This window comes from Equus przewalskii, chromosome 8 (genome assembly GCF_037783145.1).
Source record: "Equus przewalskii isolate Varuska chromosome 8, EquPr2, whole genome shotgun sequence".
In the NCBI taxonomy this organism is placed as follows: domain Eukaryota; kingdom Metazoa; phylum Chordata; class Mammalia; order Perissodactyla; family Equidae; genus Equus; species Equus przewalskii.
In genome coordinates this window covers 34,231,647-34,303,735 of record NC_091838.1, presented here as the reverse complement: position 1 = coordinate 34,303,735, position 72,089 = coordinate 34,231,647, and the positions used below count along the sequence as shown (strand labels likewise).

General features: G+C 35.6%; 1 protein-coding gene across 1 annotated transcript; it reads left to right on the top strand.

The window, feature by feature from the left end:
• The first annotated feature begins 16,719 nt into the window (after window positions 1-16,719).
• PPDPFL (pancreatic progenitor cell differentiation and proliferation factor like) lies at window positions 16,720-40,040 on the top strand. Its single transcript, XM_008542910.2, has 3 exons — window positions 16,720-16,810; window positions 16,913-17,012; window positions 39,911-40,040. The coding sequence occupies exons 1-3, from the start codon at window positions 16,720-16,722 to the stop codon at window positions 40,038-40,040; spliced, it is 321 nt and encodes a 106-aa protein (XP_008541132.2).
• The last annotated feature ends 32,049 nt before the right edge of the window (window positions 40,041-72,089 follow it).

The following is a 72,089-nucleotide window of genomic DNA, read 5'->3' as shown; positions in this document are numbered from 1 at the left end:
ATAGACTTCCAAACATTTCCCTGGTTGAGAATAAATCTGGAGAAAATCAGGTGCAAGCTTCCAGGTGTCCCTTGCCAGTAGTGTCACTTGGAATACATTAAATTACCCCAGTAAAGATGTTACAACATGAGTGAGGTGTTACCAATCAGGGAAGTGCACCTCAGCCTTGATGTCCAGGGATTTACTGAAGGCCAGTCACTCAGGCATATGGCTCCTGCATGATTTAACTCAGTTACTGAAGCTTAGGACCACCATAAATCATATTATTTGTATAAACCATCTAGACAACTGGTACAGCACAAATGAAGACTTCTGGAATGCAAAAACACTCTGTTGATACAGGAAATTTCAGGAGCTCAGTTCCCAGGAGCCAGCCAAGGGCAAGTCATAAAAATAGACCTTTCTGAGAAGATGCCTTTCCCATACAAACACCCTCAAGCTTAAGAAGGATTTAATGACCAGTGGCTCAGAAATCTTAGAGGTGAAGATTTGGATCCATCTTCCAGGTAAAGCATTTGGACCAGCAGAGGTGTTAGCAAGGAGTCAGGGAAATACAGGATCTCAGTAAAGGATGGAAGGATGGGTATCTGATGGGACACAAGTCCAGCTGCAGTGGCAGGAATTATACTTCATCCTACTGTCCTTTCTCTTGTAAGTTTCCAAGGAAAAAACCTACCTAAATCCCCAAAGAAGTGTTCCCACAGGATGAATTTACTATTCACAACATTTGATTGGAGCAATGCAAGGAGTGGACTGTGGAACCTGGCTGAGCTGCCCCATTCCTTCCCCTCAGGTCAAATGTGCTCGTCCCTCAGGTGCCACAGCTGCTCACTTGTTGGCAGGTTGTAGCTGATCTCTCTCTAAGAATTTCCATCAGCTGAATGTAATGTGTGCCCCTAGAGGCAGCCCACATTCAATGACTAGTTCATTTAAGGGTACAAAGACCTGACCTCTTGCCTCAGTTTGGACAACTCAGCAGGGCCATCCTATTTTCGGAGATCTACGTGAAATTGACTGAGACAAGTTCATTGCAGTTCAGGTCCACTCACTGCACAATTGTTTCCCTTGTTCCGTTTCCTTTCCTTTTTTTTTTTTTTTTAAGATAGAGGTTTCCAGTTAAACTTTATGCAAATTCATCTGTTTTCCAGAGAACAGAACCTGAGACACCTATAGTCAGATAATCAGATATACTATGTCTTTCAGATTAGGATCTTGAGGCATATAAAAGGAGCAGCCTTTTCATACTTAGATTAGGGTTTTGTAGGGAAATGGAAGTGATTAGATTAGGGGAAAGACAAATGATTCTTAGGAGTTTGATCTGATATTTAAAAGCAACCTGAAATTAAAAATAAAGAATTCCATGAATTTTTCTTTGCTCTTACAGATACCGTGGAAGATCTGAAAGACAAAGCGTGTTCATGTCCCCAAAATGTTTCACAGGTCTCCACATGGTTGTTATATAGATTATTACCAAGAGTAATTATCTAACTCAGCAGGCATAGGATTCACAAGCCAGAAACACTGACTTGGATAATTATAAATATTTATCTATGCTTCAAATCATAAAACCAATAGAAAATTGAAGTGAAATCCTTTTGGCTGTACTATATTTATTACTTTCAGTGTATTTGCTTACCTAAATATCTCAGCATTTAGGAAGAAAAATATATTTGATGGAATAATTGTCATGAGCCCCCTCACAAACTCTCTAGACTCTGCCCTGCCAGTCCTAAAGAATGTAGAGTGCTGGAGCCAGGGGAAATTTAGCCAGTTATTACACTAATTTAGATGCTTAACCACAGGAAGGGAAAAATTGACAGTCATTTAAAAAACGGCGACTTAGAGAATCCTGAAGGGAGAACATAGTGAGAAATGATCTTCGCACCAAGGAGGGAAAACAACTTCTCCTCAGTCCGAGGAACAGGAAGGATCTGGTTATTGCTTTTAAAAATTTGGCTACCACAGATGTTACTCACCTGCCCTATGGCTTTTTAAATAGTGTGAGGGGATCTGTGGAGGAAACCTCTAGAAGCAACATAAGTGCTTGTTAATGTGATGAAATAGTGTTTTTATATTGTGATTATTGTTTAGAGGCTGGCCACGGAAAATGTGGGCCAGAGGAGAGATGATGAAACCTGGGACTGGTTCTTTTTAGTGTTTGACTATTTGCACAATGGGAAACTGACTCATTATTCCACCCAATAGAATACAGACAGGAGGAAGTAATTGAACTTAATTCTCCTTTACTTCAAGGCCATCAGGAAAGAGAGCAGAAGAGAAAGGATTGTAAGTCAGGTAAACAATGTAAGTAAAGTCTCATGGTAGGAATGAGAATGCCACAAGTGGAAGAAAGTGGCTAAATACCCAATTAAGCAAAAAGTGCATGTTAGGGCTGAGACAATGGAACATGCTGGTGACATTGACCTTTGTTCCTGGCAGTCCAGCTTCTGGGGATGCTAATGGGGATCTATTTGGGGGATGCAGTACTCAGTACCTCTCACTGTGGAAGTCAGAGTGATTTTAATGGTCAGAGTGCAGGCAAAAATGCATACAAACAACAATGTCTAAAACAGGATAGTGTCTAAAAGAAAATTTTATTTCATTCTTATTTAAGAATAGCTGTGCCACTCTATGAACTGTGACCACTTACCTCCACATGGGAAGTCCAAGTGGCTTGGTCTTTAAGGAGATGACTTTGAGGATGAACCACTCACTTTTCCAAAAATTCAACTGGCTCACATGATTTCCTAGCTACAAAGGAGGCTCACAAAGCTGTCTCTAGTTGGGTGGACTATGGCAAATGAACATTAAAAAGAAAAGGAGAAGATAGATCCTGAAGGACAGTCAGCAATTTTTGCTACAGGATACGTATGTTCTCTCTCTATCTCTATGCATCTAGATGTAAACACATGACCTAGGCTTGGCTCATTAGATCATTTCCACTGGGTGCTTTGCATTGGAGAGTCTGCCACAACTGACAGCAGAGGCTTTGTCATATTCTGCCTGGGTGTGACCTGGGCGGTACTTGCTTGCTTAAGTGTGTTTGGTTCCTGCCATGTTCTGAGCCTATTTCTTTCTGGGTGGCTCCCCAGAAGTTCAATAGCTCTCAGAACAGTGGGTACAATATTGCATAGTATAGGTTGAAAAAGAATTTATTGAGAAAGCTTATGAGCCAGGGGTTAGTAAGAAAAGACACCCTAAACACCAGACTCCCATTATCTTCCTAAGGGGCACACAGGACAAGGATTTTCTGGTGAACTTGCAGTGGTACTTCATTCTTGTGGTTCTCCTTTCCTATAAGGTAAGAAAACCTTCTCAATGGAGAATTAGACTGCTTGTTGGGAGGCAGACTGGGTTTGGGGTGCCAATTTTTAGAGGAGTTGTCTAAGAAAGCTGGCAGCCCAGGTCTTGGGATATGTGACTGTGGAAGTTTTAGCTGCTTGTGCCATGGGAAGCTTACTTTGGGTGCACCTCCTCCTACCCCCTCAGTGATTCAGTAACCAATCAACTCCATGTAAGCTCCCAGAATCAGACCACAGCTCTTGCTCTCTGTATCCTATTGATTTTATGAACTTACCACAATTCTCTTAATAAATTGTTTCTCGGCTTCTAGATGTAATTGGTTTCTGTTGTGTACAACCATGATAATTGACTCATAGACTACCCGTAATTCAGAGAAATATAAAATTTAAACAAACAATTGAAGTATATATTTTGGGACTGAACTATAGCCCCATTTTACATATCAGGTGCAGAGACTGAGAGATATTCCATGAAAAATTATTGCTAATTGTCCCCACAACAATTATGAAGTGAAACTGTTTTAATGCAGATTGCCATGCCTTTTTAAAGCACCTGATACATATGTTCATTTGCAGCGTTAGTTATTAGAAGTGACTATGTTTAATATGGCACATTTATTGGTCTGGATATTACTACATATCAAACTCCCCAAAACCTTGTATTTACACTCAAATATTTTATTACTTCAGATTGGAGTTAGATGTAGACAGTTTATGCCTTCCAGGACAGTTAGATACTGATCCTCTTATATGACACACTTAGCTAACTGTCTAAAACAGCGCGGGATCATGATAAATTATCTACATGCTCACTCATTTTTCTTGCCATGAATTTTCGTGCCCTACAAAACAACAATCTGATATCTATTTATTACTTCATCCAATGTCAATAAAATTACAAAGAGTAATAGTATCTTACATGTGATTAATAGATCACCTTTCAGAAAGGTTGCAACTGACTTTAATTAATACTTACACTTTCTTGAACCTATCTTTCTCTTCCACTTATGAGATATCAATGGAAAACATCTTGCAAATTTTCTGGACAGAAACATGGATGCATCTCCATGCATGCTGGTTTGAAGTATGTCATCAGAGTTGGGTAGTCACTCACTTCTTGTTATCATCAAACAGAAATGTTAGTTGGTGTCAAGATGGTGGCATAGGCAGGCTCTGACCTCACCTCTTCCCATGAACACAACCAAGCTATAACTATTTTTGGAACAGTTATCACTGAGAGAGAAATAAAAACTGGATAAAAAGAACTCATGCAACAAGGGATGGCCGTGACTGAGGCAGAAATTCCTTCTGGAGAGAAAAGACCCAACTTCTCAAGCCACAGTGCTCTATAGCTGGCCAGGAGTAACCCTAAGATACACACCCTTCCCTGGAAGAGTGGGGTAGCTGAACAGGGGAGCTTTACCACTATAAGCATCCTTCAGACTCAGCACAACTAAATTTCATAATATCTGTTTTTGCTGGCTATTAACTACAACACAGAATACCCCTAGAAAAACTATTGAACATAAGCCAAGGGAGCTAGCTTTTAAAGGGCCCACACACAAATTCACTGGTTTCTGAAAGCAACCTAAAATCACAGACCTTTGGTGAAAAGATACTCACTTGACAGGCTCTGGGTGCATCTCATTGAGAGGTGAGATCTCTCCAGGGACTGAAACATTGACAGCAGCCATTACTGTGACCTAGTACAGGCATGCTGACACAGACACTGGCAGACACCATTGGACATCTTCCCCTGGCCTGCTAGCCCAGGGGTCTGCTTGACTCGATAGAGTGCTGATTTAATTCAGCTTAGCCAGGGCAGGCAGCCCGCCCTGGGAAGTGTCCCCACCCAACAGCAAGCCCTCAGGCAACTGTTCCCTCTGCATAGATTGGGTGCCTGGATCCCCTGTAGGCAGGCAAGTGGCTCTACCTCTGCAAGGCAGGGTATGTGTGAGGAGCAGTGGAGTGGGTGAGAAGTGGTGGAGTGGGTGGGATATTGGTGCAGTGTGTGGGGTGCTCTACAGTGAGGCAACTGGGTATGCTCCATGGGGCCATGGAATGCATGGGCCAGGACTGTGGTGATGGTGTGTGTGGACCTGTGGGCCATGAAGGGCATCAGTGACAGAAGATCTGTGCTTCACAAATACCCACATAGGGGATTGGCCCCACCTTCCAATGTTTCCCCACTCAGCTGCAATCCTGAAAGAGCTGACAAGAGTCTTGTAGGACACAGGCCTAAAGCAATTCTAAGCCCCTGAACCTAGCAACCAGCCACACTGGGGGCCTATTCACTTAACAGAAAAACTGCAACAGGAATATGTTATTAGACCTTGCAACCAACTGTGCAGGGGCCACCCAAATCTGGTAAGGTGACTGAAGATTCCATAGCAACCACATGCAGCTGAGAATTACAAACAGCCAGACAAGGGGACAGCCTAAACTACCTGGGCACCTGCAGCAAGAGCAACATTGCCACAACAGAGGGACACATGTAGCCCACACAGGGGTCACTCCTGGAATGTTTGGAATTGGTGATGAGAGGGAAGCACACTGCTGGACCTCAAAAGCTATCTCTTACATAAGGCCACTTCTCCAAGATCAGGAGACAAAGGTGACCCACTTAACACATAGATATAAGCATGGGGAAAGAGGTAAAATAAGGAGGTAAAGGAATATGTCCCAACCAAGGGAACAGGACAAAAACCCAGAAAAAGAACTAAATGAAACAGAAAAAACAATCTACCTGACAAAGAGTTCAAACAAAAAGTCAGAAGGATGATCACTAATCTTGGGAGAGGATTGGATAAATGTAGTTAGAACATCAACAACCAATGAGAAATGAAGAATACAATACTAGAAATGAAAAATTTACTAGAGGAACTCAATAGCAGAGGTGATTATACAGAAGAATGGATAACCAAGCTGGACAAAAGACTAGAGGAAATCACCCAAGCTGAGCACATAAAAGAAAAAAAGAATTTAAAAAAGGAGAACTGTCTAAGGGAACTCTAATACAACATCAAGCACACTAACATCCATATTATATGTGTTCCAGAAGGAGAAGAGAAAGACAAAGGGACAGAGAATCTATTTAAAGAAATAATAGTTGAAAACTTTCTTAGCCTAAGGAGGCAAACAGACATCCAAGTACAGGAAGCACAGAGACCACCAAACAAGATGAACCCAGAGAGGCCCACACCAAGACACATTGTAATTAAAATGTCCAAAAATTAAAGAGAGAATCCTAAAAGCCACAAGAGAAAAGCAACAAGTGACATGCAAATGAAACTCCATAAGGCTACCAGCTGACTTCTCAGCAAAAACTTTACAGGCTAGAAGGGAGTGGTATGATATATTTAACGTGCTGAAAGGAGAAACCTACAGGTAAGATTACTCTACCCAGCAAGGTTATCATTCAGAATGGAAGGAGAGATAAAGAGTTTCCCACATGAGCAAAAACTAAAGGAGTTTAGTGCCAGGAAACCAGTTTTACAAGAAAGGTTAAAGTGACTTATTTAAATGGGAAAGAGAAGACCACAAATAGGAACAAGAAAATTATTAACAGCAAAGCAATCAAATCACGGATAAAGGTAAAAATAAAGGTAGAAGCTCAACCACCTATGAAGATAATATGGAGGTCAAAAGACAAAAGTACTAAAATTACCTATTTCCATGATAAGAAGGTAACAGACACACACACAAAATAAGAGGTTAGATATGATATCAAAATCATAAAATGTGGGAGGAGAGGAAAAGCATAGAGCTTTTAAAAAGAGGCCAAACTAAAGAGACCATCAACTCAATATAGGTTGCTATATATGTAGATTATTATGTCTGTACCTCATCGTAATCACAAACCAGAAACCTATATTAAATACACAAACAAATAAGAGAAAAGAACCTAAACATAATACTAAAGAAAACCATCAAACCACAAAGGAAGAGAGCAAGAAAAGAAGGAAGGAGTAGAGAAGAACTACTAAAACACCCAGAAAAAATAACAAAATGGCAATAAGTACATATTTATCAATAGCTAATTCAAATGTCAATGGACTCAATGCTCCAATCAAAAGGCATAGGGTGGCTGATTGGATGGAAAAACAAGAGCCATATATATGCTGCATACAAGAGACACACTTCAGACCTAAAGACACTCACAAACTGAAACTAAAGGGATGGAAAAAGATACTCCATGCAAATAGCAATGAAAATAAATCTGGGGTAACAATACTTACATTAGACAAAATAGATTTTAAAACAAAAACTGTAACAAGAGACAAAGAAGGGCACTACATTATGATAAAGGGAACAATCCAACAAGATGATACAACATTTGTAAATATTTATGCACCCAAGGAATGGGCACCTAAATAGATGAAGCAATTATTAACAGACATAAAAGGAGAAATAGACACTAGGACAACAATAGGGAACTTTAACACTCCACTAACATCAATGGATAGATCATCCAAAAAGATCAATGAGGCAACATTGGCCTTAAATGACACATTAGATCAAATGGGCTTAGTAGATGTATATAGAACATTCCATACAAAAACCGCAGAAGGGGCCAGCATGGTGGTGCAGCACTTAAGTTCACATGTTCTGCTTCGGCAGCCCAGGGTTTGCCAGCTTGGATACTGGGTGTGGACATGGCACTGCTTGGCAAGCCATGATGTGGCAGGCATCCCACATATAAAGTAGAGGAAGATGGGCACAGATATTAGCTCAGGGCCAGTCTTCCTCAGCAAAAAGAGGAGGATTGGTGGCAGATGTTAGCTCAGAGCTAACCTTTCTCAAAAAAAGAAAAAACTGACAAAAACCACAGAATATATATTATTTTCAAATACACATGGAACATTCTCCAGGATTGATCACATATTAGGCTACAAAACAATCTCAACAAATTTAAGAAGATTGAAATAATACCAAGCATCTTTTCTGAACAGAATGGTATGAAACTAGAAATCAACTACAGGAAGAAAATCAAAAAAGTCACAAATATGTGGAGATTAACTAAAATGTTACTGAAGAACGATTGGGTTAATGAAGAAATCAAAGGATAAATTAAAAAAAACATGGAGACAAATGAAAATGAAAATGAAAATATGACACACTAAATTCTTTGGGATACAGCAAAAGTAGTTCTAAGAGGGAAATTTATAGTAATTCAGGCCTCCTCAACAAACAAGAAAAGTCCCAAATAAACAATCCTACAGTGCACCTAAAGGAACCTGAAAAAGAAGACATAAAAGCCAAAATCAGCAAAGGTAGGAAATAATAAAAATCGGAGCAGAAATAAATGAAATAGAGACTAAAAAAAAAAAAAAATAGAAAAAACTAAATGAAGCCAAGAGCTTGTTCTTGGAAAACATAAACAAAACTTTAGCCAGACTCACCAAAAAAAAAAAAAAAAAGAGAGAGAGAGAGAGAAGGCTCAAATAAAATCAGAAGTGAAAGAGGAAAACTTACAATGGACACCTCAGAAAGACAAAAAATTATAAAAGACTACTATGAAAAGCTATATGCCAATAAAATGGATAATCTAGAAGAAATGGATTAATTCTTAGAAACACACAAAATTCCAAAACTAAGTCAAGAAGAAATAGAGAAGTTGAATAGACCAATCACCAGTAAGAACATTGAAACAATAATCAAAAACCTCCCCAAAATAAAAGTCCAGGGTCAGACGGCTTCCGCCATCTGACTGATGAAGTGAACCAAAGAAGACTTGATACCTATCCTTCTCAAATTCTTCCAGAAAATTGAAGAGGAGAGGAAGCTTCCTAACTCATTCTACAATGCCAATATTACTCTGATGCCAGAACCAGGCAAGGACATCACGTAAAAGGAAAATTACAAGCCAATATCAATGATGAACATCGATGCAAAAATCCTTAACAAAATACTGGCAAATTGAATACAATAATACATTAAAAAGATCATATACCATGATTAAGTGGGATTCATCCCAGGGATGCAGGGATGGTTCAACATCTGCAAATCAATCAACGTCATACACTACATTAACAAAATGAAGAAGAAAATCACGTGATCATCTCAATAGATGCAGAGAAAGCATTTGACAAGACACAACATCCATTTATGATAAAAATTCTGAATAAAATGTATATAGAAGGAAACTACCTCAACATAATAAAGGCCAACCCACATATATGACAAACCCACAGCTAATACCATTTCCAATGGAGAAAAATCTGAAAGCTATCCCTCCAAGAACAGGAACCAGACAAGGATACCCACTTTTGCCATTCTTATTTCACATAGTGTTGGAAGTCTTAGCCAGAGCAATCAAGAAAGAAAAAGGAATAAAAGGGATCCAAATTGGAAAGGAAGAAGTGAAACTGTCACTCTTTGTAGATGACATGATCTTATATATAGAAAACCCTAAAGAATCCACCAAAAAACTTTTAAAAATAATAAATTAATATGGTAAAGTTGCAGGATACAAAATCAACATACAAAAATCAGTTGTGTTTTTATACACTAACAACAAAGCAGCTGAAAGAGAAATTAAGAATACAATTCCATTTACAACTGCAACTAAAAGAATAAAATATCTAGGAATGAACTTAACCAAAGAGGTGAAAGATCTGTACAATGAAGACTATAGAATACTGTTGAAAGAAATTGAAGACACAAAGAAATGGAAAGATATCCGGTGCTCTTAGATGGGAATAATTACACAGTTAAAATGTCCATACTCCCTAAGGCAATCTACAGATTCAAAGCGATTCCTATCAAGTTCCAAAAATATTTTTCGCAGAAATAGAACAAACAATCCTAAAATCTGTATGGAACAAGAAAAGACCCCAAATAGCTTAAGGAATCCTAAGGAAAAAGAACAAAGCTGGAGGTCTCACACTCCCTGATTTCAAAATATACTGCAAAACTATAGTAAACAAAATGGCATGGTATTGGCACAAAAACAGACACACAGATCAATGGAACAGAATTGAGAGCCCAGAAATAAACCCATACATGAATGGATGGCTAATTTTCAACAAGGGCACCAAAAACATACAAGGGAGAAAGGAGAGGCTCTTCAATAAATGGTGCTGGGAGATCTGGACAGCCACATGAAAAACAATGAAAGTAGACCATTTTCTTACACCACACAGAAAAATTAACTCAAAATGGAGTAAAGCCTGGAATTTAAGACCTGAAACCATTGAACTTCTAGAAGAAAATATAGGCAGTACTCTCTTCGACATTGGTTTTAGTAACATATTTTCAAGTACCATGTCTTGAGTAAGTGAAACAATAGAAAAAGTAAACAAGCGGGACTAAATCAAACTAAAAAGCTTCTGCACAACAAAGGAAACCATTAACAATATGAAAAGACAACCTAACAATTGGGAGAAGATATTTGCAAACCATATTTGTGATAAGAGGTTAATATCCAAAGTATACAAAGGAGTCATACATCTCAATAAAAACAAAACTAACAACCCAATTAAAAAATGGGCCAAGATCTAAACAGATATTTCTCCAAAGAAGATATACAGATGGCCAGCAGGTACATGAAAAGATGTTCCACATCATTCACTATCAGGGAAATGCAAATCAAAACTACAGAAAAGATGTTCCACATCATTCACTATCAGGGAAATGCAAATCAAAACTACAGTGAGATATCATTTCACTCCCATCAGAATGGCTATAATTAACAAGACAAGAAACAACAAGTGTTAGAGAGGATGTGGAGAGAAGGGAATTCTCATCCACTGCTGATGGGAGTACAAGATTGTGCAGCCACTATGGAAAACAGTATGGAGATTTCTCAAAAAATTAAGAATACATCTACCATATGATACAGCTATCCAACTGCTAGGTATTTATCCAAAGAACATGAAAACACAAATGCATAAAGATACATGTACCTCTATGTCCATCACAGCGTTATGCACAATAGCTAAGACTTGGAAGCAACCTAGGTGCCCATGAAGGGATGAATGGATAAAGATGATGTTGCATATAGACATGATAGACTACTACTCAGCCATAAGAAATGATGAAATCCAGCCATTTGTGACAACATGGATGGATCTTGAGGGTATTATTCTAAGCAAAATAAGTCACAGGGAGAAAGTCAAATACCATATGATCTCACTCATAGGTAGAAGATAAAAAACAATGCCAAACTAACACATAGCAATAGAAATTGGATTGGTGGTTCCCAGGGGGAATAGGAGGGGGGAAAGGGGTGATTAGGCACATTCGTGTGGTGAGGGATTGTAGTTAGTCTTTGGGTGGTGAACATGATGTAATCTATACAGAAATCGAAATATATAATGATGCACACCTGAAATTTATATCATGGTATTAACCAATCTTACTGCAATAAAAAAACCAGACAGACAAACAAACCCAAAAGAGAAATGTTAGCATAAAAATTCTAGGACAAAAGACTCAAAGAAAATGTGGTTGTAACTAATATTGAAATATTGAAAAAAAAGCATAAATCAGAAAACAGGTAAAAATTAGTCTTATTTCATAGTGATAGCATGGAAATCTGAACTCTGATATGACATTTTAATTATTAGTCAAAGATGTTATCCTCATTACCATTAATGGTCAGAAAGACAACCAACAGATCAACAATTGTGACAGAAAGTATATGAGATAGTTAAGTTTATAGAGAAGTCTAATCAACATTTCATGATAACCATATTAAGGATTATCAGAGCAACAAATGAAGGAATTATGGAGAAAAAAATCATAAAACACACAATAAGAAGTAGATTAATTAGAAGAAGTGAACAACTACTTAGAAATATTATTTTAAATAGTCAATAAATTTTTAAAAATCTCACCAGGAAGGATAAACTTTATATTGGACATGGTTAAGAGGAAAAGTAGTAAGTTGAAAGAAATGCTATGAAATTCATTCAGAATGCAGTATGGATACATCATAAAATTAGGAACATTTATATAATTTATAATTATGTAAAAGTTTTAAAAGGAATACACACATAAATATAGTTGGCACATGAAAATTATATAGGAAGACTCTGATATCTAATTGGGGATTCAGACGGAGAGAATAGGGGGAATGATAGACTTGGTAGATTAAATTATTGTCCAGCAAATATTTACTATACACCTCTCATGCTTCGTGGGAATAGTATACTTCCTTACTCCATTAGTATTTGTTTTAGATATATAATTTGTTTGGCCAGTGGAACATGGCCAGATTTGACAGTTCCAAGCCTACACCCCAAAAAGTCATTGCGTATTTCCAATAACTCCTCTAGTAGTTTCCATCCAACCCGGATGGAAAACATGCACTAGGTAGCTTGCTGTTCTCAGAGTAATCCAGCACATGAAGCCAACTGAAATAGAACCCACGGCCTGGAGCCACGTCTAGATCATCCAAATCTCAACCAAATTGCAGACCTGCCCTGGAAGACCCTCCCAGCTAATCTGCAAATATGTGAGCAAAAAATATATGCTTGTTGGCCTGGCCCCATGGCCTATTGGTTGACTTCAGTGTGCTCTGCTTCGGTGGCCTAGGTTTGGTTCACAGGCCCAGACCTACACCATTCATCAGCAGCCATGTTGTGGCAGTAACTCACATAGAAAATAGAGGAAGACTGGCAACAGATGTTAGCTCAGTGCCAAAATTCCTCAGCAAAAACAAGAAAAAAGGAAAAAGAAATATATGCTTGTTGTTTCATGCCACTGGCTGGTGTGTGTGTACATGCATGTTTAAGATGGAGTATTGTGGAAAGAGCTAATTAATAAAGTGGAAAAGCAATGTTTAAAGGAAAAAAGAATTCTACAAAATGAAAAAGAAGATGAGCTCTTGGGTAGGAATGTACATTCTGAGTACAGCATAGGATTAATAAAGAAAATTCTATAATTGAAGAAATCTGGTGCAACTGCAGGATGGACTTTGTTGAAAAACTTAGAATTAAGTACTTATAGTAATAAAAAACCAAGAATACCCACTCAAAGAATAAAAATGTGATATATTGCTTCTAGAAGTGTGTAGAGATAAAGGTCTATACAAGAGGTAAAAAAATGTTTTGTTCTATATAAATCACAGAATAAGATGATAGAAACAAGTTCAAATATATGATTAATTCCAATAAATGCTAATGGATTAAACTTAGATTTTTTTAAAAATATGTTATCTAAGTATTAAATTTACTAATATTAGTAATATTAAAATTATATATTTAAAAAGCATGTGTGTATAAAGTTTGGAAAAGAATAAAAGTGAAACTAAAAGTGATAGAATTACATGATGCACTCATACTAGTAACTGGCAGATCAAGTGCTAACGCATTGGTAAGTATATGGATTACTTGTTTAACAAAATTAAGTAATACAACTTAATAGACACATATAAAATAATGATTGTATGCAGCAAATGAGGATTATTTATTATTCTCAAATACACAGAAAGACATTTCCAAAAACTATTTCAAAGAATGAATAAAAATCAAACATTCTTTCTTGACAATGCAGTGGATTTAGAAATCGTCAATTAAAAGACAGTTTTAATATTTTACACATTTGGAAAAAGAAATCATCCCTAAAGAATTCAAATGTTCAAGAAATGTCATAATGGCAGTTACAAAATATTTTGAAATAAATGACAATAAGAATAATCATAAGGTAAGTAAAAGGAAGAAGAATAAAAGCAAGATGAGAAATTAATGATATATAAAACCAAGAAATAAAAGAGAGGACCACGTAGTTCCTTGAAAGAACTAATTTAATATAGAAATCTCCAGAAAAACTAACAAGAAAAAAAGAGAAAAGGTAGAAGAAAATAATTCTAGCAACATAAAGAATCCATAAGCAGGTGGAGCGGACACTTTCAGAAAAACATAATGGCACACTAAAACGTTTTGAATAAATTTGAACCTAGCCGACATGAGTAACTTTGTATATATTACCAAAATTGATTTAAGCTGGTATAACTGATAACCACCAAATAAAATAAAACAGTAATTTAGAGTATTCCCCTTCAATATAAAGGGGAACCACAATTTGATCCATAAGTAAACTGAATCTATGAAATGGCAAAACAGTTCATGTAAGGAACATTACTAAAATTAGAATACAAACTTAGCTTTTGTATCAATAAATAATGTTGATACAATGTCATAAAGTCACATAATTGCCCCTTATTACCCATGATTTCCATGTGTCTTGTATCATTGTCACTGGAATTTCTAACTTACTGCCCATCAAGTTCTACAGTATATGTCCCTTCCCATGAAGACCTCAATATTTCATGGAGTTCTTCGTTCTCTAAGATCCTGTGACTCTGCCTTGCATCATTGTGTCTGTGGGTATTTCCAATCCCCCAAGCTGGTCTGCAGCCTGGCTGTGGTGTCCCCCACAGAGCTTGGCGTGGTGCTTTCTTCAGAGTGTGTGACTGTATCTGATGCTGAGGGGACACCTCCCTCTCCATAGAAACCAGCAGTCTTAAGCTGTGACCTTATAAGGGAACGGATGCAAAACAACATCTGGGCCAAGTCCGTCCCTGTTGCCTGCAGTTCCACTTGGCATGCTGACTCACTCAAGGGCAGACAAGCAGAAAGCTTCTGCACACCACCTCTGGCTGGCTAGGTCCCCACCTCTCTGTTCACCTGTAGCTCAGGTTTCAGCCTTCTGAGTACTGGATACGGTGTGCCCAGGGGTCTCAGACCTTGCTCCCAGTCAATGCAGAGTGCCTCCTGGCCTGCTAGGGTAATACAGTCTGTCCTGAACCACTCGAATTGGTTCTTTCAAACTTTTCTGAGGAAACTTTAGAACCACATTTATTTCACAAGAACAAATTGGAGAAAACAACTAGGTAAGTGACTGTATCACACTGTGTTAACACTTTTTCTCTTACTGTTAGGTTTGTTTCAGTTGAAGTAAGTTGCGGTCAGTGTTTGTAGTTAGCTACATATTTATTTTCTTGCTTTTCCAAATAAATACACACGATTGCATTTTTTGTTTATTGCAATATATTTGTTTACAATTTTGTGTAAATTTTTCAGTTACTTTTATCAGATATTTATTACATGCTATTAAATTATGTTTCTTTGCAAAAAATATTCATATGGAAAAAGGAAAAGGAAATTCCATGTTATTAATATCAACCTCTCTTTCCTGGTCTCTGTTTCTCTGACTGCTGTTCAGTCTCTGTGGCGCTTGCTCGTTGGGAAAGCAAGGGCATAGGTACCTTCCATTGGTTGCCTTCTGGCTCAAAATCAGTATTATCAAAGTAAGTTGTAGCATCACTAGAGGGCGTCTCTGGGGTCTGCGATTTGGGGGGATGTTTTGGAATATTAGTAACCTGTGTGCCATGTCCTGGTCAGAACCTAAGGGAGAAGACTGACCGCTATGTGTGAGAGGGAAGAAAACCAGACTAGGGCTCATCAGAGACTTTCTGAATCAGTACTGTCAAGGCTCACCTCTTTGTTTTAACTGTTATATTGTATCAATGAAGCCACTAACACTATAAAAGAGTGGAAATAAACTTATATTTCAAATTATGTTTAATTTCATGTTCATTGCATTTAGTAGGATACTTTAAAAACTGATAATTTTACTTAAATAAAATATTATTCATTCCTTAGAAAGGAAGGAATAGCGTGAATCTGCTTCAAGGATTTTCTAATTTCCATTTTCTGCTGTGGATAACAGGTCAGCATCTATCCAAGCAGTTTTATTTTTAATTGTCTATCCACCTGTGAATATTCATAGCTGAATACAAAATTGTAGCTTCTTAAAGAAAACTCAGAAATTTTATAAAATGAAATGATCATTTCTGAGTCAAATTATAATTTATTGAAAGTATGTGAGTAACATGTAGAAAACTATTTCAAGGGTTGTTTGTAGCGTAAGAGTTGGAAATGTCTATTTATTCTTTTTACCAAAAGGATAAACTATGCTCATTTACTTAGTGTTATTACATCCACAGAAGTTATTTTTATATTCTGGTCTTTTAAAAGACTTAGAGGTTTAAAATACATGTATGATAAGACAAAAAAAGTTTATTTTTTTAAAATAATTCCTTTATTTCTAAATTTGATAACTTTTGTAGGATATACACATGTAACATTTCTAATCCCGTACAATAATATTCATTCTTGATTTTATACTTACTAAGATTTTGAATTTGAAAATATTTATAATATATTTTAAATTGTACATGTATATCTAAGGAGAGAGAGAGTTTTATACACCATGGAAAGGAATATACCATATTAGTTGAAAATGTAATATCACCTATTCTGGAAGACTTTTTAATTGATTGATAATTTATTCAGTTTTTAAATTCATGAATTCATGAGCCAGGAGTAAATGATTTCAAATCATGCTACTTGAGAGTTTATATATAAATAATATGTGTGTTCATTCACTTGTTACTTATTTATTTATGATGTTTCCTACAGCAGCCAGTATTTCTTCAATTAGTTCTCTAACTGGTTCTGATTCTGTTAACTTCATAGATGATGACAAACGCCAGCAAGGTATTTAGTTTGTTTCTTATCAGGATCACCTTTGTTATATCCCCTTGTTTTTAATCTTTCAAATGTGTTTGGTAAGGGAGTAATATGAATTTCATTTGATAGTGTTACCCAAGGTGGCAGAATCCAACTGGTGGTTCAAGTTCTTTTTCTATTCTGAACCTGTGCTTTCAAATGCAAGAAGAAAAGATTTGTCTGCTAGTGGGTAAGTTTTAACCTTTTCTGATAAGCATATTTCTTACTTAATGAATGAATGAAATAATACATGTAGTAATTAGTATGTTAGCCAATAAGGATAAAATATAGTTGTTTCTTGAAAATGGTAAAGGCTTTGATATGAAGCACAATTGAGTGATGGAGATGGAGAAAACAGTTGCTCCCTCATTCTAGTTAGCTGTCAGTCAGATCAGGAGCACTCTAATTCTATCACTAGAGAGTGATTGAAAAGTCATATGCCAATTTTTATCACTGTTTAGGGAGAATAGTTTGGGAATGAGAAACAGGATTCTAAATTTGTTTTTCCGATACTGTCAGGAAACAAATAACAATTATCTAGTTGCTGTCCTAGACAACCTAGTTTAGTTCCACTGATAGTTTTGATGGGTCTCTGTGTGGGTGCCAATCACAAGATAGAAAATTGAATTGGTGGGTTTGTAAACAATCATTTCCACACATTTTGTGCTCTAACAAACTGAATAGCACAGTTGTTATTCTAATGTTTTTTTAAAGTACTTATTTTATTTTTTAGACACTTTATTAGTGATCAGCTACTAAATGGAATAAAAATAGTAAATAATAATGGGGTTCATAATTTCATATGTTAAAAAATAAGGGTTTGATTAATTTTCCACATACAATAAATTTGAAATAGATTCAATTAAATGTTGATACTTTTTAAAATTAAAGAAAGGCTAATTATTGAAAAGATGTATTCTTTACTCTCTTTATCAAGTATCTTGATCTGAATTATCTAGGCAAGTGTTTCATTTATTTTTCCACTTTATTTTGACTATAAAGACAACCTAATTTACAGATAAGCGTTTCTCAGCTAATCATCTTTGTATTGCAACTCAATGAACATTGTTGTAGAAGCTATTTTATGCAGCACTATTAGTTGATTCTGAAAATCAAGATGCCTTTACTTGCTGATGTGCTACGTATGTGAACCACACCCTTCAGCACTCAAGTTATTCCAGATGACTCTTCTCCATTGTAAGAAGACAAAATCCTGCCTGAGAACTTATTTATGAGACAAGATCACAACACTCATAAAAGTTCAGCCATTTTCCTCAATACTAAGACTATTGCTGCAAGTGGCATTAGCTTCATAGAGAATATTGCAAAAGTATGCCTTTAGAAACATGTGCCCTTTTAAAGTATTAGGAGTCTTCAAATGTAGTAATTTATATAAGTAACTTTTTTATTATCCATATTATTTTTCAAAAAATTTTCAAAAATTTTTAATTTTCAAAAAATTTGTTAGATTCTCATGTCTGTTGAATGATTTGTTATGCCTTCAAACTGAAGCACTGACATAGTGGTTTAAAGGACATTGGACTCAGAAATGTAGATAAGAGTTGCAAAATTTGTGTTTTTAATCATGAACATTGGAAATAGCAAATATAACCATAAATACATTACTTGTTGAGTACATTACTGTAATCTAACAAATTGGTTATTGTGTAGACTTTAAAATTCATAGTTTTAAATAATATTTAATAATATGGAAAATTATGATGATGCAATGCTGAGTGAAAAAAACAGGATAATCTATATGTGGTGTAATTTTAGCTGTAATAAAAAGGTATATATGCATAAGAATAGATTGGAAGGAAATATGCCAAAATAGTAACATTGGCTATTTCTGGAGATGGGATTATGTGTGATTTTTATTTTCTTCTTTATATATTTTCTGTATCTTTAAAAATTTTCTAATATGACAAGTTTTGTGTATAATTAGAAAATAATAAGTGTGTTATAAAAAGGAGCACTGGCATAAATTTTATGAATATGAATATTCCCTATATTGGGTAGAATATTTCCTACTTTCCTCAATATTGGGTAGATAATACTTAACGAACTTCAGTTTAAGAGTTTCTGTATATTACTTTCAAATATTTTTCAATATAAGATGTAAGATTTAGAAATTAGGGATGCTGAACTCACTCAGAGGTAGATATCACTACACTCTTATGTGGCTAATGCTGCATTAAACATCCTGTAGAGTAAACATGATTGTTTATTAGTAAAACTGTCTTCTTATCCAACCACGAAACCATGAGAAAGTATCAAGACGGACTATTCTCTGTGATGGACGTTACTGTCCAATTGTTTACTACTCTTTCCAAATGGGGCATGCATTCCTTCAATTTTGTGTCCCTCTATCACTTTGCTGACAATGAAGAGACTCAAATACAATTTTAACCCAATAACATATAATTGTTTACATACTATTGCTTTTCTGGTAGTTGCTTGCACTTATACTTTTTATATATTTGTAGAGGCCAATTAAATTTTTGGACTATACATCTCACTTGGCTTTAGCCTATAATTACAGTGATTGAAGACTGACTTTTTCTAAGCTGAGAGAAAAATATGGTGAAATAAAATTGCAAATTGTGGGATGTTTTGTTTTTACTTTAAGGTTGTCAACAAATTCCTTTCTTCTTAACCACTTGATGTATGTGTGAACAGATTGCCTATTTAGGTTATTTGATGAATTTTCCAAAATAAGTTATCAAATTAGTATTTACTTTGTTTACTCTGAAAGATATTATTTGTTAAATTACATTTTTTGCATGTGCATGTGTGGTGGTATTTTGAATATGTATGTAGGATTTTGAATATGTCAAAAATGGTTGCTTTTATATTAGTTTAGACTAGTCTTACTGTTGTTGAAAGTTATTATTGTTTGAAGTAGCTGAATTTTACATAAGATTTTAAATTAAACATCTTATCATGAACATATATAGTTATTGAGTATTTTAGAGTGGTAATACACATACACACATAAGGATAGATAGATAGATAGATAGATAGATAGATAGATAGATAGATAGATAGACAGAGATAGAGATAGGGATCCTGAAAAAAATATAGGGAATCTTTCTGAAAAGTAATGTTAAAGTGAAATTTTATAAAATGACTAAAATATTGAAAGGATCCCTATGTGCTATCCAAGAGTTTCTACAGAATTAAGATGATAGAATTAAAAAGGGAGAACAAAATATCCTCTAGGTAAATTCTAGCTAATTATCTCTAAGGTAGTTTTCCTATAGTTCAGACACTTTGAGGCTGGTTTTAAAAAGTACCTCACACATTGGTCTCAACATCACTGTTATTTTAGCTAAAATATCTCCTGCCTGGCTCTGTTGCCTACTGGGTAGACAATAAATAGTGAAGGCTAAATATGTTAGAAGGGTGTCATAATTCCCAATGACTTGAGATGTGCTATGATCATTCTAATCTAATATTATGAAATGTTATTTGACTTGGCTTGGATGTCTGTATTAAATATAGCAAGGTTTTGACAATTTCTGCTCAGGTTCTATGAAATTATATGTTGAGATTCCACTAAGTATTTCTTGAGATAAGGTTTTCATACAAAGTTCCAAGTTACTGACTCCATATTCTTTGTAAATAAAACCACCAACAGCCAATTCATCAACTCTCACTAGAGTAAAAGTCTTCTGGCTGGAATTTAGGCTTGCTTCGTGCTTCACACATTATGTAGGAGTTTGGGTTGTAGGAAACAAAATTGCCGAATTCTATTTAGCTATTAAAGAATGATAATGGAGTATAATTGTTCAGGTCAAATGGTAGAGCTAAACTTTTAACTCACAGAAATTCAAGAAATGTAAAGAGTCATAATATATCCCACTTCCCAATGACGTCTTCCAACTTAACATGTCAAAGCCTAGCTCGTGATCTAATAACTCATAATATCTCCTTGTAGTTTCTCCTCTCTCAGAGAATGACAACACCATTCATTAGCTCAAACAAGTAGCAAGTTATCCCTGGTACCCTTCATATCCAATACAACACCAAGTCTTTTCGATTTCATTTTTATTTTTTGGGATCTACCTACTTATTTCCTTTCCCACCAGCACTATCTGAATCCAAACTTCCTTCATTCTCCTGAGTGATACAGCCATGACCTCTTAAGTGGTCTACCTACACTCTTTTTAGATCTTTCAAATTGAATGTCATGTACAGATTGATCACAATGATCTTTACAAAACACCACCTGATAACACTCTCCTGTGAACACACAAATACACTCACACATCCACAATATTCAATAATTTTATAATACTCAAGATAGAGTCACAAATCCCTAAGTATTCTAGCCTATGCAGATCTCCAGCATCTATTCTTGTACCTTTCTCCCTGAGCTTCCTGTCTTCCAGCTACATCAGCCTTCCTTCAGTCCCTCATATACATCATCTTCTGTCTTGCCGCAGGGTCTTTCCACAGGCTGTTCTCTCAGTTTAAACTCTCTTCGCTTGATTAATGTCTACTCATATTTAAATCGTAGCTCAAAAGTCATTTCTTTAGAGAAAACTTCTCTGACCTACTTCACTAAATTTGATTTTTCATTATAGGCCCTGATAGCCCACATTTCTCCTTTCCTGGCACTTATAATTTTACATTTGTTTGTCAGTTATTTTCTACACTGCACTATAACTTATATGTTCTCCACTGCACTTAAACTACATGAGGGTAAGAGTCGTGTCTGTTTTGCTCGATGTTTTATATCCAGCCTCTGACATACCAACAATTATTTGTCAAAAGAATGACAGTGGTTCTTTAGCTAGAGGTGCCCCTTCCTCAAGAAGGATCATATTTCAAGAAAGAAGAGTAAACACTAAATCAATGAAGAAAGGATTTTTCCAACAATAAGTGCTGTAAAGGAAATAAAACAAGGTATTTTCTTGAAGAGCGATTGATATAGGGCAGAGGTTGAGGGAGAGCAGCATTAATTGGTGTAGTTAGGAAAGGACTCACTGAAAAGATGGCAGGGGGACTGAGTCTTAAAAGAGGGGAAGCAGTCAATTTTGTGAAAAGCACTCCAGGTAGAAAAATTAGTCAGTGCAATTTATCAAGCTCTGGATAGTATATCCAGTCTCCTGTTGCACTGTTGTCAAGAGACAGCAGCTTTGTAAGTATCTGATATTTTCCATGTGAAGGTCAAATTGTCTACAGTGTTTGGTTTGTTTCCAACTAAACCAAGGATGAGAAGTGGTAGGGCTTGGGGTTATTCACTTTCTTCTTAAAGTCCCTCAGGTTGATTTATGAATTGTCCAAAATCACACTGCATAGCAGCATGCATGTAAAGTCACTGACATCTCTCACAGTTCTTATAAAATGCCTGAGTACTGTAGGGCACAGCCTCCCAGGTGTCTCCAGTCCCTGAAATAATTTTATAAACCAACAAGGTAAGGTTTACCCTATCATTTTCTTCCTACTTCTCATACCAAATGGATGAATAAGTTATTTTAAAGGTTCTTTTCTAGTGTGATTTCAAAAACTTATCTTAGAACTATTTCATATCAAAGAACTAGAAGAGGAGAGTGTTAGACAGTTATTCTCCTTCCTCAATAGTATAGAAAGAATGTATTTCAGTTGTGGTATCCGAAAAATTTTAGCCTGTTAGAGTATAATTATTTGGTTCCCGAATGGTTGAGGAGAAAAATGTATGACATATTTCTAATGCAGTATTTCAAACAACTTTTAGTCAAGCTCTAAATACATTTTAATGAAATTCATTATAACCAAATATGTATTTCATTTATGCAGAAAAAAGGGGTTTTGTGTTTTTGTTACAGTTTTATCTAAATGGTGAGATATAAAAGCTTTGCTTCATCATTTTTAATTACATACATTGCAATTTATTTGCCTCCAGGTGGTAAAGCCAAATATATTAAATCCTTTGAACTATAGTAATTGATTAATAGCCCACTGGAATGTGAGGTTCACAAATATTTTATCTTTTTCATATGCCTAGCAGAGGTTTTAAAATTAATGAATGAACAGTTACTGGAACTATGATGTGTACGTCAATTCACTACAAAGGTTAGGATTTTCAAATTGCTTTGCAAGGAAAAGTGACACACATTTTATTTTCAAAATATTTGTGAAGTCTTAAAAAGCACATTTAGGGAGCTATCCATCTTCAAATTTCAAGCTAAATTTCACCTCAAAAAGAGGAGATAGACAAAGCCCAGAAAGTAAACTGATTATGTTGCTTTGTTCTTTGTCATCCTGGATCAATTTCACATATCTATTTTCTATTAGTGCTGATACTGCTTAATATTTTGGAAGGAGACCGTATTGTTCTCTCTGTTGTGCAGAAAACATCCTTCTAGCTTTATCATGTTTGGCTGCCATTCACTGCAGTACCTGAGGTAGGAGCACATTTGAGTCTGTTTCATAGTGAATGTAAGAACTCAATCGGTCCCAAATTCTGGACTCCACAGGAGTAGGATCCCAAATTGAAAGCAATGTAGGCTTCTTTTAAAGCAGCAGTGTAGGACTGCAATGGGAATTGGGGAATCTGTGGAGGTGAACTAATTTTTATTACACATATTTAAAAGGTTTAACCAATCTGTAACTGGCCAATTTATTTCAATTCAACCAAGAAATATTTTCCTTTTGAAAACCACCTTTTAACACTATTCTATACTCTTCTTCCTTTCAAAATTTTAGAAAATATTAAATTCAGTGTATTAAATCTCTCTCCAGCTAATTATTCTAATATTTACTTAAGTGTGTAGGTGAAGGACCTTGTGTTTCTTCAAATGGCAATAATGCTTTCTCTAAGGCAAGGGTGGGAGTAGAGCCACAGATTTTTCAACGGTGTTTGGCTTCAGTAGAGTGATTGCTATCAAAAGTTTTCTGTTTGGCTAGCATGCCCTTCCCTGGTCCTTTGATCTGAGCAGACTTTCCCTGGGTTCTGTTTCTTTTATTTGTGCCCATTGGTGTCTCCCAGTTGCCAGCTTCTCCAGTATGAAGGAAAAATAAAACCCACGGAACCAAGTTGTCCCTTAGATCTGAGGACATGAGCCATTTCTCCTTTAAAGATGTATCACATTTGTTTTATATATAATGTCCAGAATTTTTAGTTTTACTTAATGGGAGGAATTCATTTACTCCATCTTCCCAGAAGCAGAAGTCTTTCCCTCATTACTTTTTTTCTTCAGAAATTTATTTTCTATTCTTGCTTTTTTAGTCCTCCATATGAGGTTTGAAAATCTTGCCTTTTTCCTCTTTTTTTTTTTTTCCAAAATGTTGTTGTTATTTTATTGTGACAGCCTTAACTTTCAAGATTAACTTAGGGAGAATTTTTATTCTTACTGAATTATTTTCTCTCAGGATTAAGTGTGCTCTTCCATTGCTCAAGACTTAATTCGTGTCTCTCAGTGGCATTTCAAAATTTTACTCACATTGATCTGAGTTTGGGGGTGCTGGTTGTATTCCTAGAGTTTATATTATGTTTCCTTCCATCTTCTCTTGTAACTGCTTGTGTTTATATATCACAGACTAATGATTTCTCTATATTAATTTTCTACTTAGATATGTTATGAATTCTCATGTCATTTATAATCATTTTTCAGTACATTTTTTTTGTAATTACAAAATAATCATATCATCTGTAAATAAATTATTATTTTACATTCTACTTTCTCGTTTTTATATCTCACTTCTTCCTCTTTCCTAGTTGTTTTGGCCAATATGTCCAGAGCAATGTCAAATAAAAGCTGTCCAGTACAGCTGAACTGCACAACTTGGAGAGCAAACATCATTCACACTGTATTCCTTGAAAGCACACCCCTGACTTGCAATGCAGTGACCCTTAGACTGGTGATCAAGAAACCCTGTCTTATTCCTGGCTATACTTGGAATGTTTCAAATGCTTTTCTATTAAATGTTTTTTTGGAGGGGTTCATCATGATATTGCCTTTTAAGAAAGCATTTTTTTCTATATTTAAGAGCTTTTAAAAAAAGAAGAACGGATGAAGATGTTTGAAGCGTATTTTAAATATCTATAGAATTGAGCTATGACTCAGTTTATTTTACCGTAAAATTGATCTGTAATTTTCTTTCCTTGTGGTATCATTTGGAATCTTGCTTTAATGTTGGCTTTGTGTCTTGAAAAGAATTTGTAATATTTCCTTCTTTTTCTAAGTTCTAGAAAAGGTTAAAAGCATTAGCCTTATCTGTTCTTTAGCTGTTTGGTACAATTATCCAGTAAAACCACCTGAGATTACAGCGTTTTAGAAACAATGTGAGGGTGCAAGAGGGTGGCTCTTGGAATAGTTTCTATAGCTCTTTCTCTCTCATATCCTCATCATTATCCATTTTATACAGGTTATCAAATTTACATGCATACAATTGGTCAGAATAATCTTTTGGAATTCTTTTAATTTGCTGTATTTTTCTGGTCTTCCCATCATCATATGTCTTATTTTTAAGTACTTTATCTTTTTGTCTTCACTTGGTGGTAAATATTTATATATTTTGTTGTTTATCACAAATAACTAGCTCACATTAATTTTTTTTAGTTCTACCCTTTTTTTAATGATTTTGAATTCATAAATTTTGGCACTTAAGTTATGTATTATTTTACTTTCCTTAGATTTATTTGTTATTCTATTATTTTTTTTAATTCCTCAGTTGGAGCTTAATTTATTTTCATTCCATTTGAAAATCCTTAATAACGTGAATATTTAAGGTTATGAATTTTTCTCTTTCTTCTACTTTAGCTCCAGATCAAAAGTTCTGATCTAAAGTGTTCTAGTTTTGGTTACTTTTTATATTGTCTATAATTTTGATTTGATTTTCTTTCTGACTCAAAAGTTGTTTAAGAGATTTTTAAATTTTTAGTTAAAAGGATATTTGTTGTTATTGTTTTGTTTTCTAGTTTTCTTATCAATTTCCAGTTGCATTCCATTATTAGCAGAGAATGCTGTGGATCAATATTACTCTTTATGAACAATTTCTATGGATGCTTAGGGAAAAAGAGGTTTAACCCTTGTTTTCAGAGACTCCTGTAACATATTGCATTAATTTTTCTATTGCTGCATAAAACTTGCCACAAGTTTGGCAGTTGATGTAACAGTTACCTCATAGTTTTCATGGGTCAGGAATCTGGGCAACTTAGCTGGGTCCTCAGCTCAAGGTCTTACAGGCCATAACCAAAGGTTTGAGTGGGCTGTTTTCATTCTGGACTCTGCAGTCCTCTTCCAAGCTGATTCAGATTGTTGGCAGAATTTGGTTCTTATGGCTGCAGGACCCAGGTCCTCAAATCCTAGAGGCCTCCAGTGACAATGAGTGACTCCATTTTCTGATGCTCGACTTCTGATAGCCTTTAAGCCTTGCCCCTCCCTCCTCCCTGTGTGCCCCACACCTGGGCAAGCTGATTGGAGGGCTAGGTACTGCCCCCTTCTGTTGCTGGAAGGAGATTCAAACCATCCAAGTCCCTGCCCATACCTGAGAACCCTCATCTCAGCCCCACCCCTAACTGCAGTAAAAACTCTGACTCAGCCTCCTTTCCCGGTTCTCTCAAGCCATTTTCCACCCAGCATAGAAACCTCACCTTGTTGAGAAAGGCTCAGTTATGTAGGTAATAAGTCTTTTTATACCCTCTTGGTGTGTATCATCTTGTGACTGATGATAAGACTGTATCATCATTATTGACATACAAACTAAATGTTGAGTGTGTGTGGGGGTGCATCCTACTCATCCAGGTGGTTCCAGTAATTGGTGCTATTAGCAGGATGCTGTCAGTGACCACCAATATGGAGGTCTTCCAGCTTTTGATTTGGTGAGCTAATTGGCTCTGCTGTCTGATGGTGAGCTTGTGCTTTGAGCTGTACTGTGCTGCATTTGCTGAGCCCTACTAAACCTCTGTCATGGATTTAGTCCACCTGTGTCAGACATTTCAGTAATTATTTGGTATTTAAGGACAAGAATATGGTACTAGCACCCTCCTTAAAGTAGCCCTGAGTCACATATCTTGCCCTAGACCTATCTGTGTGTCTGTGAAGGTTAATTTTATGTGCAATTTGACTGGGTTGTGGGTATTTTATGGCTAAACATTATTTGGTCAAATGTTTTTCTGGATGTGTTTCTTGGTGGTTTTTCTAGATGAGATTAACATTTTAAATGATAATTTGAGTAAAGCAGATAGCCCTCCCCAATGTGGATGTGCCTTATCCAATCCATTGAGGGCCTAAATAGAATAAATGGACTGAGTAAGAAAGAAGTCTCTGTTTCTGCCTGTCTTTGACATGAGACATTGGCATTTTCCTGCCTTCAGACTCAGACTCAGGCTGGAAGTTATACCATCAACTCTCCTGGGTCTCTAGCTTGGAACTCTGCAGCTCTTGGGAGCTCTCAGCCTCTATAATCACAAGGACCAAATCTTTATTATAAGGAAATCTATCTATCTATATGTCTATCTGTTTATCTATCTCTCTCTTATTGATTCTGTTTCTCTGGAGAGCCCTAATACAGTGTCTTAGAATGAAGCTATGACTGACACGAGGCTCGGGGGTAAAACTCTGACCCTATGACCAATTGGTTGTGTGTCTTAACCAGGTGTTGACCCCCATCTACACAGTTATCAGGGGAAAGAGTATACCCTATGTGAGAGACAGACCCATCCATTGGGTGGTTGTTTGTGAAAGACCAGTCATCAGAGGCATGCTGAAGTCCACACTCCTAAGAGCAGATGACTTACCAGGATCCTAAATACCTCTGCTACTGCTGCTGCCTATGACTGGTAAGCATATAATAGGATTATAGAGGAAAACACCTATAGCATCCTATGGCACAACAAAGGGATTAATTCAAACCTGACTCAAGGTCAGGGTCCTTCAACCCTATAAAGTAATCATTGCCATGGAGACAGCTTTAACCCTGATGATACACGTTTGAGGCTCTCTGGACAATGAAACTCATAAATAGAACAGAGACGAATCCCTCTAAAGTAGATCCAGTAAAAACAGCAACCAAAAAAACAAAAAAAAAAAAAAGAAAAAGGAAAGAAGGAGAATAAAAGAAAGAAAGAAACTCAGGTACAGCAAAGGAAACAAAAATTGAAACAGAGGTCCACACTTTGACCCAGTTTGACCCACTTTTGACTCAAAATTTATTAAAAGAATCTACTAAAAGAATAAAAAGAAAAAGATAAAAGGCGTCTTATTGTCTCCTGTACCTCTCCAACACAGGTTCTGAATTAACTTTAATATGTGCTGGAATGTATCAATTGGCAAACTTTCATGACCTTAATCAATATTGGAGCTCCAATTGATTACACTTTATGATCCCACTAAATTTAAACAAGATAATCCCTATAATTTTAGGGGACTTCTTGAGTATAAACTAGAGGACAAACAGATGTGCCTCACTTTAGTCATCAGAAGTATTCCCTGTGGTCATGACACCTATTTCGCTAAAGTACCCCATCATGGGTATGGATGCTGTCATCCAATGAGCAATACATTAAAATTAAATTGAGTATTTGGCTCTTACAAATTCATATGAGAAAATGGAACTCTATGGACCTTACTTCCAATAAAAGAGTTAATATTGCCCAATTGAACAGGGCCTTCAAGGAACGAACCTCATACCTAGTTAGAAAAAGGGTGATTATTCCTATGGCTTGTTGTTGGTCCAATTTGACCTGTTCTTAAACCTGGAAAGAATAAATGCTGCCTTACAGTGGATTACTGCAACATTAATTTTGTGGTCCCATCCATTAAGGCCATTGTATACAATATTGTTGAAATTACTGACTCCATTCAATCAGCAATTGGCAAATATTTTGTATTATAAATTTGGCTAACATGTTCTGTTTACTATCTCTTACTGTAATCTCTCAGCTGTAGTTTGCCTTTACCTCTGAATACACATTTACTAAATACCCATGGGATACCCCAGCAGCTTTGCCCTTACAAACAATATTTGCAGGCAAGGTCTTGCATGCAACCACCTCCCGGACATACAAATAAAAAGGAGCTCACAAAAAGTGGCTGAGCCATTGCTGCACACATAGAGCAAGAGCCCCCATCTTGGTTGAATTCTTGAAAATTATTTGGTAAATCAAGTGGTGTTCCATCCCTAACACTCTCAGTTAACAACCACTGACCCTCTCAGCATCCACAACTTCTTTTAGGCATTTGGGTTCCAGAGGGAACATATTTTTTATTTACAAATATTATTTAAGCCTATTTATGCTGTTATTTGCAAATCAGCCCAGATTAAATGGAGCCCCCTCCAACCAAAGGTTCTAGAACCTGTCCAAACTATAATACAACAGGTACTCCCACAGTTCCTGCCTCTCAAAGAAACCCAAAACTCATTCATAGTAGAAGTTTTAGCAATGTCCTTTTATGCCTTCTGGATTCTTTGGACATCCTATGATGACCACAAGTTGCCCAAAAGGCATCTGATGCAAGAAATTGCATCCCTTAGCTGCTTGCTATATACCTTAGAGTGTAATTGCTGGCTGCATACTGGGTTCTCCTAGAAACATAGGCTCTCACAGACCCTGAGCCTGTGATCCTCTGTGCCTAGCTGCCCATATACCTTGGTCATGGAAGAAGCATCCCACAAGCTCAGCTACTGAGTTTCCTTAACATAGGATGGAGCCAAACCTGGGATGTCTGACATATTCCACCCACAGGAGGGGGTGACCTCCCCTATCCTCACTCCCTTGCCAATGGCCACAGTCTAGGAGGTTGTCACCCCTCTTCAAGAACACTTGGGCTGCTGGGGAGCTCCTTAGGATCAATGGAGTGAATAGCACTGGGTGTTTGCACACTTTATTACACATGATGGGCTCACTGGAAAGCTCCTGCTGTTCATCCCTTAACCAGGTGTCCCTGATAAAGGATAGGTACCAAGGATCAGCACAATTGACCAAACTTCAGGCAGTCATCTTAGTGCTGAATGCCCAGGCCAACAAATGGCCCCATCTGCACATCTTTACAGACTCTTGGGCAATTGCCTAAGAGTTGCTTCATTTGAATTAAAGAATTCTTGGAATCTCTTGCCTTCTAGAAACCCAAAATACAAATCAAGGTCACATATGTCTTTACACCCAGTAAAACCACATACAAGGCCTCAATAGGATACTCCTTACCCGCTTCGGAGTTACATATATTGTTGATAGTGATCAGGGTGTTCATGTTATTTCTAAGAAAACACAATATTGGGCTCTTAAACAAGGCATTCAACAAAACCTTCATCTTCCTTCTTAGCATCAGTTTACAGGCCTCAGAGAGCACCATAATGACCTACTTAACCAAGTTTAATTTTAATCACATGGATAATGGCATGTTTTAGTCATCAAACATCAGAGGTGAATTCTAATACAGAATTTGACTCCATTTTTTTTGAGGTATGCTGACAGCTTTTCTGTACTCCTCCCTCATCTCTTTCTGCCGCACATCTGCGAATGCTGAAAAGAAAACTTGGATGTTCCCTCTTTTGCCACCAGTGGGAGATTCAAACCATGCTAGGCCCTTCTCCCAAGAGGCCCCATCACCTAACCAAAACAAAAAAATTCTCAAGCCTGTGTCCTTTCCTTGCTTTCTTAAGCCATTTTTGGACCAGCATGGGAGGCCCATCCTGCTCTCACCACAAAGCCTCAATATGTCAGTAACAAAACTTTTCGTACTCTCTTGGTATGTATGTAGTGTTATCAGTCTCAACATCTGAAACAAACTTTGGGTGGAGGCTCATTCTGTTGATTCAAGGTGGCTAAAACATTGCATCTCTCATGAGAAGTTCATAGCATGCCTGTTAGCTTTTTCATTACCAGAGGGAGAGCATCTCTCTGACTTCTCCTTTCCCTGACCTCTACACCTTCTTTAAGAAATTTGACTGATTAGACCAGGCCCATCCAAGGTATTTTGTCTTTTGATTAACTTGAAATCAATTATTAGAGACCTTATACACACTGGCAAAATACTTTCGCCTTTACTGTATAAGATAACATAATTATAGAGGTGATACCTATCACGTTTGTCATATTTTATTGTTAGGAGCAAGTTATATGTGCCATCCATATCCAAGGAGATGCCATTGTACAATGGCATGGGCCACTGGGGGTCACGTTTTCATTCACTTACAACAGGTATACATATATCAATTTGTTATTCAATTATTAATTATTTTTTATTTTCTATAACCTTATATATTTTTTATCAAGCTTATTTGCCACAAATTGAGACGGGTGAATTTGTCTCCTACAACTAGTATTTTCTGTTTTTCCTTATATCTTCTGTAGTTGTTGCATTCATAATGTTGATGCTAAGCTATTCTGCATAGATCATCATAAATGTTAGGTCTGCATTGTGGATTACAAAGCTTATCATTGTAAAGTGCCCTTCGTTGTAACAGATGTTTATTTTCTTATTTAAAATCCTGAATTCAATCACTTACCTTTTTAAGGTCACGATATTTGTGTTTTTCTTTGTTTGTTTTCATTTGTCTGGAACATTTTTGTACAAACACGTTGAATTTCTTTTTTAATGAATATTGCTCATCTATAACTCAAAGTTCGATTTTACTTTAGATTCCAATTTTTGATTTTTTCTTTTAGCATGTGAATTTAGTTCATTTACATTTATTTATATATAATAGATATATTTGATATTATTTCTTTGCTTATATGTTCTGCTGTGACTCCTGTTTTTATAGCTTTTAAAATATATTTTGTATATGTCTGCTTTCTGAATTTCCTTCTTTAAAGTTTTGCTGTGTATTACTACTTGCTCTAATGGTTATCTAAAAGGTATTTTAAAAATATCTTTGTACCTCTTTAGACAATATCTGTTTTCTGCTCTGTACAATGATGGAATTACTATAAACCTTCCTTAGCCAAAACCCTTGGGGCCACATGTTCAGAATTAAAATTTTTAGAATTTTAGAAAAATAACATAGTGCTTATACCATGTATTACATACCAACATGTTGAATTATACCGTTAATATTACATTAGTAAAATGTGTGCTCATTCGCATAGTGCACAGAAAGGGAAATTACAAATAGCCTCACATTCAGATCAAGTTTTAAACTGAATGGTTAGATAAGTAAGTTACTATCTTCAGAACTTTTAGGATTTAAGAACTTAAGAAAATGGATCATAGACCTTTGTACAGTGTTTTCTTCTTTTTTCTCTACCAGCATATTTAACTGATTATATTTTTCCTTTGATTTATCTTTATAACTTCAAATATACCTATATTTCTACCAAATAGCTTAACAGCTTTTAATTATATCTCTGTCAACCAGCCATTTTTAAAAAATTGAGAGGGGGCCGGCACTGTGGCTGAGTGGTTAAGTTTTCGCGCTCTGCTGGGTGGCCTAGGGTTTTGCTGGTTCGGATCCTGGGCCCGGACATGGCATCGCTTGTCAGGCCACGTTGATGCGGCATCCCACATGCCACAACTAGAAGGACCTGCAACTAAGATAATCAACTATGTACCAGGGGGAATTTGGGGAGATAAAGCAGGAAAAAAAAAAAAAAAAGGTTGGCAACAGTTGTTAGCTCAGATGCCAATCTTAAAAAAAAAAAATTGAGAAAACTAGAGATGTACAAAAACTCCTACCTTTTTTTCCCCTTTCAATTTTAGAAATTTTATACCATTTTATATTGTCAAGGTTTATAATTTTTATGTTTTTTTCTGGAACTATAATTACCAAATTTATTGCAGACTTTAGTCAAACAATTCATGTACTCAATACTCAATGCTGGAATTTTGCCATAATAATTTAATTCACTAATTGGTTGGCTGGGGTTCATTCTCTAGTAGTTTCCTGAAGAATAAGTACAGGAACAATGCTACCTGGGCACTCCTATGCCTTTGTATTTGTGTTTCTAGTTTTGGCTTTGTGTTTGCACTATTGTTTGGCCAGGCATGTAATTCTTGGACCATTCTTTCTCTCCCTGAGGCTGTGCGGGCGTTGCTCTAAGGTAGTCTAGCCTTGAAGAATATATGCATAGCTGAGCCCTGCCTTTTTCTTTTTTTATAGGAAGTGTGATATTTTATATAAATCTTCAAATTATTATTTTTTTAAGTAAATTCATGAGGCTATTTTAGTGTTGCTTATTTTGTGTCATTTTCCCTCCACATATACAGTGTTTCTTTTAAATATAAAATTTCAAGTAATTTTTGGGGCTGGTCCCGTGGCTGAGTGGTTAAGTTTGCATGCTCCGCTGCAGGCGGCCCAGTGTTTCGTTGGTTCGAATCCTGGGCACTGACATAGCACTGCTCATCAAACCACGCTGGGGCAGCGTCCCACATGCCACAACTAGAAGGACCCACAATGAAGAATATACAACTATGTACCGGGGGGGGTTGGGGGAAAAAACGAAAAAAGGAAAATCTTTAAGAAAAATTTCAAGTAATTTTTATAAATGGAAATTTTTCTTTAATGGTATGCATAAATAATGTTTTCCTGTTTCATTGTCCTAATTCTTTCCTTGGACACACTCATTCTATATTCGAGCTCCATTTTTCCTTTTATTTTCATATTTTCTCATAATACTTTTTTTCTTTTAGTGAGGAAGATTCTCCCTGAGCTACCATCTGTGCCAATCTTCGTCTATTTTGTATGTGGGATGTCTCCATAGCATGGCTGATGCGTGAAGTAGGTCCACACCTGGGATACAAACCTGCAAACCTGGGCCACCAAAGCGGAGCACATGAAACTTTAACCACTCAGCCATGGAGCCAGCCCCCTCATATTTTCTCATAATGCTTTTAAAAAACCACAGTATAACTCATATACCATAAAATCTACTCTTTTGGACTGCACAATTCAGTGGATATTACTATATTCACAAAGTTGTGCAACCACGACAACTACTTAATTCTAATTTTATCACCCCAAAAGGAACCCCATACATGTTAGCACTCACCTCTCCTTACTCCTTCCTTCTGGACCCTGGCAATTACAAATCTGCTTTCTGTCTCTATGGATTTGCTTATTTTGGATATTTCATGTAAGTGGAATTATACAATATATGAACTTTTGTGTCCAACTTCTTTTACTTATAATAATGTTTTAAAGGTTCATCCATCTTCTTAGATATATCAGTACTTTCTTCCTTTTTATGGCTGAATATTATTCTATTTGTGGATACATCACAATTTGTTTATTCATTCATTAGTTGATGCACATTAGGTTGTTTCCACTTTTTGCCTATTATGAATAACACTACTATGATCATGCATGTACAAGTTATGTGGACATATGTTTTCATTTCTCTTGGTTACATATCCAAGAATAAAATTGCTGGGTCATATAGTAACTCTATGTTTAACCTTTTGAGAAACTGAGAAACTGTTTTCCAAAGTCCTGTACCATTTTATACTCCTATTAGAAGTTTATGATGGTTCCAATTTTTCCACATCCTTTCCAACACTTGATTATAGCCATGCTAGTGGATGTGAAATGGTATCTCATTGTAGTTTTGATTTGCATCTCCCTAAAGACTAATGATGTTGAACATCTTTTCATATGCTTATTGGCCATTTTTATATCTTTTTTGGAGAAATGTCCATTCAAATTCTTTGTATTTTTTTAAATTGGATTGTATTTCTTATTGTTGTGTTGTAAGTGTCCTTTATATATTTTGACTACTAGATCCTTATCCAACAGCCCTGGTGGTCTAGTGATTAAGATTCAGCACTCTCATCGCCATGGCCCAGGTTTATTTCCTGGTCATGGAACAACCCATGTGTTGGTTGTTGCACTGTGGCAGCTGTATGTTGCTGAGATGTTGAAAGCTATGTCACTGGTACTTCAAATATTAGCAGGGTCACCTATGGTGGAGAGGTTTCAGAGGAGCTTCTAGACTAAGACAGATAAGGAGGAAGGAACTGGCCACCAACTTCTGAAAAAATCGGCCATGAAAACTCTATGAATAGCAATGGGGTGTTGTCTGATATAGCCCTGGAAAGTGAGAGAATGGTGCAAAGAGACCAGGCTGTTTTCTGCTCTGTTGTACCAAGGGTCACCAGGGGTTGGAATAAACTCAAGAGCATTAACAACAAAGACCCTTATCAGACATATGATTTGCAAATATATTCTCCCATTCTCTTTTTACTTTTTGACAATGTGCTTTGAAGCACAAAAGTTTTTTATTTTAATAAAGGCTAATTTATCTTTTAAAAATATTTTTTGTTGCTTGTGATTTTGGTGTCATATCTAAGAAGCCATTGCCTGGTGAAGATTTATACCTGTGCTGCTTCTAAGAAGGTGTCTTCTCAGGTCTTTCCTGGGCATGTGCACATCCTTATGTGTATGTATGGCCTTCTAGATCCCTAAGAATATGTCAAATCTTTTCAAAAAGCCTATGGACCTCTCTGTCCCCAGTTTTTCCTTTTAAGCTTTTTGGTTACTCTGTTATTTCTCCAACTATTATTCACTGCCTCTGGTCGATGCAATATTAAACAATTGTTTCTGATTCATTTTGTCAAACACCTCCACGGAAACAGCTGTTCCTACAGGGGAAACTCTGAATCAGATCGGATAAAAACAGCCTTGCAAGTGTGGTCTTCCAGAGAATCATCAGACAATTCAAATAATTACAATTCTTTGAAAATTGGGCTTTGAAGGAGCTCTGTTCTGTCCTCTCTGGTCACTGCAAAGCTTTTGGTTTTCACCATGATGGCAGACTGACTCTTAAGGTTGCTACAGAACTGGGAAGAGGAATATGGGAGTAGAAGTTGTTGAACTGCTTCAAAGTTTATCGTTCTTGCCAACATTGTCTTTTTTTTTTTAAATAAACCTTCTGGGCTGTTGTAAAACTTTGATTAATTTGCAAAGTTATGAAAAAGTTGATTCTGATTATTTTTGCCAGTATTCTCTTTACTTTTATGAAAGAGAATATTTTTGGAAGTCCTTAATCTGTCATTTTCACTGACGTCACTTCTCTGATTCTATTTAACTTATTCGTTTTCATTTTGTTTGCTTGCTTCGCACTTTCTTCTCCATGTTTCTTATTGTTTTTGTGATTTTTGCTCTATTTTAAACTTCATTCTCTTTTAAATAATGTCTTGATTACCATAATGATTTAAATTTTTTCTTTCACTTGTGTTGATTTTGTTTTATTTCTTTTGTTAAATTTCTAAAGCACCCTCAGCTCTTTTATTTGTGCTTTTTGATCCTGTTTTATGGAGGCTATACTTTCTTTTCCTTCTTTTTTTATTCACATCAATATATTTGGTCAAAATTTTCATCTGTTCTTTGTAACATTTTTGCTGTCACTGCGTACTCTTGGCCTACAATTTATTTACCAATACTCCTTTATTTCTTATGGAATATTTCAGATATTCTGTGCTTGTTCCTTTTGATATTCTTAATCAATGTTGAATGAAGTAAGTTGTTTCTAAACAAGTTTATTTTTTAAGAGCTTTTTATATGAACCGAGTCAGTGTTGTGTGCTCTGGACAAACATTGATTCTCCTTCATTCATTGCATTTAGTATAGGTATGTGAGTTCTTAAAGTCATATTCTTCCAAAGCAACTTTAAATTGTCACAGCATTGTTGTTTGTAATGCAAAGTATCTCTCCTCCACCCATGTTTTACAGATATGTTTCTCTTTCAAAATATGACTTTTCTGTATGATTTTTCATTTGTCTACCTTCTTCTTGAGACTCTATATTAAATGGAAATCAAGGCAGTGTTCCATAGCAGCCTCATACCTGTTAGTATTATTATAGTAAATTTTTTATGGTTTTGAAACTCAAGCTATACCATTTCCTATGTGTAGGGGTGATCTATTGGCTTTTTCTGAAATCCACAATGATAGGTATCTTCTCTGAGTGTCTCCATGCACGTCTATTTCATCTTCACTACATTTTGTTTTTCACCTTTCTTTCCTCATTTTATGGTCCATGTTTTAAAAATTCTTTTAATTTCATTTGGGAAGGTTTATTCAATTCTGCTTTTTCACTCTCTTGGATATCTTAGATGAATTCTAGAAGAAATAATAGAAAAGCATGAGTTTATGTTGCCATATTAAGACTGGCAATTTCAGTCCTAGCTTGTTTAACTTTACATACAACTAGAGAAGGAATAATTAATTTTAGCAGTTGCAATGAGCATATGCAATATCACACTAGAAAGTATGCTTTGAATTTTATTCACCACAAAATTAATTAGTTTAAATTATTTGCTTCAAGTATCTTGCTAGGTCCCTTGGGCCCAATGATAATTATTTATACAGCATCTTTTATGTGATGGAGATTAAGGCTTTAATTAAACATTAAGTGTTTTACATGAAGATAAAACATATAGATCTAAGCCTAAGTTACAATTGACTTTGGAGCTATAAACTCAGACTGCATGGGTTGAAATCTCACCTCTAACACTATCTGTGTGACTTGGAGCAATTTACTAAACTTTAAATCTCACTTTTCTAATCTTCAGGATAGGGATAATCAAAAACCAAACCAAAAACTATCATTTAGATTTATCGTAATGATGTAATAAAATAATGTACATAACATAGTGGCTGGCATATAATAAATACATGATGCATATTGGCTATTTTATAGTTAGCTATTTTAATATATACAGAACATACATAATAGGCATATGTTCTAACCAAGTGGATTAATTAGCTAAGGTGATTTTTAACTATGGAGGTTTCTGATTTAAAAAAAATATTTCCTGATTTAAAAAATGGAAACATCTTTTAAAATGCCATAAAATAATCTGAATGTTTGAAGGAAAGCTATAGTGCTTTATTCCTGGCAGAGGCTTTTCCTGTGTATCCTTTGATCTTCTTAGCAACCCAGTGAGATATACAGATCAGACTGGAAGAGAAATAGTAAGAATAACAATACATTTCTCTATGTAAAATGTCATGTGGTGATGACTTTTTACTAACATTGTCATGAAATTGGAGTTATATGGTGAAGTGGAGGGCATTTTATTTTTTTCATGAAGTGTAGTCATTACTGTTTGGGGAGGGAGGCTTATTTTTTCTTTTATGAGGAAGATTGGCCCTGAGCTAACATGTGTTGCCAACCTTCCTCTTTTTGCTTGAGGAAGATTGTTGCTGAGCTAACATATGTGCCAGTCTTCTTCTATTTTATGTGGGATACTTCCACAGCATGGCTTGAGGAGAGGTGCTAGGTCTCCACCCAGGATCTGAACCTGCGAATCCCAGGCTGCTGAAATGTAGTGCGCGGACTTAACCACTATGCAACTGGGCCGGCACAAGGGCATTCTTTTTTGGAGGCAGACAGAACCAGATCTGGCTTTGTAAATTACTAGCTGTGTGATCTTTAGCAGGTTACCTAACACCTCTGAATTCCATCTATTATATTACAATGATAACAAGACTATCTCATTACAAAGAGTTGTTTTGGAGATTGAAAAGTTATTAGTTACTTCCCTTCACTCCTCTGATTTTTGCAGTATTGATGGTTCCAAAGCAAACATTTTAAGTAATGATTTTCTTAACTGTTGCTACAACTAGGGAAGCCATTGTTGAAAGAGTTTAAGGTTAAATGGATAGAGTCAGAGAATGATAGAGTGGTTAAACATTCTTTTCTAAAATGGTATTATTGATATAGAATGTGAGCTTCCTGAAGATCTTTCATTTCCTTATGCCAGCATCTAGCAGAGAGCTTGGTGGTGCTCCATGAATGCTTGTTAAATTAATATACTTGTAAGTAAGGGCCAAGTTTAGTTCAAGGCCACAACTAGGTTGGTGAAGCAGAACTCCCAGGTTCTTCTATGTAGAAGCTGTCTGTGAGTGGGTATTGGAGTTAACCTAGGGATTAGCTACTGGTTACCTCTGTGTGGAGACGGGTAATGAAAAGAGAGGAAGTTCCAGTAGTAGTTTCCTAGGGCTGCCTTAACAAATTACCACAAACTGATGGCTTAAAATAACACAAATTTATTCACTTATAGTTGCAGACATCAGAAGTCCAATACAGAGTTAAAATCAAGGGCTTGGTGGGACTGTATTCCCTCTGAAGGCTGCAGAGAAGCATTATTTTCCTTGTCTTTTCCAGCTGCTGGGATCTGCCCACTTTCCTTCCTGATGCTTTCCCTTATCTTCAAACTCAGCAACAAAGCATTGAGCCCTCACAATATATCATTCTGGTCTCCCTCATCTGCATTCCTCTTAGAATTTTTAGGACCCCTGTGATTACATTAGAATGATTTGAATGATCCAGGATAATTTCCCCATCTCTATTTAACTTAATCACATCTGTGTGGGGGCTCAAAATTGGCCACCTCAAAATGTATCTCTTTGACTTGATTATTTTTAAGAACAGAAGACTCTGAAAGAAACTTCAACCTTCCTCCCTAACTGCCTAAAATAATTTAAGATAAAAGGTCTGGCCCCAGGACAGGTCATCACCATAGATATCTCTGGGTATTGGTAGACTGTGAGAGTCCTTGCTAAGCCCATTCTTATCAGCTATGTTTACCGAACAATTTCTTTTCCATTTTCATGTGAATTTCCTTCCTCTCCTTTGAAGTCCCAAACTGATATCCCCAACACCTTCCTTTGTCTTTAACTGAAGATGATATTTAAAGTAACAGCTTCAGCCATTCTGGTGAGTTACCCAGTTTTCCTGTGATTCTCCCATCTACATGTGTTATAAAACTTTCTTTGAAATTCTCCTTTTATTCTGTCTCATGTTGATTTAATTTGTAGACCAGCCAAAAGGACCTAGAGGGTGTAGAGGATTTGTCTTCCTCATCTACAGTTTGCTGACTTGGATGAGATAAAATTTCACTGGCTGGACACTGCACACTGCTGGCCTATTGCAGTTAAGAGATTCTGGACCCCTGACAAGAACCAGTAGGAGGTAAGAGTTCTTGCTACGTCAGTCTCTCAGATTTCTGCCTGCAAAGTCCAATGGAAGTTAGAGTGTTGAGGGTTTTTTCATTTTCTAAATTTAGATTAGTAGGTGAAAATATTGGTGAAGCTAGCTTCTTGGACTCAGTGGCTCTAGGAAATTTGGTTGGTACTCATTAGTTAATTAATCCTTTTCCTCCCAGAGATAGTCACTATTTTTCCTTTCTCTGTCTTTTTTGTTGTTTGTCATAAGACACTGGCATCTCTATAATCCTGTTGTCTGGGACTATGCATATGAGGTGAAAACTGTTGCTAAGGACATCTTGGAAGCCAAAAAGGCCACAAATTTGGTGGATGCATGTCAAGCAGTCAAGAGCCATTAGATCACTCGCCACCTCAAGAAGTCTCCTGTGAAAGGATAAGTTGGCTCATGGAATGGGGTAGATGACACAGGTCCCCACCAACCTCAAGAAGATGTCCATGCAATGACAAGGTACTCTGTAAAACCACACAGCTTCCTCAACCTCATGGCACTTCCCTTCTAGGTATTAATTTGGATCTGAGAGACCCAAGGCTTAGCTAAAACTTTTAATGTGCATATTAGATTAGTTTTTTTCTTTTGTCTTGTTCTAAGTCTTGAGAGGTTGGCTTTGTGACCTTTCTGGTCTCTGCCATCTAGAGGATGCATGTACCAGCATGCATCTTGGTGACCAGTTGAGTACACTGGAGTTCCAGGACACACTCTCTTTGGCTGTATCAGCTCTCAGGGGAGTTTGTCCTAAGGAGTCCCAATTGCTTTCATAAGGGACTTTCACAACCTTCATTGCTTATTGTGCAACGATAGGCTTTGCCTTCTTAGACTATGTTTTGGGAGTGAACTTTCTGGATCTCTTTTGAGGATATTACTTTCACCCATAGTTAAGCTTATTGGTATGAATCTCTATTAAGATCCATCAATGTGGCCAGACAATGGACCATTTAAAGTAGAAAAACTTCTAAACTGAGAAAAAAATTTGTGAGAGCTCTCATCACAATTGTTTTATTGGTATCTATGAAAAGGCCAAACTGAAAAGGAAATACAGAAAGTAATAATGACTAGCCTTAAGACCCTGACTCCAGCTACAGTTAAATTGAGAAAATGGAAAAGTGTAAGTGCAGATAAGATTATAAAAGTTGGAATGTTTGAGCTAATTTTATATAAAGAGGTAATATCAACTTTATCTGAGTATGTTTTGAAATGTCTGACTAGGAATTCTTACCCTGTCCAAAATTATAAGACCAAGACCTGTTGATAAAGTCCTAATGAAAGCTGTGATTAGGGGTATAGAAGTTGATGAAATTCAGATAAAGTTTTGGAAAAAAATGATATGTTTATGGGCTATATGTGAAGTGATTGTATCTCTCTTTGCCTAATTGCATTATAGATTGTATTGTGGGGGTAAGGAAGGTCATGGGAAGATGGGAGCAGAAACTCTACATCATAAAGGCACAGAGAATGCAATCAAGTGTTCTTGAAGATGGAGTTTCTGGGGCATATTTGCATTCTCAGTTTCTAATATCTCAATCTTTCATCTCAATTAATGTCTAGGAGTGTTTGGAGAGGAACAGCTTTGAGATTGGCAAAGGTGAGAACTTTGAATTGCTTTCTAGAGCCTTACCTCTGGCCTTGCAGAGATTTGCAAGACAAAGATAGTTGCTTCCATTTCCCCAAAGAGCTGGATTACAGTCTGAATGACAAAAGAGGCTGACTCATCCCTCCAGCTACACCATTCCAATTGGTTCTTTATATCAGGGAAATTTTTAACTTAAGAGGCAAATCAAAAGGTTTGTATGTTTTAAAAATTTCAGTACAATGTATCACATCTTTAAAAGTTTGCACAAAAAATTTAACAAAGGCTTGTTTTTCACAAAGCACAAAGCATTTATCAAAGCCTGTCCTTGGAAATGCAACTGTTCCTCATAAACTAGTGAGTTTTCTATTGCACGTGATCCATAACAAAAATTTAACAGAAGCTATAAGGTCTCTGTCTATTTCTACCTGTCTGTACATGTATGTCCATACATATATCTTATAAGTGTAAGAGTTTTTTTACCTCCAGATAGTATGGCCAAAATTAAGAACTCTGTTTCTTTGGCTTAAATTAAGCACCTGCACAAATTATTTCTAAATGTAATGGAAACTAACCCAAATATCTTTCAAGTTAATGTGATATGAAATAATCTTTGGTAAATGAAAAACTTGTTTAAATTTGTTGGTTTGATTAAAATATACATGTCCTCAGAGTTATCAGTGTTCGATATGATGCAGACATGCAGCCAGGGTTTACTAGTGAAAGAAGCTCATATTATCCCTGTTACAAATTTGTCAGCAAAAATATCTTGGAATAATAGCTAATTTTGTCAAACATCCCTCGAAGTTTTTGTGGGTAAATTAACATAATTGTGGGGAACACATGATTTAGGTCTAAGTGAGATAAGAATCTATAGATAAACTTTTAACACTAATTATAGTTTATGGCATGTGTATTTAAAATAACTTCGAAAATCTCTATGGTAACTTGAAACTTTGAAGTTTTCCTAGGTTAAATTAAATGATAAAAATTCATTGAATATCTAGATCATTTCCAAATAAGATAAAATATTAGAAAGTAATTACTAAATACAGGTTTACCTACTTTGTATTCTTATTACAGAGAAACTAAAAAGTGTTTGGGTCTATTAGTAAGCATGTCTTGTATTTTATTAAAAGGTTGAGCTATAAAGTAGTGTGTTTCTAGAAATTATAAAAAGTATTTATAAACTTGCCAAGCCACAGAATACTATGTAAGATAATGTCTTTTCAGTAAAGAAGGTATAAAGCATGGAAATATTTTTGTTTATTTAGTTAAGAAAGAGAAATTCGTCCTGAAGTACTAGGAGATGAAAAAGGAGGCATGGGACAAATTCTGAACATAAAAAGAAAGTTATAGAAGCTTTGTGAAAGAAAAATTCTGAAAAAAAGAGTTGTGCATGGTCAAGATGGCTAAGATTGAAATGAATTTAATTAAGTAAATGGGTTTTAATATCAAAAGTAAGCTAATACAAAATTAGAATTTTTTTTTTTTGAGGAAGATTAGCCCTGAGCTAACTACTGCCAATCCTCCTCTTTTTGCTGAGGAAGACTAGCCCTGAGCTAACATGTATGCCCATCTTCCTCTACTTTATATGTGGGACGCCTACCACAGTATGGCATGCCAAGCGATGCCATGTCTGCACCCAGTATCTGAATTGGCAAACCCTGGGCGACCAAAGCAGAATGTGTGCACTTAACTGCTGTGTCACCAGGCTGGCCCCAAAGTTAGAATTATTTTCCCCTCTCTCTTAAAAGGATAGTTTTCTTGAACTTTTAGTCTGCTTTTGATAGATTATAAAAGGGTTTTTATTTGAGTAGTCTATCAGAAGGATAGCGATTTTGTGTTTTATCAAAACAAATTTCCTGTATTGGTTTTATCAGGTCTTTAATCACAGATGTTAAAGTTTTTCTTACAGCTATTTAATTTTCTGCATTTGCCTGAAAATCTTTAATTGACACAATAGACCAAGGGATAACTAAGCATTGTTTCATAGGGACCTATGATATTATGTGGGTAAATGTATTGATATAATTGTTTTAAAAGATATATAACATTCCTAAAATGCTGATCTGTCCTGGTTGTCAGTCACAATTCTAGTTATTATTTTAAAGTGGTGTATGTCACAGAAATAACCAAATTTCTTTGTCAGTTGCCATTTTTAAGTCCTTTGTTATTTGCAGACAGCTTTACTCTGATGCTTTGGCAAATGTCTTCATCTTTACAAAGATTCTTGGAAAGAATTCTGACACTTACTCTAGAATATAGGTTTCTGATAATCTTTCAGATCACAAAACTGAACTGAGCAAAAAAAAATGCAAAACTCTAATGGAGAAACTGATGACTTCATGAAACTGTTAACAGAAGATTAAGATCAAGAATTGATTACACAGGACTGAATGAACTGATGAGGATGATTATAATTTTTAAGACTTTTCTTTTGAAATATTACTTATTTTTTAAAATGTTTTGTTTTTTCAGATTTAAGGAAAACTTTTTCTCCTAGGGTAACTATGAGCTAATAATTTGGTAAATTATGTTTTTGTAAACAGAATTGAAACATTTCTCTTTTTTCCCCACCTGATCCCTCCAGTATCTGAAAAGTTTTAATGAATGAATATTCTTATTTTCATGGCAATTTAGTTATTTGCAGAAGTTCAATAAGAATCTCTTCTCCTTATAACAGGACACAACTGGAAACATTGGTTATATTACCAAAGCTTTGCTTGGAATGTCATATTTGAGAGAAACAGGCATAAACTCAGATATGACCAGGCAGCTTTTGAGAAACAAAGATTGGACTTTATGGAATAAAGCCACTTGGAAATATTGACCTGGTATCTTGTTTACAGGGCTCCCAGGTAACCATACCGGGTATGTAAAGAAGGTCACTTATCTGGCAGGTCCGAGGAACCTCAATATTTTGGAAACTCAAAAGAAGAAAGGAATTCACTTAAATTTGTAGCCATTATAGGCTTTGTCTGATAAGTCCTTGGCTTGGCTTTCCTGGCCCTGAGAGAACTTTAAAGTTCAATCTGAATTTCCTTATAAAAACTCCCAGCAAAACAAATTTGAGAGCTTATAGGATCAATTGCTATTCTTGCTATACACATGGAAATAATTGGGCCAAATTTATTGAAACTAGACATTTTTCAAACCAGTTCATCTTAATTTGGCTATCTTTGGTAAAAATAAGGGTTATTTGAGAGAGAAAAACTATGTTTTAGTAAAAAACTATAATACACATTTGTGAATATTAGATTCTAGTTCTCTTAATTGTCTGTGAGGTTTTTGTTTTCTACCTGTAAACTGAACTGAATCCTGAATTCATCTACTCTCCTGAAATATCTGGCTACAAATCTCCAAATGAATGTTTTCAATTTTTTTTCCATCATTTTAATTTGAAATCATTGATAACTGAAACCATCCTTTTTCTTGAAGCCCTGCACACTGAAACTTGATATAAATTTTGTAAAGATCACCACAAATCATGCATGTTGCTATGTAAGCCCCTCAAAAGATACTTGAACACCTGATGACATCATCAAGGACATTTTAAGCTACAAAAGATGCTTCAACCTGGACATCTAAAATTCTTCTTGACTGGCTGTCCACTAGGCTCAGAAACTTGTTTATAATTTGCTCCAACCATTAACTTTGTTTTCATTTTTGTTTCTATAAAATGCTTGCTATTAAATACCTGATTGCTTGCTTACACAATATAGGCCTAACTTGGGAGTACACCTGCATCATTACCTTCTGAAATGAATTTAACTGGACTGACCTATTATCAGGACTAAGAAATGTATCAGTTAGATGAAACAATCTACAAATTCAGTTTCTGGACTATGAAACATCTTAAAGTTTCAAAGGACTGTGAAACTTCTTATAGTTTCAAAGGTGGGACAGTGAGGATCAGAATTGGCCACCCCAAAATGTGTCTCTTTGGCTTGATTATTTTTAAGAACAAAAGATTGTGAAAGAAACTTTGACTTTCCTTCCAATTTCCTAAAAGAATTTATGATAAAAGACCTGGCCCCAGGACAGGCCATCACCATAGATATCTCTGGGTATTGGAGGACTGTGAAGGTCCTTGCTAAGCCCATTCTTATCAAAGTTCTGTTTACCAAACGTTTGCTTTTCAATTTTCATGTGAATTTCCTTCCGTCTCTTTGAAGTCCCAAACTACTACCCCCAACATCCTTCTTTGTCTTTAGCTGAAGATGATATTTAAGGTGACAGCTTTCACCATTTGGCAAGTTACTCAATTTTCCTGGGTTTCTCCCATGTACATGTGTTATAAAGCTTTGTTTGATTTTCTCCTGTTATTCTGTATTCCGTCAATTTAATTCATAGCCCAGCCAGAAGGACTTAGAGAGGGTAGAAGATGTGTCATCCTCCCCTACATCTGCAAAGTTTGTTTCTGCCATTTAAAGTAGCATATTTGCACATTTGAAGGATTAGGATGTAGACATCTTTGGGGGAACATTATCCTGCCTATGAGAAAGCTCTCTGGCAAAGATAAATTACATTAGAATATAGCCTGAGTGCAAGGCTAGGGCACTTTCCTGCTCAACAGCAGGTAAGGCAAACTGCCTTCTCTGTGCTTCTGGCAGATCCTCTACTATTTATTTTCCTCCAAACCAAAGCAGCATTGATCAAGCTCTGCCTCTTCTCATGTACTTAGGTATTCATGTTGGTGACACCCCTTGCAATTCAATGTATTTCTCCCAGTTGTCCCAGATTTAGCAAATGGCTAATACTTAAATGAGTTTAAAGATGATTGGAAGCAACTATCACCTCTCAGTGCCTTTCAGGAATATAATACATTGAAAAGAACAGGGTGGGGTGGTGCTTGGGAAAAGAATTGCATTTATGGCAGATTCTTCTGCTAGCACAGTCACCTTACTGTAAATAATTGTCTTCCACTGAGTTTTGGGTGGCTTATCAATTTCTCTACAAGTTAAACATCATGTAAAGTGCCCACTCCCCCTTGAAAACAGCCAATTTCATAGCAATTGAGGCTAAGAGAGGTTAAGAAATTTGCCCAAGATGATGTAGCTAGTATAGACTAAATTTTCTAGCCATGCCTCTGTGTGCCTTCTTCTCAGTTCTGCATTTCTCAGTGACTAAATAGTGTCAGAGAGTCAAGGATATCTCATTTCTGAGTATTCAAGCAATCAGGTAGGGAGCAAACAATTTCAAGACCCCTTTAAAATGTCTAAAACACAGCCTTAGCCTCTCTACATGAAGAGCTCTCTAGAAGCACAAATTTAAGGTAAGCTAAGTATTTTTTTCCATTGTGACTGCCTTAGACCATTTCAACCTCCTTTCTACACTTATTTAATTTTTGTATGTAGCTATATATGTATTTCACTGCCTGATCTAACCCTGATTCTTCTCAGACCCCCTCACATTCACACACACATAAACAGTCATTCTCTCTCCCTTTGAAAAAATAGCGCTTATAAGGTATTCATTCCTTTTGTTATGCATCATTAAAAACAAAGTCAGGTTCAAGTTCTTATTGAATGAAGAAGTCCCCCCCCCCTTATTCTTAGGATCAACTGCAGGAAAAATATTAGAGTTTTTTTAAACTCTAAAAAATTAGAGTTTAAGTCAGTTAGGCTTGGATGCAAACAGTAAAGTCTATATTAGGGTAACCATGTTTGTTTGTTTAGTGTCAGAGAATAAAGAAACCAAAAGAAAACCAAACAGCTTTCTAGGGACCAACTTAACAAAACCATTCTGTCAAAGCCTATTTACTCTATTAAGAAAGACAAATTGGCTTGCTCCGATCTATTGCCCCTTTATGCCAAAGTGAATTAACAGTCCAATTATAAAGCATCTGAAGTCAGTTTAAGCATGCTTTTCAAATGAAATCAACATACTTTTATTGATGGTGGTGTTGGCGGTAGTTATTCATTAACTTCAATCTGTTATAATCTATTTTAACCTGAACTAGCTTTAAAACATTTAAAAGGAATTGCCAAGGAAACTATGAAAACCAAACATAAAAACAGAGGGTAAGATGGTAGTTACCAGGGGCTAGAGGTGGCGGATGAAGAGAGATGCTTTTATGGGTACAAACTTGCAACACATGACAAATAAGCCCAAGAGATCTAACGCACAGCATACAAGAACAGTATTGTATTATAATCATCAAAATTGCTAAGAGATTAGACCTTAATTATTCCCATCCCAAAAAAGAAATGACAATCTTGTGACTTGATAAATTTGCTAACTAATGCTACAATGACAATCATGTTACAATATATAAATGTATCAAATAAACAGGTTGTACACCTTAAACTTACACAATGTTGTATGTCAAATAAATTTCAATAAAAAATTTTAAAGATACTGCCAAGTCATTTTTGCAATCTTTTACTCATTCCAGAGGTTCATTTCCCTTTTTGTAATAACCTTAAAATTACTTTTTCTCTTATATTTGTGTTTTCTCTTTTCCTTCTATTTTTGGTGAGCATTGCTCCCATTCTCCCTTCCCCACTCATAGAACTCATGTCTTTAAAGAAAGTTTTCTGTTTAAACCTTGTAATTTTCAGCTTCTGTGTCCCTGTTTTAGAGGACAATTGCTATTTACATGCAGAGAAATTGCATATGTCATTAGAAATTCTGAGATGATGCTTGTTTGTCAACTGCTTTAAACATTAGCTAGAACACAAAGTAACGCACGTTGGACTTGGCAAAAAATAATAATAGTGAATTTTGTGCTTACTTTGGAAGAGGTACTTTATTATTAAAATGACAGGGTAGAAGCTAAACTATAATCCAAATGCAAAGTTAAATTGAATGAAATATAATGGCCTAATTTAGTAGCAGTTTTTAGCAATCTAAAATTTTATCAAAAGCACAAATACAAAATAGAAAAAGAAATTGTGACATTAAAAACATAAATGTGTGGAGGGAGATAAAAATGTAGGGTTTTAGAATGTGTTCAAACTTGACCATAAATATAGGTTGTTTTACGTAAGCTTCATGGTAACAAAGCAAAACTTACAATAAATATGCAAAAGATGAAGAGAACTGAATCTAAGCATACTACTACAGCAAAATCATCAAATCACAAAGGAAGAGAGCAAGAAAAGAAGAAAGGAACAAAGGAACTACAAAACAGCCAGAAAACAATTAATGAAACAAAAATACATCTGTACCAATCAGTAATTACTTTAAATGTAAATGGACTAAATTCTCCAATCAAAAGACACAAGTGTCACTGAATGAATGAAAAAAACAAGACCCACGTATCTACTGCCTATAAGAGACACAATTCAGATGTACGGACACACACAAACTAAAAGTGAAGGAATGAAGAAAGTTATTCCATGCAAATGAAAACCAAAGAAAGTCTGACAAACATCAGACAAAATAGAATTTAAGACAAATATTCTAATGAGACAAAGAAGGTCATTATGTAATGATAAAGAAATCAATCTAAAAAGAAGATACAACATTTGTAAATATTTATGCAAACAACATAAGAGAACCTAAATATATAAAGCAAATAAAAACAAGACCTAAAAGGAGAAATACACAGCAATACAATAATATTTAGAGACTTTAATACACTACTTTCATCAATGGATAGATCATGCAAACAGAAAATTTACAGGGAAATATTGACCTCAAATAACATGTCAGACCAGATAGATTTAACACACATACAAAATATCAAATTCAAAAGCAATAGAATACACACTCTTCTCAAGCACACGTGAAACATTCTCCAGATAGATCATATATTAGGTCACAAAACAAGTCTTAATAGATTTAAGAGGATTGAAATAGCATCAAACATCTTTTCCAAACACAGTGCTATGAAACCAGAAATCAATTACAAGAAGAAAACTGGAAAATTCACAAATATGTGGAGATAAAACAACATACTCCTGAATAACCAATGGGTCAAAGAAGAAATCAAGAGAAGCAAAAAAATACCTTGAGACAAATGAAAACAGACATACAATATACCAAAATTTATGGGATGCAGCAAAATCTGTTCTAGGTGGGAATTTCCTAGCAATAAAATGCCTACATTAGGAAACAAGAAAGCTCTTAAATAAATAACCTAACTTTACACTTCAAGGAACTAGAAAAAGAAAAACAAGTAAAGCCTAAAGTTAGTAGGAGGAAAGAAATAACAAAGAAATCAATGAAATAGAGACTAAAAAGACAATGGAAACAATCAATGAAACAAGAGCTGGTTCTCTGCATATAAACAAAATAGATAAACCTTTAGCCAGACTCACCAAGAAAAAAAGAGAGAGGACCTAAATAAATAAAATCAGAAATTAATAAGGGGGTGTACAATTGATATCACAGGAATACAAAGGATCATAAGAGACTATTATGAATAATTATATGCCAACAAATTAGACAACCCAGAAAAAAAAGGATAAATTCCTAGAAACATGGAACTTACTAAGACTGAATCATAAAGAAAAAGAAAATTTGAACAGACTGATTACTAGTTAAGGAGATTGAATCAGTAATCAAATATCTCCCAACAAACAAAAGCCCAGGACAAGACAGCCTCACTGGTGAATTCAACAAAATTCAAAGTACCAATTCTCAAACTCTTCTGAAAAAAACAGAGGAAGAGGGAATACTTCAAAACTCATTTTACCAGGCCAACATTACTCTGATACCAACACCAGACTAGGATGACACAAAAAAGAAAGAAACCAAATTGAACAACAGATTAAAAGGATCATATACCACAATCAAGTGTGATTTCTTCCAGAGATGCAAGGAAGGTTCTTCATCTGCAAATCAATCAGTGACATACCACATTAAAAACATGAAGGATAAAAATCATATGGTCATCTCAATAGATGCAGAAAAAGCATATGACAAAATTCAATGTCTATTCATGATTAAAACTCTCAATAAAGCAGGTGTGGAGAGAACATCCCTCAAAATAATAAAGGCCACTTATGAAAAACCCACAGCTAACATTATACTCAACAGTGAAAAGCTGAAAACTTTTCCTCTAAGATCAGGAATAAGATCCTATGCCCACTTTCATGACTTTTATTTGACATAGATTTGGAAGTCCTAGCCTGAACAATTAGGTAAGAAAAAGAGATAAATGGCATCCAAATCAGAAAGGAATTCTTTAATTCTTAAAAGTGTCTCTATTTGCAGATGACATTATGTATAGAAAACCCTAAAGACTCCACCAAAAACCTATTAAAACTAATAAGTAGGGGCTAGCCCAGTGGCACAGTGGTTAAATTTGCATGTTCCACTTCTCGGCAGCCCGGGGTTCACCAGTTTGGATCCCGGGTGCGGACATGGCACTGCTTGGCATGCCATGCTGTGGTAGGCGTCCCAGATATAAAGTAGAAGAAGATGGGCACGGATGTTAGCTCAGGGCCAGGCTTCCTCAGCAAAAAAAGGGCCTGTCAGTAGTTAGCTCAGGGCTAATCTTCTTCAAAAAAAGAGAAAAGAAAACTAATAAGTAAATTCAGTAAAGTTGCAGGATACAGAGTCAATATACAAAACTCTGTTGCATTTCTATACACTAATAGTGACCTATCAGAAGGGAAATTAAGAAAATAATCCCATGTACAATTGCATCAAAAAGAATAAAACACCTAGGAATGATTTTAACCCAGAGGGTGAAAGACCTATATACTGAAAACTGTGACATAGATGAAAGAAAGTAAGAAGTCACAAATAAATTGATAGATACATTGTGTATACTGACTATAAGAATTAATATTGTTAAAATGTCCATACTCCACAAAGTAATCTACAGGTTAAGTGCAATCCCTATCAAAACTCTAATGTCATTTTTCAAAGAAGTAGAACAAACAATCCTAAAATTTATATAGAACCACAAAAGACTCCAAATAGTCAAAGCAATCTTGAGAAAGACCAAAGTTGGAGGCATCACACTTTCTGCTTTCACACTATATTACAAAGCTATAGTAAAACCATATGATATTGGCAAAAAACCAGACATATAGATCAATGGAACAGAACAGACAGCCCAGCAATAAACCCATGCAAATATGGTCAACAAATTTATGGCAAAGCAGCCAAGAATAAACAATGGGAAAAGGGCTGTTTCTTCAGTAAACGATGTTGGGAAAACTGGACAACCACATGCAAAAGAATGAAATCAAACTCCTTTCTTATGTCATACACAAAAATCAATTCAAAATGTATTAAAGACTTGAACATAAGACGTGAAACCATAAAACTCCTGGAAGAAAGCATAGTGGGTAATATCCTTGAAATTGGTTTTGGTGATAAGATATTAGATTTGAGACCAAAAGCACAGCAACAAAAGTAAAATAAACAAGTGGGATGACATCAAACTCAAAAGCTTCTGGACAAACAAAGGAAACCATCAACAAAATGAAATGGCAACCTATGGAACAGGAGAAAATATTGCAAATCATATATCTGATAAGGGATTAATGTCCAAAATATATCAAGAACTCATACAACTCAATAGCAAAAAGACAGACAATTTGGTTAAAAAATGGGCCAAAGATCTGAATAGATATTTTTCCAAAGAAAATACAAATGGCCACAGGTATATGAAAAGGTGCTCAACATTACTAACCATCAGGGAAATGCAAATCAAAACTAAGAGCTATTACCTCACATCTGTTATGAAAGCTATCATCAAAAAGACAAGAAATAGCAAGCTTTGGTTAGGATGTGGAGAAAAGGGAACACATGAACTGTTGGTGGGAATATAAATTGGTACAGCTACTATGGAAAGTAGTATGGCAGTTCATCAAAAAATTAAAAATAGAACTACCATATGATCCAGTAATTCCACTGCTGTATATATACCTAAAGGAAATAAAAGCTCTAATACAAAAAGATGTCTGCATCCCCATGTTCATTGCAGCATTATTTCTAGAATTTAGTTTATTAAGAAATTTTGTGTGACAACTACTACAATTTTCTCTGGTTTTAAAGAAAAATAGTTTTTAAAAGTTTATTATGTGTTTATTTTACTTTGGCAAGAATGATCCCTTTTTCTGATTTTCAGGAGTCCCTGATCCTCTTGATTTAAGAACAGAGATCATTTCCCTTAGGAGTGAGTTGACCAGTGTCATGACTGGTACACTGGACACACTCAAAAGATACTAGGTTAGCCCTCCATCTCACTTTATCTATGCTTCCTATGACCAATACTCTTCAAATAGACATTCATTAGTTTGTGAAAACTAATGACGTTTTTATTTCTAAGTAAATATTAAGGCCCCCAGGAACAAGTTCAGTGAGATCATACTTAACAGGGTTTTAATAAGTTTACTAGGGCTAGATATGAGGCATGAAGATGAACTTTTGCATTCTCCATTGGACCTATCATGAGATATAAAGCACAGAATATGTTCAACTAATGATCTGTGTGACATGATGCTCAGATAGCACGACAATTTTTAAAATTAACCAAGCAGATGACATGTGGAAAAAGCACAATAGTGCTAAGGCACAATTAAGAAAAAAGGTTCTCTTATACGCATGAAAGTTTAAAATGATAAAAATATATACAGAAAAATTTTGACAAAATCTAATTTTTAGTTCTATGTCCTATTTAAAAGTATAATATTTGCATTTTTTTCTCAGTGTATTAGTAAAAGAATAACAGTTAAGTTGTAGGCCTAGCCAAAAGCAAACTTTTGCTTCTTTATCTTCAAAAAAGTGGAGAATTTAACTAAAAACTTTTTCCCAGTCTTCATGATTGCTGCTTTTGTATAAAAGTTAATACATAGGTATCAGAATATATTCTCATAGATTTCATTGATGAGAATATGTTAAGTACAGATTCAGAGTAATTTATGTCTCAGTATACCATAAAGAGAATTGATGTTCATAATAATAATTATTATTATGTTCACAATTATTATGTTAAGCTTGCAAAATCTGGAATAATCAGATTTAATAATCAACATTGAATATTATATTCAAGATAGCTATTATGGTGGGCTGGCTCCATTGTGTAGTGGTTAAGTTGAGTGTGCTCCACTTTGGCACAGGTTTGTGGGTTCGGATCCTGAGTGTGGACCTACACCACTCATCAGCTATGCTGTGGCAGTGACTCACATATAAAACAGTGGTGGAAAATTAGCATGGATGTCAGCTGAGGGCTAATCTTCCTCAAGCCAAAAAAAAAAGAGAGAGAGGAGGATTGGTGGCAGATGTTAGCTCAGAGCAAACGTCTTCCTCACCAAAAAAGAAAAAGAGCTTTTTTAAAAAAGATCTTGAATAGGTAGCAATAATGAAAAATTAAAAACAAAACAGATAGTTGTTATGGGCTTAGTTGTGTCTTCTCAAAATTCATGGATTGAAGCCCCTAACTCCCAGTATCTCAGAACATGACTGTATTTGGAGATAGGGCTTTTAGAGAGGTAATTAAGTTAAAGTGAAGATCATTAGAGTGTTCCCAACTCAATCTGAGTGGTGTCCTTGTAAAAAGAGAAGATTAGGACAGGGAGAAAGACACCAGGGAAAGGTGCACACAGAGGAGAAGCCGTGTGATGACCCAGAGAAAATGTGGCCATTTGCAAGCCAAGGAGAGAAGCCTCAGGAAAGCAACAGCTGGTGCCTGGATCTTTGAATTCCAGCCTCCAGAACTGTGACAAAATAAATTTCTGTTGTTCAGGGCACTTAAGTACTTTGTTATGGCAGCTTCAACAAACTAATTAACACGATAGTTTTAGTGTAGATATTTTATCATTAAGAAGTGTTTATTATCAAATAATGAAACCACAATAACTAGACATTAGAAAATATAAATTAATGAAGGATAAAATAGAACTCATAATCAATTAATAGTAGCATTTTAGTATAAATGCTTTCAGATCAATCATTTGGATACATAAAAATACATAAAGAGAAAAGTATTTTTACTGGAAGAAAATCATCTCCTCTATCCTGTTGCACATTTTATGTTATGTTGCACTATGTTATTATTTGTCCTATATTCATAATATATATACATATATATAATGTAAACAAATAAATATTTTCACCCTTTTTTACTGCAATATATGCTATTGAATATGATATATATATGTATATTTTAACTACTATCACCAGATTTATTAAAAACTTTTGGAAGCAACTATTTACTTGGAGAAAAGTAAATGTGATTTATGTCATTGAGTTTACATTTTGTTAGAAAGATTTCTCTTTTTTTATTGAAGTCACATTGGTTTATAGCATTATATAAATTTCAGATGTACATCATTATATTTCAAATTCTATATACACTACACCAGCAAAAGTCTAGTTTCCATCTGTCACTGCACAAATGTCCCCCACTACACCTTTTCCCCTCCCCCCATGCCCCTTTTCCTTTGTTAACCACCAATCTGTTGTCTGTATCTATGTGTTTTTAATTTTTTTGTCTTCTATACATGATTGTAGTCATAGGCAATTTGTTTTTGTCTGACTTACTTTGCTCAGCATAACACCCTCAAGTTCCTTCCATATTGTTTCACATAGCAAGACTTCATTTTCTCTGGCTGAGTAGTATTCCATTGCATATATACCACTTTTTCTGTATTCATTCATATGTGAGTGGATACTTAGGTTGTTTACAAGTTTTGGCTACTGCAAATAAGGGTACAATTAACATAGGGGTGCATAGATATTTTCAAATTAGTGTTTTCATATTTGGATAAATACTCAGAAGTGGAATAGCTGGTTTGCATGCTAATTCTATTTCCAATTTTTTGAGGAATCTTCCTGCTGTTTTATGTAGTGGCTGCACCAATTTACATTCCCATCAGTTGTAAATGAGGGTTCCCTTTTCTTCGCATCCTCTCCTACAGTTGTTATTTCTTGTCTTTTTAATAATAGCTATTCTGATGGGCATGAGGTGATATCTCATTGTGGTTTTGATTTGCATGTCCCTAATAATTAATGACATCGAACATCTTTTCATGAGTCTGTTGGTGATCTTTATTTTTTATTTGGAAAAATGCCTATTCAGATCCTCTGCTCATTTTTTAGCAGGGTTATTTGTTTTTTTGTTGTATGAGTTTTTTATACATTTTAGATATTAACTCATTATTGGATATATGATTTACAGATATCTTCTCCCAGTCAGAAGGTTTTCTTTTAGTTTTGTTGATGGTGTCCTTTGCCATGCAGAAGCTTTTTAGTTTGATGTAGTCCTATTTGTTTATTTTTTCGTTTGTTTCCCTTGCCTGAGCAGACATAGCCAAAAGGATATTGCTAAGACCTATGTCAAAGAACATATTGCCTAAATTTTCTTCTAGGAGTTTTATGGTTTCAGATCTTAGCTTCAAGTCTTTAATCCATTTTGAGTTAATTATTTCTTATTGTGTAAGATAGTGTTCCAGTTTCATTCTTTTGTATGTGGCAGTTTAGTTTTCCCAACGCTGTTTATTGAAGAGACTTTCCTTTCTTCATTGCATGTTCTTGACTCCCTTGTTGAAAATTAGTTGTCCACAGATGTGTGGGTTTATTTCTGGGCTCTCAATTCGATTCCATTGATCTGTGTGTCTGTTTTTGTACCAATAGCATGCTGTTTTGATTACTATAGCTTTACAGTATATTTTGAAATCAGTGAAGGTGATACCTAGAGCTTTGTTTTTTTTCCTCAGAATTTCTTTGGCTATTCATGATCTTTTGTTATTCCATATAAATTTTAGGATTCTTTGTTCTATTTCTTTGAAAAATGTTATTACGATTTTGATAGGGATTTAACTGAATCTGTAGTTTGGTTTAGGTAAAATGGCTATCTTAACTATGTTAATTCTTCCAATCTATGAGCACAGAATATCTTCCCATTTCTTTGTGTCTTCTTCAATTTCTTTCAACAGTCTTATAGTTTTTAATATACAGATCTTTCAGCTCCTTGGTTATATTTATTCTTGTCATATCTTTTCTCTGCCTTTATTGAGACAATCGTTTTTTTTTATTGAGTTAATGATAGGTTACAATCTTGTGTGATTTCAGTTGTACATTAATGTTTGTCATTCATGTTGTAGGTGCACCATTTCACCCTTTGTGCCAACCCCCCACCCCACCTTTCCCCTGATAGCCACTAATCTGTTCTCTTTGTCCACATTTTTAAATTCCTCATATGAGTGGAGTCATACAGACATTAACCTTCTCTAACTGGTTTATTCCACTTAACATAATTCCCTCAAGGTCCATCCATGTTGTTGCAAATGGGATGATTTTGTTCTGTTTTGCAGCTGAGTATTATTCCATTGTGTATATATACCACAATTTCTTTATCCATTCATCTGTTGCTGGGCACTTAGGTTGCTTCCATGTCTTGGCTATTGTAAATAATGCTGCAATGAACATTGGGGTGCATTTTGGAATTGCTGACTTCAAGCCCTTGGATAGATACCCAGTAGTGGAATGGCTGGATCGTATGGTAGTTCTATTTTTAATTTTTTGAGGAATCTCCATACTGTTTTCCATAGTGGCTGCACTAGTTTACATTCCCACCAGCAGTGCATGAGGGTTCTATTGTCTCCACAACCTCTCCAACATTTGTTACTATTAGATTTAGATATTTTTGTCATTCTAATGGGTGTAAGGTGATATCTTAGTGTAGTTTTGATTTGCATTTCCCTGATGATCAGCGATGATGAACATCTTTTCATGTGCCTATTGGCCATCCATGTATCTTCTTTGGAGAAATGTCTCTTCATGGCTCCAGCCCATTTTTTGATTGGGTTGTTTGATTTTTTGTTGTTGAGTTGTGAGAGTTCTTTATATATTATGGATATTAAGCCTTTGTCAGATATATGACTTGCAAATATTTTTTCCCAGTTAGTGGGTTTTTTTTTTGTTTCAATCCTGTTTTCATTTGCCTTGAAGAAGCTCTTTAGTCTGATGAAGTCCCATTTGTTTAGTCTTTCTATTGTTTCCCTTCTCTGAGAAGACATGTGTCCAAAAAGGTCCTTTTAATACTGATGTCAAAGAGTGTACTGCCTACATTTTCTTCTGGAAGCCTTATGGCTTCAGGTCTCACCTTTAGGTCTTTGATCCATTTTGAGTTTATTTTGGTGAATGGTGAAAAAGAATGGCCAATTTTCATCCTTTTACATGTGGCTTTCCAGTTTTCCCAGCACCATTTGTTGAAAAGACTTTGTTTTCTCCACTGTATCACCTCAGCTCCTTTGTCAAAGATGAGCTGTCCATAGATGTGTGGTTTTATTTCTGGGCTTTCAATTTTGTTCCATTGATCTGTGCACCTGTTTTTGTACCAGTACCATGCTGTTTTGATTACTGTAGCTTTGTAGTAAGTTTTGAAGTCAGGGATTGTGATGCCTCCCGTTTTGTTCTTTTTTCTCAGGATTGTTTTAGCAATTCGGGGTCTTTTATTGCCCCATATAAATTTTAGGATTCTTTGTTCTAATTCTGTAAAGAATGTCATTGGGATTCTGATTGGGATGGCGTTGAATCTGTAGATTGCTTTAGGTAGAACGGACATTTCAACTATGTTTATTCTTCCAATGCATGTACATGGAATGTCTTTCCATCTCCTTATGTCGTCATCCAATTCTCTCAGAAAGGCCTTGTAATTTTCATTATATAGGTCCTTCACTTCCTTAGTTAAATTTACCCCAAGGTATTTTATTCTTTTTGTTGTGATTGTGAATGGTATTGTGTTCCTGAGTTCATTTTCTGTTAGTTTGTTATTAGAATATAGAAATGCTACTGATTAATGCAAATTGATTTTATATTCTGCAAGTTTGCTGTAGTTGTTGATTACTTCCAAGAGTTTTCCAATGGACACTTTTGGGTTTTCTATATATAAGATCATGTCGTCTGCAAACAGTGAGAGTTTCACTTCTTCCCTCCCTATTTGGATTCCTTTTATTCCTTTTTCTTGCCTGATTGCTCTGTCCAGGACCTCCAGTACTATGTTAAATAAGAGTGGTGACAGAGGGCATCGTTGTCTCGTTCCTGTTTTCAGGGGGATGGAACTCAGTTTTCGCCCATTGAGTATGATGTTGGCTGTGGGTTTGTCATATATGGCCTTTATTATGTTGAGGTAGTTCCCTTCTATGCCCATTTTGTTCAGAGCTTTTATCATAAATGGCTGTTGGATCTTGTCAAATACTTTCTCTGCATCTATTGAGATGTTGATGTGGTTTTTATTCCTCAATTTCTTGATGTGGTGTATCACGTTGATTGATTTGCGGATGTTGAACCATCCCTGTGTCCCTGGTATGAATCCCACTTGATCATGATGTATGATCCTTTTGATGAATTGCTGAATTCTGGTTGCCAAAATTTTGTTTAGAATTTTTGCGTCTATGTTCATCAGTGATATTGGCCTGTAGTTCTCTTTTTTCATGGTGCCCTTGTCAGGCTTTGGTATCAATGTGATGTTGGCCTCATAGAATGTGTTAGGAAGTGTTCCATCCTCCCTAATTTTTGCGAATAGCTTGAAAAGGATAGGTATTAAATCCTCTCTGAAAGTTTGGTAGAATTCCCCAGGGAAGCCATCTGGTCCTGGGGTTTTATTCTTTGGGATAATTTTGATTGCTGTTTCAATCTCTTTCCTTGTGATTGGTCTGTTCAGATTGTCTGCTTCTTCTTGAGTGAGCTTAGGAAGATTGTAGGAGTCCAAGAATTTATCCTTTTCCTCTAGGTTAGCCATTCTGTTAGCATAGAGTTTTTCATAGTATTCTCTTATAGTCCGTTGTATTTCTGCAGAGTCTGTTGTTATTTCTCCTCGCTCATTTCTGATTTTGTTTATTTGAGCTTTCTCCCTTTTTTTCTTTGTAAGTCTGGCTAGGGGTTTGTCAATTCTATTTATCTTCTCAAAGAACCAGCTCTTTGTTTCATTGATCTTTTCTACTGCCTTTTTAGTTTCAATAGTATTTATTTCTGCTCTGATTTTTATTATTTCTCTCCTTCTGCTGACTTTGGGCTTCATTTGTTCTTTTTTCTCTAGTTCAGTTAGGTGTGCTTTAAGGTTGCTTATTTGGGGTTTTTCTTGTTTGTTAATATGTGCCTGTATTGCGATGAATTTTCCTCTTAATACAGGTTTTGCTGTACCCCATATGAGTTGGTATGGCATGTTATCATTTTCATTAGTTTCCAGGTATTTTTTGATTTGTTCTTTAATTTCTTCAATGATCCATTGCTTGTTCAGTAGTGTATTGTTTAGTCTCCACATCTTTGTGCCTTTCTCAGCTTTTTTCTTGTAATTAATTTCTAGCCTTATAGCATTATGATCAGAGAAGATGCTTGTTATCATTTCAATTTTTTAAAATTTGTAGAGGCTTGCCTTGTTTCCCAACATATGGTCTATCCTAGAGAATGTTCCATGTGCACTTGAGAAGAATGTGTATTTTGCTGTTTTTGGATGGAGTGTTTTATATATGTCTATTAAGTCCAATTGTTTTAGTTTTTCGTTTAGCTCCACTATTTCTTTGTTGATTTTCTGTCTGGGTGATCTGTCCATTGATGTGAGTGGGGTGTTGAGGTCCCCTACTATTATTGTGTTGTTTTTAACATCTTCCTTTAGGTCTGTTAATAGTTGCTTTATGAACCTTGGTGCTCCTATATTGGATGCATAGATATTTATAAACATTATTTCTTCTTGATGAAGTGTCCCTTTGATCATTATATATTGTCCCTGTGTGTCTCTCTTTACATGTCTTATTTTGAAATCCACTTTGTCTGATATAAGAATTGCAACACCTGCTTTTTTTTCCCTTGCTTTTAGCTTAAAGTATTGTCCTCCACCCCTTCACTCTGAGCCTGTGTTTGTCCTTGGGGCTGAGGTGTGTTTCCTGGAGGCAACATATTGTTGGTTCTTGTTATTTAATCCATTTTGCCACTCTGTGTCTTTTTATTGGAGAGTTCAATCCGTTTACATTGAGACTGATTATTGATGCATGTGGACTTAAAGCTGTCAATCTGTTGCTCATTATCTGGCTTTCCTGCTTTTCTCTTCCTGTGTGCTTTATCCTACCCACTTGATACTGCAATTTCTTATGCTGGGTTTCTTAGATTTTTGCTTATTTATGTTTTTTTGTCTCTGTTCTGTTTTTTAGTTTAGTGGCTACCCTGAAGTTTGTATTTAGAATCTCATGTATAATATAGTCTATTCTCTGGTGGTCTCTTACTTACTTGGCCTAGAGTAATTTAGTCCCTTTGCCCTTCCCCTCCTAAATTATTATTTTCACTTCCTGTTCCAACTTGTGTTATGAGTTTGCAGTTAGAGTGATAAGATTGTCTTTGCTTTGGTAGTTTCCTTACCTTTATCCTAATGCTATAGTTGAATATTTGCTATCCTGTTCTGGTTCTATTTATCTGTCTCCCTACTCTGTGGTTTGTGATCCCTTTCTCCCTTTTTTCTTTTCCCAGGTATGAGAGCCTTCTTGAGGATTTCTTGTAGTGGAGCACTTTTGGTTACAAATTCCCTTAACTTTTGTTTGTCTGGAAAAGATTTAATTTCTCCCTCATATCTGAAGGATATTCTTGCTGGATAGAGTATTCTAGGCTGAAGATTTATATCTTTTGAAGCTTTGAATATGTCACTCCATTCTATCCTATCTTGTAAGGTTTCTGCAGAGAAATCTGCTGAAAGTCTGATAGGAGCTCCTTTGTAGGTAATTCTCTTTTGTCTTGCAGCCTTGAGTATTCTTTCTTTGTCATTCATTTTTGCCATTTGTACTACTATATGCCTTGCAGTAGGTCTTTTTACATTGACAAATCTAGGAGATCTGAAAGCTTCCTCTACGCACATTTCTCCCTCAATCCCCAGATTTGGGAAGTTCTCTTCTATAATTTCATTAAGCACACTTTCTGCTCCATTTTCCTTTTCCACGTTTTCGGGAATTCCTATGATCCTTAAATTCTTTCTCCTCATTGAATCTGCTATCTCTCTAATACTTTCCTCATTCCTTTTAATCCTTAGTTCTCTTTCTTCCTCTGTCTGGAGCCATTCAGCCTGTCTATCTTCGATTATGCTAATTTGCTCTTCTATGGAGTCTCCACAGGCATTCAGGGAATCTGTATTCTGTTTTATCTGGTCCATTGTGTTTCTCATCTCTAGTAATTCTGTTTGATTCTTCTTTATAATTTCAATCTCTTTTGTGAAGTAACTCCAGAACTCGGCTTGTTTCTCTATCTTTCTCTCTACCTCCTTGAGTTTTTTTATTATAGCTGCTCTGAACTCATTTTCATTTAGTTTACCTAATTCCAAGTACTCAGGACTTAATTCTATGTCTTTATTGTTTCCTTCTGGTCTGGGGCTTTTATAAATTGCTGAATGGTAGAGGAGTGGTTTTTTCACATGGTGGTAGATTTCGGTTGCAGTTACAGCCTGCCGCCACTAGATGGGGGTCGAGTTCTGTGCGTTCACAGCTCTCTGCCTTTGGGCAAGATGGCGACGCCCAGTGGGCTTTGCTGGGGCAGGGGCAGGGGCAGTTTCTCTAGTGCACTGATCTGGATTCTATCAGTTCTGTTCTCTGGTCTCCCGGGGCCCTGGGTTTATGGGCTTCTTGCGCACGGAAGCTTTCCCCTGTCAGTTGGTTTCCACTGTACCTGTGGCATGCATCCTAGACGATCCCCTTGTCACGTGGCCCCTCCCCCGCTCCTTCCTGGACCCGTGCAGCGATCCCGGTTTCTAGGGGATTGAGCGATGTTCTCTCCTACCCCATTCCAGCTCCTCTGAGGCAGGCAGCAGGGGCTCTGTCTTCTGTCTTTTGATACTGTAGGTCTCTGAGTCCTGGCATTAGGTTCATTAGCTGAAATTCAGGGGTTTTTTTTTCAGTCCTTTGTTGTACTTTGGAGGGGAGAGTCCCGGGTCAGCTTACCCCACGATTTTGCTCCACCTCCTCCCCAATCATGTGGTTTTTATTCTTAGTTTTGTTAATGTGGTGTATCATATTGATTGATTTGCAGATGTTGAAATATCCTTGGATCCCTGTAATAAATCTTACTCCATTATGGTGTATGATATTTTTAATGCATTGTTGTATTCAACTTGCTAATATTTTGTTGAGGATTTTGTATCTATGTTCATTAACCATATTGGCCTTTAATTTTTTTGTGTGTGTTATCCTTCTCTGGTTTTGGTATCAGGGTAGTGTTGGCATCTTAAAATTAGTTAGGAAGCATCTTTCAATTTTCTGGGAGAGTTTGAGAAAGATAAGTATTAAATCTTTGAATGTTAGGTAAAAATTGGCCAGATAAACCATCTGGTCCTAGATTTTTGTTTTTTGGGAGATTTTTGATTACTGTTTCAACCTCGTTACTAGTCATTGATCTATTCAGATGTTTAATTAATTTTTGATTCAGGTTTGAAAAGTTGTATGATTCTAAGATATTATTCACTTCTAGGTTATTCAATTTGTTGGCATATAGATTTTCATAGTATTCTTTTATAATCCTTTGTGATACCCATTGTAATTTCCCCTCTTTCATTTCTGACTTCACTTTTTTTACCTTTCTCTCTTTTTTTCTTAGTGATTCTAGGTACAGCTTTGGTCAATTTTGTCTGTCTTATCCATGAACCACCCTTTGGTTTCATTGATCCTTTCTATTGTTTTTTTGTCTTCATTTCATTTATTTCTGCTCTAATTTTTATGATTTCCTTACCTCTACTGACTTTGGGCTTTGTCTATTCTTCTTTTTCTAATTCCTTTAGGTTTAATGTTAGATTGTTTACTTGAGATTTTTGTTTCTTGAGATAGGCCTGTATTGCTTCTTGGTACATCCCATAGATTTTTGTATGTTGTGTTTCATTTTCATTTGTCTCCAGGTGTTTTTTGATTTCTTCATTGACCAATAGTTGTTCAGTAGCAAGTTGTTTAATCTCCAGATATTTGTTACTTTTCCAGTTTTCTTCTTGTAGTTCATTTCTACTTTCATATCATTGTGTTTGGAAAAGATTCTTGACATGATTTCACTCTTCTTAAATTTATTGAGACTTTTTTGTTTCCCCACATATGGTCTATCTTTGAGAATATTCAGTGTGCTCTTGAGAAAAATGTATATTCTTTTTTTTTAGCTGTCTACAGGAGATACACTTTTTAAATTTATTATTTATTTATTTATTTTTAATTGCAGTAACATTGGATTATAACATTATATAGCTTTCAGATGTACATCATAATATATTCCGAATTCTGTGTAGATTACATCATGTTCACGACCCAAAAATTAATTATAGTCCATCCCCTCACAGGTGAGCCTAATCACCACTTTTCCCCTCCCCCCTTTCCCCCACGGTAACTACCAATGCATTCTCCATTGCTATGTGTTTGTTTGTCATTGTTTTTATCTTCTACTTATGGGTGAGATCATACAGTATTTGACTTTCTCCCTCTAATTTGTTCACTCAGCATAATACCCTCAAGGTCCATCCATGTTGTCACAAATGGCCAGATTTAATCATTTCTTATGGCTGAGTAGTATTCCATTGTGTATAAATACCACATATTCTTTATCCACTCATCCCTTGATGGGCGCCTAGGTTGCTTCCAAGTCTTGGCTATTGTGTATAATGCTGCATGAACAAAGGGGTGCAGGTATCTTTATGCCTTTGTGTTTTCAAGTTCTTTGGATAAATACCCAGCAGTGGGATAGCTGGATCATGTGGTAGATCTATTCTTAATTTTCTGAGGAAACTCCATACTGCTTTCCATAGTGGCTGCACCAGTTTGCACTGCCATCAGCAGTGTACAATGGTTCCCATCTCTCCACATCCTCCCCATTTGTTGTTTCCTGTACTGTTAATTATAGCCGTTCTGACTGGAGTGAGGTGATACCTCATTGTAGTTTTGATTTGCATTTCCTTGGTAGCTAATGATGTTCTGTGCTGTTGGATTGGAAGAATTAACATCGCTAAAATGTCCATACTTCCTAAAGCAATCTACAGATTCAACACAATCCCTATCAAAGTTCCAACAACCTTTTTCACAGAAATAGAGCAAAGAATTCTAAAATTTATATGGAAAAACAAAAGACCCCAGATAGCCAAAGGATTCCTGAGAAAAAAACAAAGCTGGAGGTATCACACTCCCTGATTTCAAAAGATACTACAAAGCCATAGTAACCAAAACAGTATGTTACTGACACAAAAACAGACACATGACAGACACACAGATCAATGGAACAGAATCAAGAGCCCAGAAATAAACCCACACATTTATGGACAGCTAATATTTGACAAGGGAGCCAAAAGTATATGATGAAGAAAGGAGAGTGTCTTCAATAAATGGTGTTGGAAAACCTGGACAGCCACATGCAAAAGAATGAAAGTAAACCATTCCCTTACATCATGCACAAAACTTAACTCAAAATGTATTAAAGACTTGAATATAAGACCCAATACCATGAAACTTCTAGAAGAAAACATAGCCAGTATGCTCTTTGACATCAGTCTTAGCAGCATATTTTCAAGTACCATGTCTGACCAGGCATGGGAAACAAAAGAAAAAATGAACAAATGGGACTACATCAAACTAAAAAGCTTCTGCACAGCAAAGGAAACCATCAACAAAACGAAAACACAACCTAAAAATTGGGAGAAGATATTTGCAAACCACATATCAGATAAGGTGTTGATATCCAAAATATGCAAAGAACCCATACAGCTCAATGACAAAAAAAACAACAACCCAATTAAAAAATGGGCAAAAGATCTGAACAGAGATTTCTCCAAAGAAGATATATGGATGGTCAACAGGCATGTGAAGAGAAGAATGTACATTCTGCAACTTTTGGGTGGCATGTTCTACATATCATTCCATCTGGTCTAGTGTTTCATTTAAGTCCTGTGTATCCTTGTTGACTTTCTGCCTGAATAATTTATCCATTGATGTAAGTGAGATGTTAAAATCCCCTACTATTATTGTGTTGCTGTCAATTTCTCCCTTTAGGTCTGTTAACATTTTCTTTATATACTTTGTTATATATTATGTTAGTGCATATATATTAATAAATGTTATATGTTCTTGATGGATTGTTTCCTTTATCAGTGTATAATGTCCATTCTTGAATCTTGTTATCTTTTTTTGCTTGAAGTCTATTTTGTTTGATGTAAGTATGACTATACTTTATTTTGGTTTCCATAAGCTTAGAGTATCATCTTTCCTCCCTTGACTTTGAGCCAATGTTTGTCTTTAAAGCTGAAATGGGTCTCCTGGAGACAGCATATTCTTGAATCTCGCTTTTTAATCCATTCAGCCAGTCTGTGTCTTTTGATTGGTGAAGCCAATCCATTTACATTTGGGTGATTATTAATATCTGAGGGCTTAATACTGAAATTTTTATGTTATGCTTTCTGGTGCTCTATATTTTCATTGTTTCTTTCTCCTTGTGTTCCTGCCATTTCAGTTTAGTGGCTTTCTGTGATGTGTTTCTCAATTTTCTCTTTTTATATTTTGTGACTCTGCTCATAATTATTGTTTTGTTGTTACCATGAGGTTTGGATAAAATGTCTTATAGATGAGATAGTCCTTTTTTTCTGCCAGCAGCATCTTATCTTCTTTGCTTATGCCGATTCTGTCCTTTTCCTCTTCCCCTTCTATGTTTTTATTGTCACAAGTTATTTACTTTTGTATTGTGAGTTTGTTACCCAAGTGAAGTGGTTATAATTATTTTTAATTCTTCCTTTCTCTTTTACCTTTATGTTATAATTACTTGTATACTATTCTATTCTGATACAGAGTTGCAATTTTCTGATCTATTTATTACTTTGGTGAAAGCTTTGTATACCTTTGCCTTTTTCTTTCAAGTAGCAGAGCTCCCTTCCACAGTACTTGTAATGTGGGTCTAGAGGTGGTAAACTCTTTCAGATTTGTTTGTCTGAAAAAGTCTTTATTTTTCCTGCATATCTGAAAGATAACTTTGCTGGGCAGAGTATTCTTGGCTGACAGATTTTATCTTATAGTATTTTGAATATATCATTACACTTTCTCCAGGCCTTTGAGGTGTCTGCTGAGAAATCTTCTGATAGCCTAATGGGAGTTCCCTTCTAGGTTATGGTATTTTTCTCCTGGGCTGTCTTTAATATTCTTTCTTTGTCATTAATTTTTGACAGGTTTATTATCATATGTCTTGGAGAAGGTCTTTTTGCATTTAGATAGTTGTGTTCTATTAGCTTTATGCATTTATGTATCCATTCCCTTCCCCAGGTTTGGGAAGTTTTCAGCTATTATTTCTTTACCTAAGCTCTCTGCTCCCTTCGCTCTCTCTTCTCCTTCTGGGATACCCATACCTTTATGTTGCCCTTTCTAACGGAGTCAGATAATTTTCATAGAATTATTACATATTTTTAAGTCTTACTTCTCTCTCCTCTTCTACCTGCACCATTTCTAGATTTCTATCTTCAAGCTCACTAATTCTCTTCTCCATATGATCTGCTTTATTTCCAATACTTTCAAATGTGTTCTTCATCTCATTTATTGAGTTTTTTAGTTCCAGAATTTCTGTTTGATTCTCTTTTATTTTTGTTTGCTTGGGGAAGATTAGCCCTGAGATAACATCTGCAGGAATCTTCTTCTACTTTGTATGTGGGATGCCTCCACAGCATGGCTGATGAGTGGAGCAGATCCATGTCTGGGATCTGAACCCACAAACCCAGGCTGCAGAAGTAGAGTGTACAGAACTTTAACCACTTGGCTATGGGGCTGGCCCTGTTTGGTTCTTTATTAGAGTTTCAATCTCTTTGGTAAAGTATTCTTTCTGTTCATTGATTTTATTCCTAAGCTCATTGAAGTACTCTTCTGAGTTTTCTTGTAGCTCATTGAGTTTCTTCTTGACACCTATTTTGAATTCTTTCTCAGTTAGATCATCACCTTCCATGACTTTATGTTTGGTATCTTGAGAATTGTTTTATTTCATGACGCTGTGTTACTGTGGCTTTTGTGGTGCTTGCTAAGTTATTACTCTGCCAGTGCCTTTATTGTAGCAAACACATTTTTATTTAGGTATAGCTTTGTTTTGATTCAAACTTTTCAACTACTTGGAGATTAGAAGCCTTTCTTTTGTTTTCCAGTAGGTGGCACTATAGCAGTAGTTTTTGGTTTGTCTTACCTGAACTGCCCTTGGCTATATTTGAGTATCTTCATGTTCCACCATCCACCACCTCTATTTGAAGTGTTGCCAGTACTCTTCTCATCACCACCTGTGCCTCTAGGGTCTCTGATGCCTTGTTGTTGCTGTTGTCACTTCAGTCACTGGCTTTGCCATAGGAGGAATAGGGATGGCTGATGCCTCAGCTGCATCTAGGATCCACTGGGTCAGAAACTATGCCACTGTGGCAGGGGGAATGGCAGATGGGGGCCGGTTTGTGGGGCACTGTCTCAGCTGCTGTCTGTTACCTTGTGGCCATAGTCTCTACTGTGGTTGAGATATGGGAGTCTTGTGCTCACCCTCCCTGCTGCCACAGGCCCTGAGCAACTGCCAGAATTCCAGGAACATGGGGCCTGGCCTCTGCTGTTGCTCTGCTTCTCATGGCTGCAGGTGCCACTGTGACTGGCTGGCTGGAGTTGCCTCCACTGCTACCCACTGAGTTCTCTTGGGCTGAAGGTGGCTGGCTCAGCCACTATGGGTGGGAATCTAGAGTCCTGGGTTCTGCGTCTGTTATTCCCTCATTACAGTGCTCTGATCCACCCACCTTCGTATGTACCAATGTATAGATCTCTCTGGTGTCCTGGAGTGTTGTGTAATGTAGCTTTTGTTTGGTTATGGATGTTTTACTCACTGTAGATTGAAAGAGGAGACAAAAGCTTCCTCTCATGCCACCATGATGATGACGTCTGAATACAATAATTTTTTGAACCAATTCTTTACTGTTGGAAGTTGGAATTTATCCAATATTGATTCTCTAAGCAAAACTGTAACAAATGTAAATTTACATATATTTGGCATATTATTTTAACCATGAATAAATTTCTAGGAGTGAAATTTCTGGGTCAAAAGTTATGAATATTTTAAAGTCTTTGATGTGTATTACCACATTGCCTTTTAGAAAGGGGACATCCTTGCCTTGATCTTAGGGGTGAAGCATCTAGTTTCTCACCATTAAGTATGATGTCAGCTGTAGTATTTTTGCAGATGTTCCCTATCATCTTTAAGAAGTTCTTTCTATTCCTAGTTTTCTTAGATTTTATCATGAATGGCTTTTGGATTTTGTCAAACACTTTTTCTGCAGCTACTGATATAATCATATAATTTTTCTTCTTTAGCCTATTCATGTGATGGATTAATTAATGTATAAGCTTTGGATCAGCCTTGTATACTTGGAATAAATCTCACCATATCATGGTGTACAATCTTATACATTATTGGATTCAATTTTGCTAATATTTCATAGGGCAGTTTTGCATTTATGTTCATAAGAGAACTTGGTCTGTAGTTTTCCTTTGCTTTTAATATCTTTGGAATTGGCATTAGGGTAATGCTGGTCTCATAGATTGAGTTTGGGAAGTATTCCTTCTACTTCAATTTTCTGGAACACATTATAAATAATTGGTATAATTTCTTCTTTAAAAGTTTGTTAGAATTCACCAGTAAACCCATCTGGGTCTGGTGATTTATGTTTTTGAATGTTATTAATTATTCATTTAATTTTTTTAATAGTTATAGGTCTACTCATAGTATCTATTTCTAATTGTATCTTTCAAAGAATTGGTCTATTTTATCTAAATTACCCCTTTGTGGACATAAAGTTATTTATAATATGCATTTATTATCTTTTTAATGTCCATGGGGTCTATAGGAATTTCCTGTCTTTCATTTCTGATATTAGTAATTTTTGTCTTCTCTCTTTTTTCTTAGTTAGCCTGAGTAGATGAATTTTCAATTTTCTTGCTCTTTTAACAGATCAGCTTTGTTTTCATTAATTTTCTATATTGTTTTCCTGTCTTCAATTTCATTGATTTGTGTTCTATTTGATAGTATTTCTGTTTTTCTGCTTACTTTGGATTTAATTTGTTCTTCTTTTCCTACATCCCTAAAATGAAAGCTTGGATTATTGATTTTAGATCTTTCTTCTTTTCTAAAATACGTGTTTGATGCTATAAATTTCCCTTTAAGCACTGCTTTCACTGCATCCATTTATTTTGACAAGCTGTGTTTTCATATTCATTTAATTCAAAGTATTTTAAAATTTCTCCTGAGACGTCTTTGACCTATCCGTCATTTAGAAATGTGCAGTTTAGTCTCCAAGTATTTGGGGATTTTATAGGCATCTTCATGTTATTGATTTCTAGTTTAATTCTATTGTGGTCTGAAAGTATGCTTTCTATGATTTTTATTTCTCTAAATTTGTAAAGTGTGTTTTATGGTCCAGAATGTAGCCTATCTTGATGAAGCTCCTTGTAAGCTTGAAAAGAACATAGATTTACTGTTGTTAAAGTATTTTGTAAGTGTGTATTAGATCTAGTTGATTGATGGTGCTTTTCAGTTCGACTGTGTCTTTAGTGATTTTAAACCTACTAGATCTTTCAATTACTGATAGAGGTGTGTTGAAATCTCCAACTATTTGTATATTTCTTCTTGCAGATCTATCAATTTTGTCTCACGTCCTTTGACACTCTATTAGTCGCATATATGTTAAGGAAGGGACTTTTATGTTTTCTTGGAGAATTGACTACTTTATGATTATGTGAAGCTTCTCTTTATCCCTGATAATTTTCTCTGCTCTGGAGTCATCTACATCTGAAGTTAATATAAGTATTCAAGCTTTCTTCTGATTAGTGTTACCATAGTATATCTGTCTCTTTTCCTTTACTTTTAATTTTTCTGTGTCTTTATATTGAAAGTAGGCTACTTTTGGACAACATATACTTGGGTCATGCTATTTTTTAATCCAGTGACAGTCTCTGTCTTTCAACTAGTGTCTTTAGAACATTCACATTTAAAGTGATTATTGATATAGTTGGATTAATATTTACTATATTTATAATTATTTTCTATTTATTGCCTTTATATTTTGCCTTTTTTTTGGTCTTCTACTTCTTTTCTTCCTTCTCTGTTTTAACTGAGAATTTAATATGGTTTCATTTCTTTTCTTAGCATATCAGTTCTAGTTCTTTTTTTTTTTAAGTGGGTTCCCTAGAGTTTGTAATATACATTTATAATAATCTAAGTCCAATTTCAAGTAACACTATACCACTTCATGGCAAGTATAGGTACCTAATAATAGAGTATCTTCAATGTCTCCCTCCCATCTCTTATAACATTACTCTCATTCATTTTACTTATCCATAATCTATAATCATCCAGTACATTGTTGTTATTGAACAAATTTTCATCTGTTCAATCAATTAAGAATAAATAAAATGAAAGATTTTCTTTTACCTTTATTATTCTTTCTCTAGCACCCTTTCTTCACATGGATCTCAATTTCAGACCTACATCATTTTCGTTCTCTTTCAAGAACTTTTCTTAACATTTCTTTCAAAGCAGCTCTACTAGTGACAAATTCCCTTAAATTTTGTTTCTCTGAAAAAATCTTTATTTCTCTTTCACTTTTGTAAGGTATTCCTCCTCCTCAACCCCTGGCTTCCTTCCAGATTTTCTCTTTCTCTTGAATTTCCTGTGATTTGAATATGAGATGCAATAGGTGTAATTTTGTTGGTATTTTTCCTGCTTGGTGTTCTGTGAGCTTCCTAGATCTGTACTTTGGTGGCTGTCATTAATTTTGGACTATTCTCAGCCATTACTACTTAAACATTTCTTCTATTCTTTGCCTTTCTGGTGTTTCTTTTATGTTTATGTCACAACTATTGTAATTTTCCCACAGTTCTTGGAAATTTTGTTCCATTTTCTAATTCTTTTTTGTCTTTGATTTTCTGGTTTGGAATTTTGTATTGACATCTTCAAGTTCACTGATTTTTTTTCTGGGCTATGTTTGGTCTACTGATCATCCCATTTAATGTGTTCTTTATTTCTATTATGTTTTGATTTCTAGCATTTTATTTTGATTGTTTCTTAGAGTTTTCATCTCTTCTCATATTATCCATTTGTTCATGTGTATTGTCCACTTTTTTTATTAGAGTCCTTAGCCTATTAATCATAATTTTTAAAAAATTCTTGTCTTATAATTCCATAATCATTACCATATCTAGATCTGGCTATGATGCTTGTTCTTTTCTCTTTGGACTTGGGTTGTTTTTATTTATTTATTTTTTTGCTATTTGGCACAGCATGTAACTTTTTCTTGAAAACCAGATGTGATATATCAGATAAAAGGAATTGAGGTAAATAAGCCTTGAGTATGAGATTTTCAGCTAATCTGTTTGAGAGTATGGCTGTGTGTACTATTTAGTATAGCTGTGGTTAAAGAGGCCAATATTTATTTTAGTGTCCTTGTTTTTGTCTCTCTCATAGTCTTTGGGTTTCTCTAAAGATTCTTTTTTAAACAGAGTCTGAGCTTGCAGGTCTTTCAGCCATAATCTCCTGTTACTATGCTGAAACATATTAGGTTGTGGTCAAGTATAAGGAAAACGAAACATTCTATAATCCTATGATAGGCCTCAGTCCCCCACATCAAATGTTGGAGGAAGCCTGAGTCAGATATTTTTCTTCCCCTAAGTTGATGAAGCTCTGATAAAATAGTTTCCTTTGAAGGCAGGAACTTTGTCAAGATCAGAGTTATCTGGCTGTATTTGAAAATGATTCTTTTTCCCCTTTTCCTGCCAGGAAGAAAGGGGAATTTTCTCTTATTTTCACTCTGAAAGACTAATGGAACTCCCAGAGATAAAAATTATGAAGTGTAGTCTCCCTAAGACTGGGAGCTGGTACTTGTAATTCTCAAGCTAGTTATATTAGTCCACTTAGTTTACCTTAACGAAATAT

What these genes read in the sequence shown, in the direction of transcription:
- PPDPFL (XM_008542910.2), top strand. Translation starts at nt 16,720, where the DNA reads ATGTTTCCTACAGCAGCCAGTATTTCTTCAATTAGTTCTCTAACTGGT. An exon ending in TGATGACAAACGCCAGCAAG is followed by an intron (nt 16,811 to 16,912) that starts GTATTTAGTTTG and finishes TTCATTTGATAG; the next exon opens with TGTTACCCAAGGTGGCAGAA. An exon ending in AAAGATTTGTCTGCTAGTGG is followed by an intron (nt 17,013 to 39,910) that starts GTAAGTTTTAAC and finishes GTTTGTCATAAG; the next exon opens with ACACTGGCATCTCTATAATC.